This window comes from Plutella xylostella, chromosome 31, assembly GCF_932276165.1.
Source record: "Plutella xylostella chromosome 31, ilPluXylo3.1, whole genome shotgun sequence".
Classification (NCBI taxonomy): Eukaryota; Metazoa; Arthropoda; class Insecta; order Lepidoptera; family Plutellidae; genus Plutella; species Plutella xylostella.
In genome coordinates, this window is record NC_064011.1 from 35,353 (window position 1) to 96,300 (window position 60,948).

At 41.0% G+C, this 60,948-nt stretch overlaps 4 protein-coding genes and 2 long non-coding RNA genes across 6 annotated transcripts; 2 read left to right on the forward strand and 4 right to left on the reverse strand.

Moving 5' to 3' along the window:
• The first annotated feature begins 1,120 nt into the window (after positions 1-1,120).
• Positions 1,121-1,781, forward strand: LOC125491126. Its single transcript, XR_007268137.1, has 2 exons — positions 1,121-1,180; positions 1,635-1,781. It is a non-coding gene; the product is annotated as an uncharacterized LOC125491126 (long non-coding RNA).
• Positions 1,782-2,177: 396 nt separating this feature from the next.
• On the forward strand, positions 2,178-8,661 carry LOC119692932 (zinc finger protein 468). Its single transcript, XM_038114634.2, has 4 exons — positions 2,178-2,310; positions 2,824-2,951; positions 3,695-4,636; positions 7,992-8,661. Exons 2-4 carry the CDS (start codon positions 2,834-2,836, stop codon positions 8,309-8,311), a joined length of 1,380 nt encoding a protein of 459 aa, XP_037970562.2. The 5' UTR covers positions 2,178-2,310; positions 2,824-2,833; the 3' UTR covers positions 8,312-8,661.
• An 8,853-nt stretch (positions 8,662-17,514) lies between these two features.
• On the reverse strand, positions 17,515-21,314 carry LOC119692845. The gene is made up of 3 exons (XM_038114377.2): positions 21,184-21,314; positions 19,334-19,446; positions 17,515-18,866 (listed from the first exon to the last, which is right to left on the reverse strand). The coding sequence occupies exons 1-3, from the start codon at positions 21,186-21,188 to the stop codon at positions 17,776-17,778; spliced, it is 1,209 nt and encodes a 402-aa protein (XP_037970305.2). The 5' UTR covers positions 21,189-21,314; the 3' UTR covers positions 17,515-17,775.
• A 1,629-nt stretch (positions 21,315-22,943) lies between these two features.
• On the reverse strand, positions 22,944-34,998 carry LOC105394441. The gene is made up of 2 exons (XM_048632302.1): positions 32,795-34,998; positions 22,944-23,981 (listed from the first exon to the last, which is right to left on the reverse strand). The coding sequence occupies exons 1-2, from the start codon at positions 34,293-34,295 to the stop codon at positions 23,185-23,187; spliced, it is 2,298 nt and encodes a 765-aa protein (XP_048488259.1). The 5' UTR covers positions 34,296-34,998; the 3' UTR covers positions 22,944-23,184.
• LOC125491116 lies at positions 26,406-27,207 on the reverse strand. The gene is made up of 2 exons (XR_007268128.1): positions 26,920-27,207; positions 26,406-26,653 (listed from the first exon to the last, which is right to left on the reverse strand). It is a non-coding gene; the product is annotated as an uncharacterized LOC125491116 (long non-coding RNA).
• Positions 34,999-41,045: 6,047 nt separating the features above from the next.
• Positions 41,046-60,659, reverse strand: LOC105390663 (Kv channel-interacting protein 1-like). The gene is made up of 8 exons (XM_048632323.1): positions 60,498-60,659; positions 45,543-45,667; positions 45,092-45,161; positions 44,902-44,972; positions 43,584-43,706; positions 42,255-42,344; positions 41,676-41,794; positions 41,046-41,190 (listed from the first exon to the last, which is right to left on the reverse strand). Exons 1-7 carry the CDS (start codon positions 60,499-60,501, stop codon positions 41,684-41,686), a joined length of 594 nt encoding a protein of 197 aa, XP_048488280.1. The 5' UTR covers positions 60,502-60,659; the 3' UTR covers positions 41,046-41,190; positions 41,676-41,683.
• Positions 60,660-60,948: the final 289 nt, after the last annotated feature.

Consider the following 60,948-nt stretch of genomic DNA (forward strand, 5'->3'; position numbering starts at 1 on the left):
GTGTACTACCTATCTGTGCCTTTATTTCTGGGGTGTGATGATGAATGGCGATACCAACGAACTGGCTGATCGAATCATTGACCAACCACTGCTAGCTCGTGCCCACTCCCCGACAACTATAATATAATCTACCGGGGTTTTCTGTAGAACCGTGAGCCGAATGTTGGTTTGGCCGAGGTTTGGTAGAATGCAAAATCTGCTTACTCCCGAGTAACTGTGTAGCGAGCATAGAATTCGATACTTACTATTTTCGAATCTACACGAAGGGTCACTTTAACCAAACGCGAAACGTATTTAAATCAAATTTTAAATACATTTTGTCCTAACTGACAGCCGTATGACAGGCTACTAAATACGTTTAGCGTTTGGTGAAATTCCACCTAACATGGAAAAACAAATGCCACTTAACAAATTTGCCTAACATTTTGACAGTGACATTTGACGATACGCAACCAATACGCAACGTAAACGGAGGTTTCGAATCCTGTGCTCGCGACTCTGGTAGTTTACTCGAGAGTAAAAAGTTACTCGAGCTTGGTCAAATCCACCCCAAATAATGAAACTAGTTTTATGAACCTTTTTATTGATCAACATAATTTACTCTTACATTACGTCACAAATAGTGACACGTTATCGCGAGATTTATCCGAGCACACTTTTCTCCGTGTGTACTCGTGTTCTAAAATGTCGTGCTACCTCGCCCCCGCCACTTCTTTCACCCCGCAAGGAGGGTCGCGCACGAAGTTGTCAAGCTATAGCGTTTGGTGAAATTCCACCTAACATGGAAAAAACAAATGCCACTTTTGGAACTAACAAATTTGGAATTTGCCTTACATTTTGACAGTGACATTTTGACGATACGCAACGTAAACGGAGGTTTCGAATCCTGTGCTAAACGTATTTATTAGCCTGTCATACGTCTGTCAGACGTACGACAGGCTACTAAATACGTTTAGGGTTTGGTGAAATTCCACCTACTATTATGGAAAAAACAAATGTCACTTTTGGAACTAACTTTGCCTTACATTTTGACAGTGACAGTTGACGATACGCAACGTTAACGGAGGATCGAAACTTGTGCTCACTTACCAAAATTTTGCCCATGACCTTGCCTCGCTCGCTGGACCGAGGCTGGATAGATCCTGGAAAGTGTCCTGGGACACTTCTAGGAATTTTAAAGGTAAATTTTACTCCCATATCCAACCTCATATCCCAAAAAAGCCATGGTTTTTTAAAGCAAAACACTGAGATAAACCAGCAACTTCCACTCTTTGTAGACTGCGTCTGGGCCACGCGTGCACCCCGGTGCACTTGGCTAGGATTCGGGTCCGTGATAGCTCTGCCTGCGACTGCGGTGCCAGTGAAGGATCTGTTGATCATCTCTTTTTCGAATGTCCCAACCTTCAAACCTCCCTATATGACATCCTCCCACCCACCATTCCCAAACCTGTAAATACTAACTATCTTCTTACCCTTGTACATACTCCCCTTGTTAATATAAGTACTGTACAAATTCCTTAAGACTAACAATATTAAACTGTAAATGTGTTTGTACATATATACTAACAAATCTAACCATTACTTGTGATGTCCACTTATTGTTTGTATATATTGTGTTTGTCTGGTTGTTTCAGGTTTTAACTGTGTAAATAGTCTAAAATAACCGTAACGACTGCTTTCCAATACTGTGAGCATTGGTCACGTGACTCTGGCCCAGTTAGCCGTGTTAGTCACACACGGCAAAGAGCCATTCAACCAAAATTGAATTGAATTGAACTTGTGCTCACGACTGCACTGCTCATACATGGTTAAGCAAATGGGGTTCCAATATAAAAAATATATTTCTATCATTTTCTTCAATACAAAGAAAGATAAATAATTCATCAGTACTTAGGTAATTATCATTTACTTACCGACGAATGGAGAACTTTCAGTCCTTCTCCTTTTTTCGAAGTCGGAGAAAAACGAGGTCCTAGGGGAGAAATGCGCGCGTCCTTACAATAGTTTTTTTATTATTCTGAGATTTAGATTCGCAATCACAGAACACTAAACTCTAAACTACATTCACTTTTACTTACTCTATGGGCCTGACAGAACTTCAGTAAACTTCACATTCGTTTGATTTTGATGTTTGTTTTTCGGGCTCGGTTTCGGGTAGTTCAAAGAGTAAAGTAATATTGGGGTAGTTTGATGATATTGTTTATTCGTTTCGACAAGTTCATTTTATTATTCAATAATAAACTGCTCAGGATCACAACTTAATTATTAGTAGCCGCATTAGACATTGAATGTAGCTGTTGTCTTTATAAGGTAGAAGGTACGTTAAAAGTATTATTTTGACGTTACGTATATTTGCAGAAGTCAGCAGAAAACACTGTGCTGTGGGCATTGAAGCATAATGTAATAACTAATGATATTAGTTCAATGGCAGTAGTGCTATAACCTCAAATAATAACTCTCAACGCGTTGCTTTTTTCACTGTTTGTTTAAAAACTAATATTTGACTGGCAGAGATGTTAACATAGAGTTTGATATTCATCAGCAGGTAATAATTGGCCACAGTCATGTATGTATGTTGCCAGAGGATGCGAATACCCTCTCCCGGTACTCTCCATGTTACATCTTGGTATTTATAAAACACTGGTAAAGTGTGGATGCAGAAGTAATTCTTTTTATGTGAATGGACACAAAACACTATTTACCCGACTAAGGCGAAGCGAAAAGCAGCTTATGATTTATTTATTTAATAATACACATTTTAATATAATGTACTTATCACAATAATTTTAGTCACTCAAATACATACATTAAATATGTTTGCAGCTAGTTGAAGATGGAGTCGGGCATCACTGCGGAGGAGTGTGACCCGCACCGCGACCCTGCCCTGAGGGGGGTGCTCCAAGAGCTCGGCATTATTAAACATGAAATCATAGATTATGGCACTGATGAAGGTAAGAAGATGCAATGTAATGGTTTGGTTTTAACTGGTATAGGTACCTACTGTATGCATATGCAGTTTAGTTTAAGAAAAAGAAGTCTTCAATGACAAGTATAATACAGTCTGCAACAGAGATATCTGACAGCCCGCAGATAGACAAATGGTAGTACTTAGGGTCGGCAAAAAAGATATGAGACCCACCCTGTTGCAAACAGTTTGATCCTAAGACTGAAGATAACAATTAATCAAATTGTGTTATAACGCAACAAACTGTTTATGTAAGTATGTACATACTGTTTATGTAAGTATGTACATACTTAATACTTACATAAACAGTTTGTTGTGACATAACCTGACATGCATGTGGGAGCGAAATGAAAGAGAAGGGGGGCTGCGGTAATAAATCAATATATTGAATCATAAATTACAATTAGGTACATCAAAAGACACATTGGAAAGATATCACCTGATGAGATTCAGAGCACCCTTGTTGCCGTGTCTGCAGTCGGACAGCTTCTGATCCGTTGACAGTTCGAGTGATCACTTTTATACCAGTGGAGTGGGGAGTAGTAGTTTGCACCTGCAGCTTGTTTGCGTTGCCAAATTGTTTTTCTAGGCGCACGTGTTTACTACTATTACAAAATGTTGAGTACTCCCACATGCATACTCGGCTTTCAGGGTAACACAATTTACACATACATGTTCTTACATACAATTTATACATGTTTATATAAGTATAATTTACTGAACTTTCAGAATACACGCAAGAAGATTCCTCAGCGGGCCATCTGTATGAGAATGGTGACAATGTGGACATTCCATTACACACGGGAACCTCAACACCCGATGTACCCAATGAAACAACTGCTTCTAAACACATTCTCTCTCATGAAGTCAAGAAGGAAACAGAAGAAGAAGCTGTATCAACTGAGTTGCCGTTTCACAGAAACAGAATAATATTGGGCAAGAAGAAACCAGTTTCTTTGGAAAAATCAACCAAACAAGATGCATCAGATATCAATAACAAGTCAAAAATGAAAGTAAATAAAAGAATATCTATTAAAAAAGATCATGATACAACCTTAATCGGCAAGGACAAAGGTAGAAGCAGGAAAAGAACGAAAGAGTATAGTGAAATGGAAAGATGTTTACTAGTGAAAGTAGTTGTAACGGACTGCTACCGGTCTCTGCTGGACGGCGGGTGTTTCTGTGCTCGGTGCGGTGTGCTGTTTGCGACATGCAGCGCGCGCGACCGGCACGAGGTGACGTCACACGCCGCCGCTGCGACTCCTCAACGCAGCCTTCGTGAGCGTAGGAACAGAGTTGTTCTCACTGACTCAAATTGCGAGGAAGATTTAGAGACAAATCCTACGAAACTTATAAAGAGGAAGCGTACAGGTGAAAAGCCATACGAGTGTGAAACTTGTAAGTTAAGATTCTGGGGAAGATATGATTTGAAGATGCACACGATGATTCACACTGGCGAAAGGCCCTTCGAATGTAAAATTTGTCAAATAAGATTTAATAGGAAAACTATTTTGAAGAGACATGTGATACAGACTCACAATGGAGAAAAGCCATTTGAGTGTAAAATTTGTCAGCGAAGATTCCCTCGAAGACTTACTTTGAAGACGCATATGGCATCTCACAGTACGGAACAGCCACATGAGTGTAAAATCTGCAAGGTGAGATACAAGCATTTCGTCGCAGTCGTAGAACAATGACGGATCTGCAAAACAGCAACTTTACAGGAGAGCCAGTTAAAGTTTTTAAACAACGTTTTGTTCGATAAAATGAAAACGGCTGAAGCAATTCATTTGAAATTTGGTCACATTATTATACGAATGGACTTTTGCAATATAGCCTGTATGATTAGCCTGTAATAAGTTTAGGTTTCCTGAAAAATCAGATAGGTCATTGTTCTATGTATCCTACTATGTCGCATTATATGATAAGTCGTTTTTTTACGGACTTTTATTGCGTATCTAATGGCGTATTATACTTTTCGTCGTTGTTTTAGGGAATATATGGAAAAATTCAAAGACGGATCTTTAAATAAGCTATTTAGGAGGCTGCTGATTGCGCTATATTATTTTATGTTTAGGTCCTAATTTTTTTTTACAAAATACAATTATTTTATAAAATGTTTTTTGAAGACCCCATTGTGTCCAAGCATCAGTCAATAATCATCCAATGCTAAACATAGGCCTCTCCCAAAGAGCTCCACAACACTCGGTCCTCGGGCTTCCTCATCCAGCCACTACTGGCTACCAGCCTACGGTTGTCCTTATTTGTGACTCGAGAATTCGTCGACCCCAACGGTTATCGGTTCTTCGGCAGATATAGCCAGCCCACTGCCACTTCAGCTTGCACATTTTGACAGCTATGTCGGTAACCTTAGTCCTCTGACGGATACCCTCATTTCTGATACGATCCATCAGAGAAACCCCAAGCACGCTGAACGACATTAAATCGGTGGACCAGTACTACCGTCAGTGCCCACCAATCTGCCCCATACGTCATCACTAGCAAGATGCACTGGTTGAAGAAGACTTTTGTCTTCAGGCTCTAATGATAAAAGTCTTCTTCTCTGATCAGGGATGGCCGAGGAGAATATGTGACGGAGTTTCCCAACTCAATTGTGACATTTGTGACCCTTTGCTGGGCAAAGGTCTCTTCCTGGGTCTTCCAGCTATCCCTGTTCATGGCCTCCTCATTCCAGTTCCTACTAAACACGTCTAGGTCATCCCGTTATCTTCTTCTGGGTCTGTCCCTGTGCCGGCGGCCGTTATCAGCTACCCATTTGGTAGCATTTTCACCCTACCTATCCGGCTGCATATGACAGACGTGCGCCGCCCAGTCTCACTTCAGTTCGGCGGTCTTAGCACCCACGACGAAGGACGCTATCTCGCCCAAATAAATTACACATTGACATATTGTATTTCCTGCCTATCTACCTCAACCCTACGTTTCGTGCTGTTGGTCATGTCTGTTGTCTTCGAACGGTTCACCTTTGGTCCAACTTCAAGGCTTGCCGTGGATAGCTCTCGCAACATTTGTTGGAGCTCTGAGCTGGAGTGGGAGAATAGGGCAATATCGTCCGCAAAACCGAGGTTTGACTATTTTTTACTTCTGAAATTGATGTCCTTGTCCTCCCAGGACTGTGTCAACTTCTTGAAAACCTCTTTGAGGAAAATTGTAAAGCGTGTACAGCGAGGGTCGCCTTGTATGACACCCTTTTCAATCGGAAACGTTGGACCAGTATCAGGTTTTTCCAATTTCACGTTGGCTGAGCTGTTTATGTAGATAGTACCAACGAGTTCAATGTAGGTTGGATGAATTTTGTGGTGTTAAGGGCGGAAAGTATTGCTTGATGTTAGATACTGTCGAAACCTTTTGTATAGTCAATAAATACATGGTAAAGTGGTGTGTTAAGCTCTATGAACTTTTCGATAATCTGATTGAGCGTGAATAGAGGGTTCGCGGTATAATAACTAGGTCGGAAACCGGCTTGTTCTGGTGGTTGATGTTAGTTCAGCAGAGAACGGATGCGATTGTGAATTATTTATACATGTGTGTTGTCAAGCTAACGGGTCTATAGTTTCCGAGGTCGGATTTCTCACCCTTTTTATGGAGAAGTAAGTATAATGTGAGAATTACAGAATTTACGGGGAATTTTTACTGAAATTAATACGTGAATAAAGTGGGCTCACCTATTTTTAAGAGGAAAAGCCCCAGTATCAATTGAATGCTGGTGATTGTGAAACAGCTGAGAAAAATTATCATCCCCAAGCAGTACAAGATGATCCTTACATAGCTACGGATAAGATGATACCAATTTCCCTAATTATTTACTGCCCGCAAACAGTAAATTCACTGATGTACGATCACGTTGACTCCCCCGCGATGCCATTCACCCCTAGAACTAAAGAATTTACTGATTGTGGTCAGTCAATGAAGGAAATTGCTGTCAACTTATCCGTAGCCATGTAAGGATCCTCTCAAACTGCTTCGCGATGGTCATTATCCTCAGCTGTTTGACAATCACCAGCATTCGGTTGATGCTAGGACTTTCCCTTTGCAGTTGATGTAACGGTAGCTGTTAATACAGAAATTTAATGTTTGATGTGGATTCTGCGGCTGACTTGGTTTGTATGTTTGGTAACTCATGCAAATGGCTGGAAAAACATAATTCCAAACCTACCCGCATGGTACCGTGCTCCCATCGTCACCTGCCTCTGGCAGTAGAGTTGATGAACAAAAAAAGTACTTAAGTACATTGTTTTTTAGCACATAGTTTTAAAAACATAATAAATTAGCGAAAATATACAGAAAAATCATAAATTTATTTATTTTCCATTAAAAATACGTAATATTATGAAAGAACAACGACGTATCCTAAAATAATTCCAAAGAATAACGACGGTTATCTACACACGTCTACCACTTATCCATAGAACAATGACGGTATATACAAAACACCGATAGTTAGGACAAAGAACATAGTCGCATTTGAAATACCGTCACTAAATTTAACAAACAAACAATATTGTTTTTTAATACACCGTACCTAATTATAACTAACTTCTCAATGATTTTAGCGAAAACTAGGGCTTTTATTTTTTTAAAACAAAGTTCCAAGAATAACGACGGATTTAAGAGACCGTCTTTGTTCTATGGGAGAAGTATTAAAAAAATATTGACTTGGAAAACAGAACTTTTTAAATAATAATTATAGCAAAAAACATTTTAAGTACTCATTACGTGTTCCATGTGCTCCTACAGAGAACACTGACATAAGAAACAAACCGTCACGCGGGAGCGGGTCGCGGGGGGTGAGGTTCACCGCGGAACATCGACGGAGTAGCACAAGCGCCCATGTTCTACGCGAAAAAATCAAAACCGTCAGTGTTCGACTCTGTATTTCGCTTATTATAAAAGATTTAAAAAAAAACTTTTGTTGTATAGGTAAATAATGAAATTTTAAAGAAGAATCTGCAATAATCCGAAAATCGAAAAAAATCAGATCCGTCACTGTTCTACGACTGCGACGATTTAGTAACTTTGCAACGACATCACAGGCGAATTCACTTTGGTGAAAAGCCATTCAAATGCAAAACTTGTAACCAAAGATTTAGGCTGATTAATGAGTTGAAAAGACATAAGTTTAGTCACTATGGTGGAAAGCCATTTAAGTGTAAAACTTGCAAGAAAAGATTTTCGACAAATGGAGATTTGCGTAGACACGGTGTGGTTCACACCAAGGAGCAGCCGTTCGGGTGTGTGATCTGCAAGAGAACATTCAACCTGCGCAGCAACTTGAAGCGGCATTGCGGCTCGCTGGGACACATCCGGAAAGCCCTGCGACTGTGACCGGGGTAGGGCATGCAATACCAATTGTTGATTATTAGAGTTAAAATTTTAGAAGAATATTTTTTTTTACATACGGTGTGCGTTTGCGCATGATTTCCAACGTCCGAAAACTGCATTAAACGGTTTGAAACAAGTGCGCTTTCATAAGATATAGGAACACATTATACTTAATCGCTTTATTTATAGCCTAAAAAGTGTGATTCCGGTATTACTTCAATATAGGTATTAACTTTCAATACCGGTATTGAAAAAAGTGTAAATTTAGTCCGGGATCCCTTTATTGCATACCCTAGACCGGGGGGTGTGCGTCACACAAAAATGTACCTATTTGAAATAAATAAGTATTATCTATTGTTTGCCCCAAATAGTGACCTATATCGTAAACAAGATGTTCCCGCGAGCTTCTCTTCGTCTTAAAAAGTTTTCCCGCGGGAATACCGCAATAAAAAGTAGCCAAAATTAGACTAATTAGGTACCTAATTTTTTTTATGACTGCCGCCTGACAAAAATTTACGTCGCTTATTTTACCTATTAAAATGTGTGTTTTATACATTTATGTTTATTACTAGCGTAAGGACAATGCCAACCGCTCAAGAAAATGGCACATTCGCGCTGGCCCAAAATCTCATAGGTATATCTGTCTTAATTTCAAATTTGTTTGAATTAGGACCAACGCAGAAGTGTAATTTTATTTCAAAAAATATGTTATGATGGGCGCATCCTCCCTCTTGAAACACCTAATATATAAAGAGTTTCATACAAATTACAAATGCTTGTAAGAAGTAGATGAAGCACGGCAGTCTCTGCTCGTCGCGGGGCGTGGTCTCGACGGATCTGCCATAAACAAAATGTCCGTTTCTTTTGCGTCGACCCAGCAGTGGAGCCTCAGCAGTTAAGGCGCCGACACACTATCGGACGCGGCTACCAGCCGTGACTTAAAGGTATCTAGGTAAGGAATGTACACAACGCTGTTCATACTATCGGGCGTAAGTCGCGGACGTAAACTCGGGCTGACCTTCAGCTTTCAGACGTCCGAGAGCGATCTGGCACGAACTGTCCCAAAAGACCGTGCACACTTATCAGTCGCGACTGACAGCCGCGTCCGTAAGCCGAATCCGCTAGTGTGTCGGCGCCTTTACTGTCTATGGAATTCGCTCTCAGGCGCTCCCACTGTTGGAGTCGAGGCGTCGTCGCATCGGCTATAATGCGCAGGGAATTATGTCTCGTGTACAATGTCAAGTGGTCGCCCGCGCCGCGACTCCGCCTCGACTTCTTCAGTGAGCGTCGACCACTCGACCTGCACGTCTAGTACCTACAGGTTTGATAGTTTGTAGAAAACTTGTAATAAAAGTTTCCGTTTTCTCGCATACGAAGTGGCGCCTTTAGTGGAAACTATCATGAAACTTTTCACAGATAATATATACAGTGACAGAAGAATACATACATACATACATACATATGCACTCACGACTGTAATCCCTCTAAGGGGTAGTCAGAGGTGGCTCACAAGTGAGCCACCCACTTTTCGCAGCACATTGGTACTCACGTGATAGGTTGCGAACCACAGAAGAATACCAAAACTTTTTTCGTTTACTAACATAAATTGGTCTATGAAATCTTTAATGAAGGGAGAGCTACCATTATCGCTCAAGCGGAAGCTCCTCGACTCGTGTATCCTGCCCGTCCTAACCTACGGCGCTCAGACTTGGTCTTTGACGGACCATCAGAAGTCTAGGCTGAAGGTTTGCCAACGAGCGATGGAGCGTAGCATACTGGGTGTGACCAGGCTAGACCGCGTCAGAAACACCACACTGCGCTCCGCCACTCGCATAAAAGACGTAGGTGCACAGACCGCTAAGCTGAAGTGGGCCTGGGAAGGCCATGTCATGCGAATGCACTAGTGATGTAACGAATATTCGCATTCGCATTCGCATTCGCGAATATTCGCACATTTTTGGATATTCGCATTCGCATTCGCAAAATTTTGTGCGAATGTTTTGCGAATATCAGTACTTATTAGAAAGAAGTATTTGAAAATAATGGTAGGTTAACAAAATCAAAATCCATTCGTCTATAACTTTTATTACAAGTTACCCTCTTAATCTCATTACCTTTATCATTTGATATTTATTTAATTATTTTTTTGGGCAATGAAACTTTAGAAATACAAGGTGGGCCAAAATTAATCACCCTATTGGAAGTTGCTCTCATTTGTACAAATGGACGCCAATTTCAAATTTGTTTTGATATTGGTGGACTAGACAAATACAGAATACAAATTCAGAGGCCGGTAAGTGATATACTCCCCAAGATCGCGGAATAATTGTGTATACTTATTCAGTTTTCGGGACGCCTTTTTTTTCGTTTTATCTGTAATTTTTCCCTGCAAAATCGCCCGATTTTGTTGTTTGAGACGGTTTTGAGGGGTTTTTTGTAGACCCGTGTTTATGTGATTAAGCCCGTGTCTCTAGAAGCCCTTAAGGCGAGTGCGAGAATCTCTCGGCCGAAGTTCTCGCTGGAGTGATGAGAAATTCCATAAAAGGAGCCTGTATGGCAATCAATTGTGACGGCGCCCATTTTTCCGATATCATCTTCTAGATTTTATCAATAAAACTGTTAAGGTTCAAATAAACATAATCAAAAAAAAGAATGCAAGTTTTTCATTAAAAAAAATGAGAGCCAAACAACATCGGATGACTTCTATTGGTCCACCTTGTAGCTTCATAAGACCTAAACATACACTCACGTGTAAAGAAATAGTTCCGCTTAAAAAATACAGACACCAAATAGCCTCTATTTTTTTAAACATTTAATAGAAAATTTTAATAAAATATTGACGTTTTTAGTTGATAATATTCTGATTCGTCGTTAAATTAAGGCTGTCACTAAAGCTGGAAGAAAATCAGAATCTGTCAAATCTAGTGAGGGGGGGTTGAGGTATGCGGGGCGTTCTACGGACAATGACATGAAATTTTAACATAGTACTCGAAAACATAAAAGTGAAGACATGCCACTTTGTTAAAAATATACTAAGTAAGTAATATTGTTTTGTGATACGAAAATATTTATTTTTATTTGAAAGTATTTTTAATATTTAATAATTAATTATATATAAAGTCGTACCCGTGCCGATATTTATACAGGTTGTTGCAAAAAGGGTTTAATACTATGCCGAAACCTACGTGTGCAGCATGTTATTGATGTTATTTCTAAGCCAGGAAATGAAATCAGAATGTAAAAAAATCGCGAAAATATTATCAGAGTTTAATAGTTCAGGGTGTTGTATTAAACTCTGCCCCCGTGTAATAAAAAAAGTATAGTTAGCCGAAAGGGCGTTACTCAGGCGTCACTCTGAAAAACTTTTATCCTACGTAATTTTTTATATTCATGAAAAAAACGCTTCTTCATATAATTTTTTTTTGGTCACGTGACCTTTTATTTCATTTTTTTTTTTTTTTCATTTTTTATTCATTCACAAAATTACATTGTATTTGAATTTACTATAGACAAAAATATAATATAACATGCATAAAAAATAACAAATTAGAACAATAATAAATTCACAATAATAATACTTAATTAAATATACCCAATTACAAATTACAACAAAATTTTATATTTATATTAAAATAAAATGTCATGCACATTTCTAAAATTAATAAAATCGTCAACAGAGTAGAAGCACCTTTTCAACAAGAAGATACGCAAGGAATTTTTAAATTTTGTTATTTCGTCAATTTGTTTTAAGTCAGTCGGTAGTTTATTATATAAGAGGACTGCCTGATACCGAGCGCAATGTCTCGCAATTTAGTTAGACGACCTGTTTTTTTTTGGTGTTTCATATGGGGAGGTCACCAGAAAAATAATAACATGTAAGTACCCCCGCAAGGGAGTACATTAGTACAAGGCGAGAGTGTGTATTTTTTTTTTTTTAAGTACTTATGTGTATTTGGGATATGATAGAAATAATATTTTTGTTTCTTAAAAACCAAAAAATTTACACCTTGCTGCGCTCTTTTGCTCACTGTAAGTACACCTACAAATATTGCTGTATTAAAAAAAACTGTTTTGTTATAACGATTATAAAAAAAAAGTTATTTTCATGTCAAGGAGTCATTTACCTAATTACGATTTCACTCAACAGCAGGTGAACTGAAAAAATAAGTTCTAGTTCTATCATCACTTTAGATCGCAAACATTGTAACTCCACTTTTCTCGGCGAAAAGTACTCTTTGGTGTCAATAGAAACGTTTTTTGAATTCACATGTTTTCCTCTTTATTCGAAAAAAAAACAGTATTCCGCATTTTACCATTTGTTTTCCTCTAAACCCCAAACCGTGATTTTTAAACAAGAAAACTTAGTAATTATACCCTTTATTCTCATATATACAACGTGCGATGTAGGCGAACGTGAACGAAAACTATGCAATAAGCCTTTGTTTTTATTACTACTTTAGTAAATTACAATAACATACTCAACAATGTTAATTTTTTTTTGCAATGTTATGTTGTTAAATTAAGATCTAATATTTTATTAACATGAAGTTACTTTCAACTTTTTTTGCATCTATGCGTCGAATCACAGCATGACGGCTGCTGCAGCTTCCTGCTGTCCTGTCCTCCAACCAATCCCACCAGTACTGCAGGTTGCGTCGAATACGAGCCATTCTCTTCGACTTGACAAGACAGGTGCTCCCGGAAGGATCATAGATCGCACGGAACCCGTACCGTATAGAGGCAACGGACTCCTTTGCAACAGCCCCCCAGATTCGGAAGTAGCCCATGCACTGCATGGCGAGCACAGCTGCAGCAATTTTTTCGTAATGAATCATTGGGATGTCATCCCCGAAGGAGGCTCTCAGCCTACCTCACGACCTGTGTGACATTAGAAAAATGCACTGTGCTAACGCCGTTTGCGAGCTTGATTTGCAGGACCGCGTTGTAAGCCAAGTTCCACAGCAGAGGGGTCCAAGACCTACCGCTGTGGAACTCCGCAACTGAACTTCTTCAGTGAAAACAAACCCTCTCTTTTCGCATCCTTAATGTACCTACTTGTTAGACACGTATGACCTCTGTCAATTTTCTGCAGATAAGAAGACAAGTGATGGTATACAAGAGCCGCCCTAAAGGTTCGCCCTCTAGGGGATAGAGTTGAACGCGGTTACTATTTTTAAGCAAACAGCCAGCGCAACAACTCGCCCGTGGTTCTTATCCTGCTCCGACAGTGAACGAACGCAAAGTATTGTACTCACTATTCGAATCCGCATTTAGGATGCCAAACTGACTGTCCGAAAGGTCGAAACCGTACCACCACAGAGGTATGACTCGTTCGAAGAGCTTATCAGGCTCTTACAGCAATCAGATGTGTCGGTACACTGAAAGATAATCTACAGGCCTGCTTTATTTATTTAGGAGCACTAATGGCCTCCTTTCAGTCATTGAGTCACTGGCACTCAGGCTGCGGTTGAACAGGAAGATAGACTGTCTAAACAAATCATTTTTAGGCTAGTTAAAAACAACTTTAGGTGGGTAGTATGCCAACTAGAACTACAAATAAAACAGTATTTTTGTCTCCTCTAAAATTTGGTCACGAGGAGTTACGATGATTACGATCTAAGGTGACGCTGACGATATTTTATACAAGGTATTGAAAAAAGGGTATAAAGCTTAGCCAAAAGTGGATTTAGGTGCCATTCTGATCCACTTTTCTTCTACAATTTTGAAAATTCACGTAACAAAACCTTTTACATAGAAACTTATTCGATCACGTGACTTTTTACTATAGAGACCGAATTTATTTTTCGAGAATTTCCAAAACTTGGAGAACAAAAGTTGTTCAGAATAACCCCTGAGTCAAACCCTTTCGGCACAGTATACCCTTTTTGCAACATCCTGTATAGGTAATATCAGGTTTATAAAAGACCTGGGCCTGTAGAGTGAGACTCGGCATGGGGAGTCATAATTTATAGATCTTTTAGGTTGCAGTGGCGAATGGGCACTGGTAGCCCTGCCCTTTTCTATAACTATAACTATAGGTAATTTTATGGCAATTTAAAAATGGTATAACATTTATCTATTTGAAAAAATCATTAAAAATATACATTACCTATCACCCTAATTTAAAAAAAAATTCAGCCCTTACTTTAAACTTATAACACCCCTCTATTTCCTTCAGGGGTTAAAAAACCTGTGTATTTAATATTTTCTTATGAGTTTTTTTTTAAAAACTAGGCTCTTACATAGTTGTACATAATATTATGCGGTATTTTATTCCACTTGTAACGCATAAAATTCATAGCTACAGTAAACATTTCATTTTTTTCATGGCGAGATACAGTCGCACTTAACCGCTTTTTTGCAAAGCTTGTTAAATAGATTTAAAAAATTATGTAAATTTTAGATCTTCAATTTTTAAAAATACTGACTTATTTTTAACAACCTGTAGTGTACAGACTACCACATCTTAAAATATATATATATTTTTAATTAACTACGGTTTTTGGTTTCAAATAAAACAAATTATGAACTTACTTTTCAACACCCTGTATATTGTGTAGCTTACCTACCATACACAACCGTTAAAATAAAATAAATTACCCCTCAGAATATAAACAGGCTCGCGCTTTGGCATACTGCATTGACCGTATAGTTCTTATTCGGAGAATCTAATAAGTGTCATTATGTGCAATGTTTACCTTTATCTATGCATCTGTAACTCTATAGTAAAAAATGTAAACAAATCGAAAAGGCGAAATGTTTTCTAAGAATTTTCGGCTTTTCTGCATCTAAAATGATTAGAAAATTAACTTTCCATAGCAAATGCATATGTATTATAATACTTGTAGTCATAATTTGTTGATTTAATCAGTTATTGTGAAATATTTGATAAAAAATAAAATGGCGTGGGTATCGCTCCTAACAGGCCGCCACCAGGGCGACGACTGAAGAAATCTGAAATCTGTCACGGTGTCATCATTTTTAAACCGGAATTTATTAGTTTTTTGCAAAAAAAGTTGACTTCTGGTCCATTAAATCCAACTCTTTAAGGTAACTTTGTTAAGAATTTAATTACCTACACATACATATAAGATTCCATGAAAATGGGCCCTCTGATTTCGAGGGTTTTTTCATAATAAGTCAAAAAATGGCAAAAGACATGGTGTGTTTGCAATTTTTTTTAACATACTTATTATAATCCTGCACCAATTTATAAGCAACTAACATGTTCAGTATACCCTCTGCTACAAAATATATTTTTATCAATGTGATAGAAGCAACCGTTTTTCCAATCTAATCAAGTATATCAAGCCGACTTTAGCATTTTAGCTTTAGGGATCCCCTTAACTTAAAAATTGCAGAAGTCGTCATTAAGTATTTTTTTTGCGCTTAGGAGTAATTTGGTGTTTTTCTTAATGGATCATTTTCATTGCCCGTGAGTGTAAATAAACAAACAAAAAGCGTATTTTCACAGTATAGTGTCAGAGCAAGATAGGCATACATTTAAATACGTTTAAATGTTTCGTGTAAGACGTCCTCAGAAACTGCACACAGTCGCAATGTGTCGTAAGTGTTACGGAGCTAAATAAAGTAAAAAAAAAAAATTGCGTCTAGTATTGTTTAGTCTGAGTCGGAATGCGCCTAGACCGGAACGTACCTCGTTCAGTACGAGACTACCACCAAACCATACAAATAACGCCAAATTTGAACACAAACTGAATATTCGCATTCGCATTCGCATTCGCGAATGTCGATTTCAGATATTCGCATTCGCATTCGCATTCGCGAATGTCCAAAAACACACATTCGTTACATCACTAGAATGCACCCGGACCGGTGGGCAAAAATTATAACCGAGTGGGTGCCGAGCGACGGACGCAGGCGCCCAGGTAGACCTAGGCGGAGATGGCGTGGCGGGACGACCTGGACAGATTTTTGCCGGATTGGCGTCAGGTGGTCGACAATAGAGACGTGTGGAGTGAACATGGGGAGGCCTTTGCCCAGCAGTGGGACACTGCAATGGTTACATAAAAAAAAAAAAACATAAATTGCAAAACTCATACTAGGGGCCCTGAGCTCGCATGTTGAGAGAAGCACGCGCCTCGCAGTCAGTGGAGCGCCGCGGTCTCTTCGCTTTGTCAGGCCAACAACATGTCATTGTAGGTGACTATACTTACACATCATCACTAATAAACTCCTAATAATCCACCATCGTCCGCGCAGACATCGGGCACCGGGCATAGACAACACGTCTGCGCCAGACAGAGGCCGGGCATAGACAACACTCCTCGCCAGACAGAGACAGAGACATAGACAACACGTCTGCGCCAGACAGAGACAGAGACAACACGTCTGCGCCAGACAGAGACAGAGACAACACGTCCGCGAGCCACGACGCTGTCCTCGTCCAATCGCCCCTCAGCAAAGCTCACCATCGTAGTTACGCCTATAGTAACTAGTTAACAAAAAAATAACACAAAATTTAATTGAAATTTCAACCTAAATCGATGAGCCAGTCAGTGTTAAGAATATTTCTTATTTTTATTTAAAAACGTAATGTTATGTTGCAAACAAAAAATACCTACAGGAAGTGTATACATAGAAAGTCTTCAGCGACCCTTTGTTAAACAAAATTACTGCGCTTATTATAACGTAACTTTTTAAAGAGTCTTCTGAAGACACAGTAAAATTATTTATCAAAGGGCCGCATATATCTATACTATATGAGTTAAATGTACACCTCCAAAATATACACATATAATAAAATGAAATAACCTCAATTTTTTATTTAAATATTTATATTTAAATGGTAAAACTTATACGAATGACTATACAACGACTGCAAATTAACACAATTTCAAGACACATTAAAATACCTTTTATAATTAAAATCAATCTTGGACTAGGTATGCGAGGTGGAGTTTTATCAGTGAACTCCGGTCGGCCATGATCTGCAGGCTCCAGGTAACTATAGTAGGTATGTCCATTATGTCAAACTCACTATAGGATCAACACCTACCAACTCTTAGAAAAAGATTTGGTCCCCTAATCATAATATACAGAGTGTTGCAAAAAGAACGAAAATAAAAATTCCTTTTCCATAGAAACTTTGTTGGTTACGTGACTTTTTAGTATGAATAACGAATATTTTTTTTCGCGAATTTCCAAAACTCGTAGAACAATAGTTGTTCAGAATAACCCCCTGAGTCACCCCCTTTCGGCTTAGTATACCCTTTTTGCAACACTCTCTATAATAATATGTGGGGATATCTCACACACGGCCATCCGACCCCAAACTAGGCAGAACCTGTATTATGGGTATCGAGCAGCTGATGTATCTACAAAGATTATGGTAAAATTCAATATTTAAGTAAGTAATAATCATGAAAATTTAAAGCTCAGGTACGAGTAGCATATAATAAGACCATAGACTAAGTATTAGTCTACTAAGTAATAGTCTATGGTATTTACTCTGTGGCTGCACTCGTCATAGCAGAGATATCTAGGCGGAAAGCATGTTTCCACCTTCTAAGGTGAGATTGTATGAATTGCTGGTTCAAACGGGATTTTAGATCGTGTGTGTTAATTCTAAGGTTATTTCTTGTTGCTTTTCTGTTCTTTATACAATTTAAACATTCAGATTTATCTTGTCTAATTCTTTTCTTGCAGGTTTTACATTCATTTGGCTTTTCACTTCTGCTAATAAAGTGATCGTGAGGGTGAAGTGTATGGTTATTTCTTGTTGGTTTTTTGTTGTTTATACAATTTGAACATTCAGATATATCGTGTGTAATTCTTTTCTTGCAGGTTTTACATTCATTTGGCTTTTCAGGTTGCTGAACAAATTGAACATCTTTCTCCAAATTTGCTATGTTTTGTTTGTGGATTGAATGTTCAGGAAGCTGTCCACCAGGCGGTTCAGACGTGGCTCTGCTCGACAGAGCTTTGGGAATGGACTCTTTCGGGTGTAACTTGAATGCTTTATTACAAGATTTACAGCTCGCCTTGTATCGCCCTGTACCACTGTGAGGATTCTTATGTATATGCGGCTGATGCATCGGTAAACAAGATCCACATGTTAAATTAGTGCGAGTAGTTTTATTCTTGATACGAAGGCTGCGCGGGCGCCGGGCGCGGGCCGGCGGCGCCTGCTTGTGTGTGCTCACGCAGTGTTGGTAGTACCGAGGTCGGGTGGGGAGCAGCACGGCACACGCCGCGCAGTAGCGCTCGCTGCGTAGCAGAGACCCCATACAGTCGGTCACTACTACCGCCAGTAAACACTTCTCCTTTTCATGATTCTGGTTAGCTTCAGGTATCTTGCCGAGTATAATTCTGTTCTTGTACAGTAATGGCACATATTTTGATTTCTTCTTTATGACAGTGTCTGCCTCTTCAGAGTCTGTCCGACTGTTGATGACATCAGTGAGTATGTTGTTGATGTTGGTGCATGCCGCGGGCTCCAGCGCCAGGTCTGGTGTGCGTTTGTGCGGCGGACTCCCGCTGACGTTGTGTGACGTGCTACTATTACTCACAGGAACTTCTGCTGTTGTTTGAGATTCTGTAAGTTAATTAAATAAATGTATTGCATGTATATTTTTAGATATATTATAAATTGTCAATGCTACATGTCTTCTATTATGTATAGTATATACTTGAACCATTCTACATACAAATTTTTAGTTAATTTAATCTTTGTAGTGTGTTCTGTTGACATCCCTTATAATAATACTTATATAAATAAATAGCTGAGGTTATAATACTTATCATGAGTCCCCAGATACCTAGTACAGCAAAATATGACATAGGAAATGTAACATAAGGTTCTTGAACCTACAGAACGATTGGCAAAGTACTGAATAGATTTTTTCATAACTCTGTCCATTATATTATTGGTTTTAAGACATTTGAAATCCCATACATATTTGACGGCTGCAAAGGAAAACCAACTTTACTTACCAGACATAAGGAAACATCTAAAATACAATAACATGTGGAAGCTCTATAGACAGCTTACTAGTTACTTACCTTCATGAATGTCAAAGTCAATCATGATGTTCCGTCGCAGCGCGTCGAGGCGCGGGGACGGGCTCCGCAGCACCGCGCGCAGGCCGGGCTCCGGCTTGCACTCCGCGGGGGACCTGCCATGCACACATGAAGCACTAATTGCAAAAAGGGCACATTTATTTATTTATTTGGATAAACAACAGTGATATGCTATAATAATCTTAAATGGTAAGTATACTGCCTTAAACGTTCATCACTATGACACAATAAAATATTGAGAAAGTGATACTTGTGCCTTCTTGTCTTCAACCCACAGCACACTGGCCTTGTATAATAAAATTATTCACCCATCCTTGGGTGTTTCTGAGGTCTCGTGCTGTGGTGAAGCCAAGGAGGCATGGCAATCGATCTGCCCTGGTGAGGCACTGCCCGAAAACCCGCACTCGCAGCGTCTGTGGGACGAGCCCAAATGCCTGTCTACAGGAAGGCACCTGCTCGAGACGAGCCCCAACAACACAGAGAGGGCAAGACTCCTGGCGACGGCAGAACGCGAGTCAGGCCTCTGGCTCCATGCCCTGCCCTCGCCGAATGTGGGAACCTTCCTCGACGACAGGTCTTTCCAGACGGCGATCGGCCTTCGGCTTGGCATGAAAATTGTCCAGCCCCATCACTGCCCGTGCGGAGCGGAGGTCAGCCAACTTGGCCACCATGGCCTCTCGTGCAGACGCAGTGCCGGCCGCCTGTCCCGCCACGCCGCACTGAACGACATCCTGCGCCGGGCCCTTGTGTCAGTCAACACCCCGGCGGTGCTGGAACCTGCCGGTGTCATCCGCGACGACGGAAAGAGGCCCGACGGGATGTCGCTCATTCCCTGGGCACACGGGAGGCCGCTAGTGTGGGATGCCACGTGCGTCGACACACTGGCGGCGTCACACGTCCCACACACATCCAGGGCGGCGGGAGCGGCGGCTGGTACTGCTGAAAACCTGAAACGGGAGAAATACAGGTCGCTCGACAGCACATACCTATTTCTCCCGTTTGGCGTCGAAACGATGGGGCCATGGGGTCCGGATGCCAAAAGTTTGGTTAAAGAGATCTCTTCCCGGCTCGCAGACGTCTCAGGGGACAAACGAGCCGGGGCGTACCTCCGCCAGCGCCTGAGTCTGGCGATCCAGCGGGGCAATGTCGCCAGCGTGTTGGGAACCCTCCCACAGGGACCAGGCTTAGAAGGTCTCTTCTATATATAGTTTTAGTTATGTACATAGGTTTAGTTTGTATAATATATAGGTAGTTTAGTTTGTAATTGTAAATTATATAAATTATGTAAATAAAAGTATTAAATGCCACACAACATCAATAGTGATACTTAGACAAAATAGGTACATCAACATGGCAAACATGCATAAAATAAAATGTTATTAAAATTTAGTACTTTGGTAAGTACTCCAATACGTTTTTTGACATAAATGTGATCTGCAAGGTTATGTCTGCATTTGATTGAGGTGCTCTTTTTGCAGAAAATGTAAACATAACCATATGATAGAGAAAAATATGAAAATGCAGACCACATTTCTGTCAAAAAAGCTATTTGAGTACCGAAGTACTAAATGTGCCCTTTTTGCAATTAGTGATTCACATACATTGTGGACTGCAGTTTGTAGACACAACATAGTGATGGTGTGATAACAAGCTTACTAATTGAGATCTAATTAATAGCTTCAAATCATTAGGTATCAACAGCACTGTCTTCTTGCTCTGGCCGTCAGTTTCACACCAGAGTGCGTCAAGTTGAGCAGAACTTGAGCTCGATTGATTTACCCTTTAAATTTAAAATATGATTTGATTTGATCAAATTTCTGGCTTGTCCTTACCCCATTTCAAATGACGTATTATTGTTACAGACTTCTCATCAATCAGTGGAAATAGTTTAGACCGTCGTAAAGGTTCCTAATTGAATAATTTGGAACATAACAACGAAATTAAACATAAAATCTAATCAAAACAAAAACTGAACTGTCCACTGGTCGTCTCTTCACAGGGTAAGTAAAATATGACATTGACAAACAAGTAGAAGTTACTCTGTGATACCGATCGAAACACTCCGTTGACTCAGAATAATAACAGACTCGCTTTACAAGTGCCGTGCACACGATGCCGTCTCTTCACTCCCCAACAAAAATATTTTACTCCACTGATACTTCAGGATTATAGACTTTATGAGCTATGTCGTTCAACTAGTTACCTAGTTCCTTAACCTTGTGGCGGACTCCTAGCCACTAGTTCAGACGAAGATCAACAGATGGCGCTCGGAACGCAATACAGAGAAGATGTATGGGAACTATGCAAATTACTATGAAGATCCTACATAGCGCATTCGAAGTTTCTCACCTACTCTGCAATATATAGAAATCCCCAACGCTAACCGTTGGGCAGCTGCCCGCCAGGCCACACCACCCGGCCTGGCCGGAGGATCCTCCCTTTGCATGGGGATGCTCCAACACCTCCAGCATCTCCATACTGGTGACCCCGTGAAGAACATCAGCGCAGCCTTCTGAAGACCCGCAGAGCAGCCTCCACGCCATCTTCCATCGACTTTCTCTCCTCACCTCAACAGCCGTGTAGCAGAACTCTCAGCAAGCAGCCCCTGGAGCCAACCAGCCAGCATCCGGTCTCAAAGGGCATCATGACCACCAGCATGCAGCGAACGCGCAGGCCTGGTCACACCCTCGACCCACACCAGCAACTTGGCACAGCACCACTGCACTTCGGCCGGTCAGCAAGCAGAGCCATCCTCTCCTGGTCGACGCAGCACTCTGCCACCATGCTCCACTGCAGGCTCATCCCGACTCACCGTGGACATCGCCACTGCAGCATCACCCCGACTCACTGGGGACTCCTCACCGCACTCACAGTCCCGACTCACTGCGGACTACGCGGCACTGGCTGGCAATCAAGACTCTCGGCTGCACTGAAGACTATCGCCCTCCGGTCTCGGTGGGGGAGTGATGTGGCGGACTCCTAGCCACTAGTTCAGACGAAGATCAACAGATGGCGCTCGGAACGCAATACAGAGAAGATGTATGGGAACTATGCAAATTACTATGAAGATCCTACATAGCGCATTCGAAGTTTCTCACCTACTCTGCAATATATAGAAATCCCCAACGCTAACCGTTGGGCAGCTGCCCGCCAGGCCACACCACCCGGCCTGGCCGGAGGATCCTCCCTTTGCATGGGGATGCTCCAACACCTCCAGCATCTCCATAACCTTAACTAAGTTTTGTGGAAGGGGGAGACGTGAGACATACTCCTGACTCCTGAAGCTGATACTGATAACGAATGCATTGGATTGGAAGACATAAGACTAGCATGCACATGTAAAGGTGAGTATAGACTACAACGTTTACTTGTAACAGAACAACGAGCCGCTCTCTGAATAATTATGTTCTAGTGTAGGTATCATCCTTTTAGTAACGAACTTTTTATCATTTATACTTAATACTTATGAATGATAGTTAAACTAGTTATGCCGACTTACCTACTTCAGTTTCGCAGATGACATGTAGTTGAGTGTTAGGCTCCTGGTGCTATGCTTCTGGGAACTCCTAACTTCTTCAATGAAACTCAGATAGAATTTAGACAAAACTGTATTGATTAAAATAGGCGCTGATTGTGCAAAAGGCCGAGAAATTTATGTTGCGCGGTCGCGGAGGGCTGAGCGAGTGTGTGTGCCGCGCCGCGATGTCTCGGAGCTCGCATCGCGCGAGTGGTGGAGGCACGAAGATTGCCGAGGATCCCCGAGGCGATGTAGGCAGATTGTAGGTGTAGGCGTTCCGGTCGGAACATACTCCCCGGGTTGAAGAGCTGTGTCTTCAAGAAGTTGAAACAGGAAGGGGGCATATGTTGTTGTATGCCCTTGTGATGGTCCCCTTCTTTGTCAGGATCTCCGCGACTCGGCTGCGGCCATCAGGACCCGGCTTGACGTCGGTCACTCTTCCCAGCAGCCAGAGTAGCGGGGGTTGGCTCACGTCCTTGATCAAGACCATGGTGCCGGTCTTCAAGTCTTGTCCATCTGTCTGCCATTTTGTGCGTTGCTGGAGAAGAGATACATATTCGTTAGCGTAACGCTGCCAAAAATGGTGACGCAACTTCTCAATCCTCTCGTGACGCTCAAGTTGCTGAAGGTTGACGTCGGCGACCTGAGGACCAGGGACTGAGGTGAGTGGCCGTCCAATTAGGAAATGGGCAGGGGACAAGTAAGAAAGATCAGAAGGATCGGAGGATAGAGGCGTCAAGGGTCTGGAATTTAAAATAGCCTCTATCTGAATCAGACATGTGGAGAGCTCTTCATAGGTTAAGTGAGTAAGATTTAGGACTCTACGAAGCAAATGTTTTGTGGATTTTACGGCTGATTCCCATAAGCCCCCGAAGTGGGGTGAGTAGGCAGGAATGAATTTGAAATCGATGCCATGATTGGCAATGTCTGCCTCTATATCTTTGGAGGAACTTTCAAGAAGACGTGTGAGCTCGTTGAACGCTCCGACGAAGTTGGTGCCGTTGTCGCAGTAGACGCGCTGAGATTTGCCACGACGAGCCGTGAAACGGGAAAAGGCTGCGAGGAATCCCTCCTTAGTGAGGTCGGACACCAGCTCCAGGTGGACGGCTCTGACTGCAAAGCAGACAAACACACAGATATAAGACTTGTGCAATCTGCACCCTCTACCTTTGCGGTCTGCTATCAGCACTGGCCCGGCATAATCTACTCCTACATTTAAGAATGGGAACTCAAGATGTGTTCTGTCAGTAGGTAGATTCCCCATTTTGATTTGGATAGGTTGTGACTTGAAGCGTACACAACGTACACACTGGCGGACAATCTTTTTAGAAAGGTTTTTACCATTTAATGGCCAGTAACTAAGTCGTATGTTAGCTAATAATATTTGAGGTCCAGCATGAAACAAGGCTTTGTGCATGGCTTCGAATATGATTTTGGTTAAATGATGGTTACTGCCAAGTAGTATGGGGTGCTTAACATCATAAGTGTAGTTTGAGTTATCTAAGCGACCACCCACACGGATTATGTCCTGCGAATCAATAAATGGGGAAAGGCTGATTAATTTGTTTTTCTTATGCAAGCTTTGATTATTTTTAAGGATTTTGTATTCATCAGGAAACATTTCCTGTTGGGCAGATCTGATAATAAGGGTCTTTGCTGACTGAAGGTCTGAAGATGTTAAAGAGCCTGAGCTTTTAGGGTTAGATTTACAATTTTGAATGAATCTGAGTACGTAAGCAATAACTCGGATTAACTTTGTTATTGATGAAGATTTATGAATGAGGGCAGAAATTAAATTATTACAGCTGCTGTCATCGGTTTCATCTGCAACATCCGCGTGCATCACAACTTCAGGCAGTACAAGATTTTGTAAGAGGGGAGATGGGGGAAAATCGATTTCTTTATGTTTGAGGAAATCGGGACCTGACCACCAAAGAGTTGAAGAGCCAATGGAATCAGCTTTCATCCCCCGTGAGTTTAAATCAGCCGGGTTGCTTTTAGACGGCACGTAGCTCCACGTCTGGTTGATCGTAGCTTCTTGAATTTCGCTCACTCTGTTGCGGACGAAACTGTTGAGTCTACTCGGTGACGCAGACAGCCATCCCAGCACAATGGTAGAGTCGCACCAGAAGTAGCAGTGGCTCAAAGGAAGGGTAAGTGACTGGCGTACCTTAAGGTAGAGACGTGTGCCTAACAACGCACCACACAACTCTAGGCGAGGGATCGTGGATGCTTTGATGGGTGAAACCTTGTTTTTTGATGCTAGCAGGCGAACACTGACGGAGCCGTCGACTGCTACTGCTCTTACATAGACACACGCAGGGGCGTATTTAAAGATTGCGCGCCCTGGGCTCCTATAGTTTTCCGCCCCATCAAGGAATGAAAGAAAACAAAAAGAGCTGTCAGTTTAGAGTACCTACCGACATACATACGTATGTATAAGAATATTGTGGTGATTGATTTGCATAGATAATGATATCTTCCGAACAAAAAAAAAAGATTTTTCTGGGTAGACGAGTACATTTTAGGGTCTAGACAGACGGGCCGCATTTCAACTGCATTCCAATTGCAGTCGGCGTGCAGTCGTGTGAACGGTTTGGTTTGGAGTTCTATTGCAGTCGTGTCAACTGCATTCAACTTGCACCTGAACTGCAATTTGCAGTTGGATTGCAGTTCAAATACGGTCTGTCTGTCTAGTTAGACCCTTAGAACGTTTAGAAATAAACCTGTGCTGACTGAGTGAGGCATTTTTTTTTTCTTTAGATTTCTTTAAAATAAATACCGAGGCGGAAAAAAATTTGACTATTCCACCGGTTCAGAAAAGAACAAAGGCTGGCTTTCATACTTTAAAAATCCAGCACTGCTCGTCACCAAAATACCTTGGAGTAGGGAATGCAACCTCGGACCAAGATTGACCATGTGTTCGAGATCTCGGTGTCTATTTCTGAATCGAGATATCTCGTTGAGATTCGGGTCGAGATCTCGATCTTGAAAACGAGATTTTTAGAAATTGAACACATACAAAAAGTAGTGTTGTATTACCACAAAAGACTTTAAACGTTGTTTATATAGTTTTTAAAACCAAATTTGACAGATTTATAAGGCAGCGTTTTAAATATCTTTTAAACACTGTCTTACACAGCCTATTTGTGGTAAGGCCCGTAATGTTGGTCAAATATTTAACCTCCTGACGCCCAGCCGTTATTTTATTTTTTAGGACTATCTGCCCACGGTCCTCACACAAGGACTATTGCGTTTACCTAGCTTACTGCCCAGAAACTTAAACGTGAATAAATGTCGCAAAAAATATTATATAGTGTTCCTAGTAGTATGTACGGTTAATGCATTAAAAAAGGAACCAGTTTCAATAGGTTTAAATTCGAAAATCATTAGTCCTCATGTGAGGACCGTGGGCAGTTAAAAAAAGTTTAATTTATTGGTAGGAAATATATTTATAAGGTAATTTGTTGGAAATAACAAAACTTATGAAATAAGAATCACTTAGGAACACATTTAACACTTTAAATCAGTCTCACATAAGTTTAGAACTTATATTTATTCTAGATAAACTCTTACACTTATCAACTATTATAATTATTGGGATCAATATAGGAACAAAACAAGATAAAATGAAAGGCTCAGCTAGCAGCTACTGGATATCATCATCACAAAATTCAAATTCTACGGGTTCATGGTGAGTCGTTTATGTCATGTCATCGTCCTCCGAGAGATCTATGTCCGACATAGCTAAATCGGCTTCAATTTCTTGGATTTCGCATTATATTCTGTAAATAAATACATAAATAAGTATATCTAAAATTATAGTATAGCGGTCCAGAGTCCTCAAGTGAGGACTAAACTTTTATGTCATTGAGGACCACGGTACTCAGACGAGTACTAATGTAAATGGATGATCATAGAATATTATTTAGAACCTTAATTGATAAAATATTACTATTCGTCTCTTGCTAATATACTTAACAATAAGGTTTTATTAAAGTTATTGTATTAAATGATTAGATCACATAAGTAAAATGACATTACAACTTACTTAGTCGACGGTGGCCCCGCCATGGTTCCGTTTTTTGACGTTTTTACAATGAACGATTGATTATCCTCAGATGACACTTAAGACAGCTGTCAGTGATGGAATGTTAAATCCATTGATGCAATCCCAAAAAATAATGGCGGTAAATTCAAATATGGTTCAAACACAAAGTATTCGTCCTCGGAGAAGGACCGTGGGCATTTAGTCCAGAAAAAATATGCTATAGCTTGGGCAGTAACAACTATACTCGTTAAGTACTCACAGAAGGACCGTGGGCATCAGGAGGTTAATGTAAATTGTAGTAACCAACCATTCTGGTTTAATGATTATTTAATACAGCTTCACTTGACCTAAAAAGTTACCCGTGGCATAAACTGGTTTAAATGTAGCCTATCTAGTGTTAATGTTAAACTAGAACCTAAAAAACTGAATTATATCTAAGTCTTAAAATCTCGAAATCTAGGTCCATTTTTTCGAGATCTCGAGGAGATTTCAAAATTCGAGATTGATGGCCTTCGAGATCTCGATCTCGTAAAATCACTCGAGATCTCGGTGACATCTCGAGTGCAGTTGATCTCGCGAGATCGAGATTGCATTCCCTACCTCGAAGTGACCCTGGATAGATCCCTCACGTACAAAACCCACTGCCAAAACAACAAGAAAGTCAGCTCCCGAAACAACCTTCTGCGACGGCTTACGTCTATCACCTGGGGCGCCTCTCCGCAAGTTCTACGAACAAGTAGCCTAGCACTCTGCTTCTGAATTAGCTGCCGAATTTGCCTGCTCCATATGGGCAAGGTCCGCGCATGCTAGTGAAGTAGGTTTGTCTCTTTTTTTTTTTTTTTTTTTTTATTAATTTAAGGACCACATAAAAGATAGTTACATTAACACATTTGATAACATTTGAGTGAAATACAGGACATATGCACTTCTAAATAAAAATGTAGCCACAGCATGTGTAACATTAAAGAGCGTTACCTAACTAAAAATAATAACTTAAATATAAAATAAGTATACAGATCACAAAATATTTTGAATACATTAAAAGTAATGTGTGTGAGCAATTGTCACATGGGCATGAGAACTATATGAGATATGAGTTAGTTTTTTTTTTAAATATAAATTATATAGATTATTTATTTATCATGAGCACAGTTGGATAATTTTGAGTAGGTGGATAGTAGTGTGGTAAATGTCGATGCTATGTTTTAAAGTATTATATAAAGCCATAATTCGGTTAATGGGGGCATGGTCTCCAACGTTTGTTCTACATATGGGCAGTGTAAACGGAGCATCTCTTATAACTCTAGCTGAGACTTTGGGGACATTTAGAGATATCCTCTGTAATAGTTCGGGACAATCTATGATACCGTGCATCAGCTTGAAAACGAAAATTAGGTCTGCGCGAACACGCCTAGTCTTCAATGATTCCATTCTAAAGTGATTAAGCCGAGCTGAATAGGATCGAAGGGATTTGCATAAGTTTTGAGAATAAGATAGGTGATACAGGAAACGTTTTTGCACTCTTTCAATACGGTCACTGTGCACTGCGTAGACAGGGTTCCAGGCAGGGCTACAATATTCTAGAACGGACCGGACATAACTATTGTAAAGAAGTTGTAGACAGGCAGTGCTGCGGAATACCTTTGTCTTGCGTATGACAAAACCTAAAATTTTGTTTGCTTTACTCACGAGGTGTTCGATATGAGCGGTGAATTTAAAGGTACTGTCCACTACAACTCCCAGATCTCGAGCAGTTTTAACACCCGGTAATGTTTGGCCATTAATTATGTAGGACCATTCTGTTGGATGCCGTTTACGAGTGAAATTTATCTGAAAGCACTTAGATGTGTTGAGAGTCATGTTATTCGCCTCACACCAGTTTGCTAAGCTGTTGATGTCAGTCTGCAGCTGGTGACAATCTTCAGGTCTTTTTATTTCTTTATAAACTTTTAGATCATCAGCGTACAAGAGAGATTTCGAGTAGGTGATAACTACTGGGATATTATTGATAAAAATGGCGAATAAAAGAGGTCCTAAATGAGAACCTTGTGCAATACCGGAAGAGATTGGAAGCTGCTTAGATTTATATCCGCAGAGTGCGACCAATTGAGAGCGGTTATTTAGGTAGCTGGCTATCCATCTAAGTAGGGAACCGTGAATGCCCAAGTAGGCTAACTTATTTAAAAGAATATTATGGTCAACGACATCAAACGCCTTGCTAAAGTCTGTATAAATAGCGTGGACTTCGTTACCTCTATCAAGCGTGGACATTATATCGTCTGAAAGTATAGCCAAGTTAGTAAGGGTTGATTTTTTGGGAAGGAAACCATGCTGTTCGTATGCAAGAAATGGTTTAACCTGCCAGTAAATTCTTCTTACTACTATGCTTTCTAGGAGCTTACTAATAGCACAAAGAATAGATATTGGCCGATATTTCTGAATGTCAGACGAGAAGCCGGATTTCGGAATGGGTACTACATGTGCTAATTTCCATTGTGCTGGGTATTGCCCTAGTTGTAATGTAAGATTAAAAATTAGCAGAAGTGGTTTAACTAAAGTAGTGCGGCATTGTTTAAGGAAGTATGGTGGCAAAGAGTCTGACCCGGAACCTTTGTTTGCGTCCAGTTTGTCCAATGCTCTTTTAATTTCTAATGATGTGATTGTAATTGTTGAGAGAGTATGATTCGCAATACATTGTTCGTCAGTTGGCGGTGTTATACTAGCAGCAGGTTTAAACACAGAGTTGAAGTATTCACAGAACAGATCACAGATGTTTTGACCACCGGAGGCTGCTTGTTGCCCAAATTTCATTGTATGAGGAAATTGATGACTATTTTGTTTTGTGTTTTTAATAAAGCTCCAAAATAGTTTGGGGTTTTTGTGTAAGTTATTTTCAATGAAATTTTTGTACTGAGTGTAGCAATGTCTGGTTAATTTAGCACAGCGATTGCGGAGTAAGTTATAAGTTAATTTGTCTCGAGGGTTACCGAATTTCTTAAATTGACGATAGTATGAGTCTTTTTCTTTTAAGGATTTTATTAAAGCTTTACTGTACCATGTGGGGTAATTAGCGTTTTTACGAGTTTTGATTGGACACTCGACACTGTTCGTATAGAAACGGGATGCTTTAACCGACACCGATCTACAAAGTCTACTCTCTGGCTGGGATAGCACCCCCTTGCATACGGCAAAAAGTTGATGAGATGTTCTGCTGAGAAAGCTAAACAAGAATGCGACTCCAGACATCCACTTTACTCACATACTGCCGCACCTTCCCGCCCTAAGAGCCGCAAAGTGTTTCTTAATAGTGAGGTGTCCTTAACGGATGAAAACCGTAAAACGCAAGGCTCTGGGAGGAAAAGCAGCCCCAGGACACTTTCCTACCTCTTGACGAAAAACTAGCTCCCGGTAACAGTCTCCCCTGGCACATTTGGAAGACTCTAAATCGGTTGCGAGCAGAGGTAGGCTGCTGCAAGGACAATCTTTGCAAGTGGGGCTATACCATTGGTACCAACACCAACCTATGCCACTGTGGTACCGCCCTCCAGACTATGGAGCATTTACTCTCCTGTCCCCTGTGCCCTTCCTCCTGCACTCGGGAAGACTTACTCCAGGCCAACCAGAATGCTATCAAAGTTACTTATTTTTGGGCTGGACAAATTTGAAAATTCGCGTGTTCACTGACACGAAAGAAGAAGTGTAGAGTACCTACCTACCGACCTACATATTATATTATGTATAAGAACATTGTGGTGATAGATTTGCATAGATAATGATATCTTCCGAAAGTTCCGAACAAAAAAAAACGATTTCTCTGGATAGACGAGTTCATTTTAGAACTTTTAGAATTAACTTGTGCAGGGCGACTGAGTGAGGCAAATATATTTTTTTTCTTTAGATTTCCTTCAAAAAAATACCGAGGCGAAAAAAAATTAGACTATTCCACCGGTTCGGAAAAGAACAAAGGCCAGCTTTCATACTTGAAATCAAATTTCTTAAGACATGATATCAACATGTGGAAAGATGGCTCAGGGCCGTTCTAGGCGTACGTCCTAAAATAATTTATGTACTTTTTAAATCCTCCAACCTAAAGTCCAAGGGCGGCCTACCGGCCGCCCCTGGGCCGCCTTTCGCCGCCTGCCGCCCCGGGCTGTAGCCCTTTTAGCCCTAGGGTAAATACGCCCCTGGACACACGCGCCGTATGCCTTTTCAGAAGCGTCTGTAAATGTGTGGTATTCAATTAAGACTGAAGAGTCACATAAGACCCAGCGAGGAATGCGGATGGAATTAAGAGCTGGAAGTGACTGAATAAAATCATTGAATTTTAGTTTTATGTCTGTGGGAACGCTAGAGTCCCAATCACATTTTTGAATCCACAGATGCTGTAAGAGCATTTTAGCCAGTACCACACATGGTCCTACTAGGCCCATGGGGTCAAAGACCTGGCTAACAATTGATAGTATGGTACGTTTTGTAATTTTGTTTGGGACAGTCAATTCAATTGTAAAGAACAAGTTATCTACATTAGAATCCCAATACAGGCCAAGAGTTTTACTGGGGGAAGCATCATTTAAGTTAAGGGTTTTTTCTATGTTGTGTTTGTCAAAATTTGAAATTGATTCTAATATTGATTTATTGTTCGACTGCCACTTTCTAAGATTAAATTTTGCTGATCCGAGCGTCTGAACAACCCCATTGCATAGCTCGACAACTGAGTCCACTGTGTCTCCTCCGCTTAAGAAATCGTCTACGTAAAAATCATGCTTGATAGAGTCTCTTACTGCTGGATCTGTAGACTGGTCTGCAAGTGACGTTAGACATTTGGTTGCAAGATATGCGGCAGCAGCTGTTCCATAAGTCAGAGTTTTTAAACTATAAATTTTTAAGGGCTCGGATCTGTCAAATCTGAATAATATTTGTTGTAACGAGCGCTGATGAGGCTCTACTAAAACTGCGCGGTACATTTTTTCGATGTCGCCCGTTACAACAAATTTATGTTGCCTGAATCGCAATAAGATTGATAGCAAGTCGTCCTGCACTGTTGGCCCTACCATCTGGATATCGTTGAAAGACTTGCCTGAGCTGGTACGGGCTGAGCAGTCGTACACGACTCTCAATTTTGTGGTGGTGCTGGACTCTCGAACCACCCCATGATGTGGCATGTAGTATTTTTTATCAGAAGAATGATGCAATGTATTTTCTGACATGTGATCAAGAGCGATGTATTCATGCATGAATTTTAAATATCTGTCCTTTAAAAGAGAATCGCGCTCCAGCTTGCGCTCTAAGGCGTAGAATCTACGCTGAGCCATTGTATAAGAGTCACCTAGGCTTTCAGGCGAGTCTTTCAACGGTATCGTTACCACAAATTGACCATTATCGTCGCGACGTGTGGTTTTCTGAAAGAGTTCCTCACAGGCTTGTTCCTCATTGGAGAAACACTTTCCGGCAGGTACCGAGTCCAACTCCCAAAAGCGAGTAAGTTGGTCTGACTCTTCAGTCGAAAGAAAGTGACATGCTGGGGATTGAAGACGATTCGTTGATGCGGGTACACACCCTGATATAAGCCAACCGAATTGTGATGATTGCAAATTAGGTTGTTTATGACCTAGCTTAATTGAGTTGGAACCTAAGACGTCCCAAAATACTTCAGCGCCAACTAAGATGTCAACAACTGAAGGTATGTTGAAGGTAGGATCTGCTAGCTGAAGACCTGGCGGTATGGGAATCGACTGTGTGTCTATGTAAGAGCCAGGGAGAGCAGTTGTGATTTTAGGTAGAATGTAACAACCTATGTTTGTCCTATAGTCACCCACGCAAGAATAAATAGTTACGTCACACATTTCAGAGGAGCTAGAAACTTGATCATTTATACCTGAGACGGTGGAGCTGGTGCTGCGTCTTACCAAGCCCAGCTTGCCACAGAGGTCTTGGGTGATGAAGTTGGAGGTGCTCCCGTTGTCTAGGAGAAGTCTAGCAGAGTGCAGGTTCCCATCGACGTCGGCAACTCTCGCCATAGCTGTGGAAAGCAGGACAATACCTCTGTTACATGCGGATGTTGGAGAAGAAATAATGTTGGTGGACAATGCTACATTGTCACCGTTGTCATTCTCTTGAAAAATTTCCCTGTGAAGCAGGGTGTTGTGCCTATATTTGCAATATTTGCAATGAGACAACGTGCATGATTTTGCAGAATGACCTGGCCTGAGGCAATTCATACAAACATTGCTCTCAGAAGCTTTCTTTATTCTTGCCTCAATGTCGAGTTTTCTAAAAGATTCACAAGTGAATAGAAAATGAGCATCTGAGCACATAGGGCACTTGTTTTTATGTTGAAATGGTCTATGTTTTGTTGTTGAATGAAAGTTTTTTATTTGTTTATTGGAATCCTGATGGGAACTAATAGTTGTGGCTGATGATGATGATGACGACTTGTTTTTATTTACGAACTTGCTGTTGTCGTTTAAAGTTTCGATTAGATCTGCCCTATTCGACAAAAATGACGTGAATTGTTTTAAAGATGGTGAAGAGTTTATAGAATTTTTGAACTCTTCCCATTGCCTATTGGTCGAGGGGTCTAATTTTTTGGTCATGATGAAGATAATTAAGGTGTCCCAATTATCCACTGGTTCACCGAGTGAAGACAGTGCACGCAGATTTTTGTTGGTGACATCAATGACATTTCTAAGGGCTTGGCTTGATTCCCGTTGGATAAGTTCAACATTGAACAGAGCCTGGACGTGATTGTTGACGAGAAGGCGAGTGTTGTCGTACCGTTCGCTGAGTAACTGCCAAGCAATGTCGTAGTTCGCCTCCGTCAAGTCCAAACTTTGCACAATAATTGATGCACTACCTTTCAATGCTGCGCGAAGATAATGGAATTTGTTAATGTTTGATATGGAACTATTATTATGTATGAGAGAAATATACGTATCTCGGAATTGGAGCCAGTGCTGATAGTCGCCGTCAAAGTGAGGTAAGTCTATCTTGGGAAGTCTCACGAAGTCGTGCTTGCAACCAGAGCCGCTGGAGCGGGCGCCGTCCAGGCTGGGCGCGGGGGCGGCGGGGGCGGGCGCGGCGGCCAGCAGCTCGCGCGCGCGGGACAGCTGCGCGTAGTACTGCGTCTCGAACTGCTCGCGCTCGCTGTACCGCTCGTCCACGTCCTCCGACAACAGCTCCAGCTCCGTCTGTAACGCGTCGAATTCACTATACAGCACTTCCAATCTACTGACACGCATTTCTAATTCTAATACCTGGGATGGAGTAAGAGAATGACCACTATCAGGCATTAGTTTTAAAAAGGTCATGAACTGAGTCATTTTTGCTTTGTAGCTTCCACGCTTCTTAACAAGCTCCCCCAATTTAGCGACAGACATAATGAAGATTTAAGGCAAAAGAAAGATGTCTAAGCTATAAGAAAGGCGGGATTAAGCAGTTAAAAGTTAAGCAAATAAGTTAAGTTACTCACATACAAAGAAGTACCTAAGATGAGTAACACTGTAAGTGTACGATAAAGAGCGTGAAAAAAAAAATAAGCCACAAATATTAATAAACCTACTATAGGTATGGTAAGACAGCTGTTATTAATGTATAACTAAGAGAAATGCACAAATAAATGTCTAAAGGAATTTACGTATTACGTAACAAGCCACGTTGTACGATTCAAGACAAGTATAAATAACGAAGTATTTCGCAATTCTACACAAAAAAAGATGTTTTAATAAGCAAGTTACGTGAATAATAGATACAATAAATGTATTTGTGTGTATCTATAACTGGAGAATGTTATTCAATGCAAGCCATAAAACACGCTTAACCTTGACATTGACGACGGCTAGCTGATAAGCGAACAAAAGGTGCTAATGGGTTTTTAAGTGCGTTGAATTTTATTGCTATTATGAATGAACAGCTGATGTGTAAATATGCTATAAGTATCTATTTATGATAATAAGCTTATGAAGAGATCAATGACATGCCTGATCCGTATAGCAATATTTTAAATTCCTGGAAAAATGGATGGGGAAAAAATGACAGGAATATAAGGATATGGAACGGACTCACTCAGTGTACCAAAGTCCCTCAGGGTCAGTGGCGGATTAACCTATAAGCACGACAAGCACGTGCTTGGGGCCCCGGGCCTCCAGGGGCCCCCATCCTCTGCTGCTGTTTCATTTTATACCTACATTTTATTCATCCACAATATGTCAGATGTAATGAGTTTGCCCTGATTAAAGGGCCTACCACACGCGTAAGTATCACCACAGTTTTGCCTGCGCAGGCCGGCTTAAACACGGAATACCGTGCGTGTGGTTGATAAAGGGCCTACCACACGCGTAAGTATCACCACAGTTTTGCCTGCGCAGGCCGGCTTAAACACGGAATACCGTGCGTGTGGTTGATAAAGGGCCTACCACACGCGTTAGTATCACCACAGTTTTGCCTGCGCAGGCCGGCTTGTACTGTACAACATGGAATACAGTGCGAATGGGTGGTAAAACTGTATACCGCGCCAACCCCGAAGCGCGGATTGCGCATTTTTCTACATGTTTGAAATTTTAATAATTTTGCCATTCATTAGACACTTCTCTTAAATCCGTGAATGATTTTTTCAACTTTACAGCTATTTTTTTGTCCACTTCGATCGTGTACGGTTTGATTTTTCGGAATAGCATTTTTTCGAAAAAATTCTAGTTGTTTGCAAACATTGAAAATATACCAGTAGAAGAAATAATTCCTCATTGGGAAACATTGTTTCCAGTTTCCACGCCGACGATTTTGACAAAAATGAGGCTTGCGCGACGTCCCTTTCCAGCTATAATCCTCCAAAATTGAAACTCAATAGAAACTATTTTTGATGATGCCAAAAAATAGTCGTAAATAGTCGTGTTTGCCAAAAACATAGTCGTATCATACTTTCGGAGTTAGAGCAATACTTTATGTCTCTCTAGAACTCTAGAACAAACGGTAAAGCCTATCGACTTGGTTAAGGTCTCAAATAATAGTCGTGAAATAGTCGTAATGACAGTCATGCCAAATATCAGAAATAGTCATCAAAAGATAGCAGAGATATAAAGGTACTTTGCTGCAGCCCTGTTGGAGGATTATAGCTGGAGGATATGAAAATATAGAATATCTTTGAAACTACTATGACTATCGGTTTGAATGTTTGAATTATGTCTCAAAAGATTTATTATAATTTTAAGCTTGACAAAAGCTGTTAAATAATGATCTTCTCCTTAGACAGAAAGAGCCCCCCTTATCCGAACGGAGAGTAGTTTGTAAAAATTGACGTTCATCAGAAAATTTTATATTTTTACGATGAATAAAAATTTTGAGTTTGAGTTTGAGTTTTCAAATTCTTCATTCTATTGAGTTTCAATTTTGGGGCATTATAGCTGGAGGGACGTCTTGCGCGTACTTAACTGTGCCCTGTGATAGCTCGCGGTGACTGTGGTGATACTTGCGCGTGTCGTAGGCCTTTAAGGCAAGCAATTTTTTTTTAAATGTTATACATCCTTTTTTATAGAAATGTTATAGGACGTTTTAGCTATTGAACTGTTTTGTCACTCTTTGTCAAGGAACAAATTATTCTAAATTAGGGGCCTACACAGGCTTTGTGCTTAGGGCCCCCGATGCTCTTAATCCGCCACTGCTCAGGGTAGACCATCCTTCAGGTGTTCTCCAAGCTCCAAGTTGTCTCGGCGAACGTGGCACGGTCCAAAGTCCACAAGCGACGACGAACGCAGTCGAATCTTCTCGGTCCTTTCGCGTAGGTATTACGAAGGACCACTAGTTGAGTGTTAGGCTCCTGGTGCTATGCTTCTGGGAACTCCTAACTTCTTCAATGAAACTCAGATAGAATTTAGACAAAACTGTATTGATTAAAATAGGCGCTGATTGTGCAAAAGGCCGAGAAATTTATGTTGCGCGGTCGCGGAGGGCTGAGCGAGAGTGTGTGCCGCGCCGCGATGTCTCGGAGCTAGCATCGCGCGAGTGGTGGAGGCACGAAGATTGCCGAGGATCCCCGAGGCGATGTAGGCAGATTGTAGGTGTAGGCGTTCCGGTCGGAACACATGGTTCGGCGGAGTCTCGGCAAGAACTCAGTGGCATGCGCTCACAAAAACCACATTCAATAAAATTGTTAGGTACTAAGTAGTTAACTAGTTAGTTAAAAGTAACTGACACATTAAAACTGAGCCAGTGATCAGATAGTTTTTTTTTTCATCGAAATATTCACTTGTGACCACAGACATCGGTCATTCCTTGAATTCCCTTTATCTTGAGCACATCATCAAGATCTAAGGAATCTAAAATGATACCTACTTACATACTTATAAATGATAGTTTAGTAACTACCTACCTAACAATTGGGTATTTTAGAAAGTAAATAAAACACAACTTCTCATAATCTACGTAAAGAGTGGTAAAGGTATTATTTATTGAAAACAAAATGCTAAGTAGTTACTTACTTAACTATGTACCTACTTATTCTAGGGTTAAACATTGATATAAATTTGATAAGACAATAATTAAATTTATGTAGCGACAGCATTCTTATAACACAATGCTCTTTGTAAAATATTTAGGTAAATATGTGACTAAGGTGACTGCCGTTAGTCGTGGCTGTTGGATGAAAATAGAATCATGGCCCGGCTGGCGCACTGTCGTGTTTTTAATATGGACGTTTTAGTATAGATTACTATTAAATTTATGATGATTCTTAACTGCTAACCATACTTATTGATAGTGATAACATTATTATTGTTTAAATATTTTAACAAGATTGATAGATTGTAGAGTCAACAAGAAACATAGTTAGGTACCTAGTAAGCCTAATCGTTTATTTACATTCATAATAGTTAGTTAATTAAAATGCTATAAAGAAATGAGAAACAATTGTGTAATTGTAACAAGTAAAACACCGAACTAGGGGCATAATCAATGCCTTTATTATTTCACATTGACATTAATTTATCAATGGTAGGTATTTACCTAATGATTAAGTACCTAGTTACTAAATTATAGTTGGCAACAGTATATGTATTAAGTAGGTACTTTGTAAAAATGATTAAGCTAAGTTATCAATACAACATTCATTGGTCATGTAGTAGATTTGGTACGAATAGTTTAGATTTAGACTTCTGTAATATAATAAGGTAGGTAGGTACTTATATAATATTATGTACTGAAGTAGGTATATGATTTATTTAGAGGTAGGTACAGAAGTCATAAGCACCTACAGAGAAAATTGAAGTTAGCTACTTACATGGAAATAAGTAAGTACTTGTGGAACTTTCATGTTTTTATTTACATTAAATCGGTCCCTCGGTACGAATTGGTAGATATTATACAGGAAGCTATTTATTTAACTATAAATAAGAGCTTTTACCGAACAGTCCTCCTACTCTTGAAAGGCAATGTATTGCGTCTGTCTTGCGTTCCTAACATTAAAAAAATCATATAACTTCTCTTCACAGACGTTTTTCCAAAAAGTTAAAATACTAGCATGATCAGCTAGGTAATGCCTATTTTGAGAACCTAGAAACAATAATATACACACACACACGCACTCACGCCTTGTACTAATGTATCCCTTGCGGGGTAGGCAGAGGTGCATTGCTGCACCCACTTTTCGCCAGAGAAACAATAATATATGCCTAGAATTTAGAAGTTACACAGAAAAAAGGCCTAAAAATTTCGGACAAAATCTAAAATAAACTCCAAATTCCGGGTAGGTACTTGATTCTTAGTGCTAAGTTCTAAAAAAAGGCGTTATCGTGATGAAAGTTAATGTATTTTTAATTTTCACATCGAAGGCACGCGACAAGTCACAACAGAGTACAGCGACGTGCCGGTTGGACTCTCGTGCGGACAGCACTCCCCACACCACCTCCCGCGCGAGGTCCGTGGTGGACCGGCCAGCTCTGTACGCGAACTGTTTATCGGAGAGGAGGTTACCAGCATCTAGGAACATTGTGAGCCGTGCGCTTAGTCCGTTCTCCAGGATCTTTGCTGGTGTAGGAATTATAGCGACTGGTCTATATGCATTGCCGTCTTCTCTCTTACCCTTTCCCTTATACAGCGGTGATATTTTCACCCGTTTGAGGCTTGCTGGGTAGATGCCTTCCTTTATACATCGATTGTATAGGGTGGATAAGGCGACGGCGACCGAGTCAGCTACAAGGCTCAGTAGTTCGCAAGATATATTATAAATATCTTTGCTCGGTTTGCGGGGTATCCTCTTCACGATAATCGCGTAAACTTCATGCGGAGTAAATGGCTTGAGTCGAAGAGAGTGGTCGAGTGGGCGGCGCGTCCCGTGCAGCATGGCCAGCGCGAGCGGCACGGCCGCGGCCGGCGCGCCGCACGCCGCCGCCGCGCCAACGAACTGCTCATTCATCGCATCGAGTAGCTCTCGTTTGGATGAGTAGTTAGAGCCATCAGGACTTTTCACCAAAGCGGTAAAATCGAGTGAGCAGCGGTTGCCGCGGTCCAGCTCAGTGTTAATCACGCCCCACATTGCCTTGCACTTGTTCTCGTTACTGGCAATTTTTTGAGTGAAGTAACTCGTGCGCTCCAGAGCTAGCATACTTTTGTACTTGTCCGTCGTTTCGTTCACCATAGTGTGCAAGTCTGGATCGTCAATTTTAGAGTTGAGTTCTAGTAGGTCGAACAGTAATCTTTTAATGTTAAGAGTGTGATCCGCGCAGTGTGGGGCGCGCGAGACGGAGGCGCACAGTCTAGCTGTAGTACCTATAGAAAGATTACGAAGGCGTTATAAATTTAATTATTATTACTTATACTTAGTTAGTTATACAAATTTATTATTATTACTTATACTTACTTACTAAGAAGAAGGTAGGTAAATAGATTTAATCTTGTACATTACGTTTCTAGTATTGCCAAAGTGATCCACCACAGTTCTTAGTCTAAGTTGCGCTTTCAACGCGAGAAGTAAGTAAGTAAATAGAATTATCACGATCGAGGTTTTAATGAATTTTATATTTCAATAAATACATTAACTGTTCTCTCTAGCGATAGCGATAGTACCTATTGGGATGAAATATAATATATGTATAAACTATAGATAGAAGAATTATTGCGATGTAAAATACATGAACCTATTAAACATGTAACACGTACTTAGGTACTTATTATACATTACATTAACGAGGTAAATTTTGGGTAGGTATTTAATCACTATAATAAAATGATGATTACTTACCTGAAGTAGACAAGTAGGTAAAAATTATTAATAAAAAGATATTCATATTTAAGAAGAGGCAAAGCTAGAATTTAAAAGTCTGATAAGTAATCATTTAAAGTAGACAGAGAAAATTGAATGATGAAATATGATGCTTAAAGGCTTTGATTAATCTAAGCTTAGGTAAAAAATAATAATGTTTTGAGCTTTATCGTGGACATACAATACCTACAGCCCGATATAAAATAGTAGAGAACTATATGTAGAAACTACTTAAGTTAACTAAGTATAACTATTGATTGTTAAAATTTTAGCCGATCGATGTTTAATTGAATAGAGATTATCAATATATCAATCCATTAAAAAGTCTTGACAAAATTATACTTTTTAACCCCCGACGGAAAAAGGGGGTGTTATACCTTGTGTTCTTCTGTATCTGCCTATGGGAGCGTAGCTCCCAAACGGCTTAACCGATTTCCGTTTAGTTTTTTTAGGTCACAGATAATGTTACCGCGAGTGTTCTGAGCCATATTTTATTAAAATAGGCTTAGCCATTCAGAAGTTATGCGACTTTTACTGTTGAATGTAGAGGGTTTTTAACGTTGGGTTATTGACTCTCTCTCTCTCTACTCTTGTTTGTTGGTCTGTGAGTCTGTGGTTCACCGCGGGGGTTGCGACGGGTGCGGGGGCCGCGGCGGGAGCGGGGGGTGCGGGGAGGGGCTCTTCTTCGCCGTTCTCTTCTTGTTCCTCTTCGGAACATGTTCAGCTTTCTGCGTTTCACTCACCTGTAACATGAACAGCATTTCTAAAGTTATTTTGTACAAAATGTTGTAGTTAATGATACCTTTAACATTTTTTTGTGAAATAAAGCAGTGTAATCGCATTGCAATAACTATTGAAATGTCATAATCACCGTCGCGATGACCCTGGCGGGCTCGCTGGGCGCGGGGGCGGCGGCGGCGGGGGCGGGGGCGGGCGCGGGGGCAGCGGCGGGTATAAAAGCGCAGCCCTCCTCCAGCAGCTCGCAGTCCTCCGCTGTCGAGCTCGAGGCACGCACGTCCTCGTTGCTGTGATTGAAAGAGAAGATAGTAATGTGAAAACTATGTAGGTAGATGGCCAATTTCAGAGCGCTAAAATATATACCTAGCCATGATTACTTGTAAGTAGTTATTCTTACAGCCAGCGTGGCTACGGAGTAAACTGGAGCAGCAAGCCTGGATGTTGCAACAAGGCTCACTTGCTATATCACAAGACACCCAGCCGTGGCCTCACCTGCTGTATCACAAGACACCCAGCCGTGGCCTCACCTGCTGTATCACAAGACACCCAGCCGTGGCCTCACCTGCTGTATCACAAGACACCCAGCCGTGGCCTCACCTGCTGTATCACAAGACACCCAGCCGTGGCCTCACCTGCTGTATCACAAGACACCCAGCCGTGGCCTCACCTGCTGTATCACAAGACACCCAGCCGTGGCCTCACCTGCTAGATCACAAGACACCCAGCCGTGGCCTCACCTGCTACATCACAAGACACCCAGCCGTGGCCTCACCTGCTACATCACAAGACGGTGTCGAGCTGGCGCAGCGAGGCGAGCGCGGGCGCGGAGCGGCGCAGCCAGCAAGACAGCTCCTCCAGCGACACCCAGCCGTCGCCGTCCGCGTCCATCAACTGGACATAGAACATGGAATATAATGGAGCTAAAGATGTACGAAAGTAAACGGTACCTACTTTGTATTATAAGTCCGGTGCATCCTGGCAGTCAGTAGCTGACGCTATTCTGCACTACGGTGATAAACACTAAACCAGCTCTAGTCTTTGTCACCGACATACTAAGAAGAACTACTTATTCTTCTTATTCTTTGTTCGTCATGTCACGCCATTTTATCCTATCCTCTCTGTCATATCCTCATTCACTCCACACTCTCTCATATTTTCTCATAAGAACATGATGCTGAAACTTTCTGCCTTTCCAGTAATGATAACAGCTTCACAAACTACTAACTAACTAAGCTTATCTAATATTTTTTTCATAACACGAGAAAAACATATTAACTCAGTGTTGGTTGTTGTTGGGTTGGCTGTCACCAACACGATCAGAACAACAAGAAGTAGTAGGTGTTATACTGACGTGGAAGATCCTGTCGACGTGTTCCTGCGCGGCGCGCGCGCCGGGGGCGGGGCGCGCCGCGCGGCCCAGCAGGTCGTATACTGCTTGCACCTGGGAACAGAACGTCACTTTATACAGGGGGTTCCTCAAATGGATATTTTTTATGTAGCCTGGTTAGTGTCCCACTGCTGGGCAAAGGCCTCCTTATAAATTGACCACCGGTCCCGATCCTGTGCCTCCTCGGCCATTGAGGTAAAAGCTGTGAAGGTCGTCCCGCCATCTCCGTCTGGGTCTTCCGCGACGCCGACGTCCATCACTGGGCACCCACTCGGTGACAATTCTGTCCCACCGGTCCGGATGCATGCGACAGACGTGGCCTGCCCAGGCCCACTTCAGCTTCGCAGTCTGTGCGCCCACATCAGTGATACGAGTCGAGAAGCGTATATATGTTAAACAATTTGTGTAGAAAAGGAGCACCCTGAATAATGATATGATTTTGTTTTAAAGCCCCTAGACGTGCTCCAGTATGTTTAGGAAATGGTGCAAAGAAAGGATCCTCCATCCGGCGGTGGTGTGGCTTGGCGGGCAGCTGCCCAACCGTCAAAGTTTGGAATCTGTATGACTTCATGATTCAATACCACGATATAGGCTTAGGCTTTGATAGTAGTTTATTGATTTCCATCCGAGTTTTGTATCTTGAGTGCCATCCAGTGGTCGCTATTAATACTGGGTGGCGTTGATAGGTCGCCACAGATTTTGTATTTAACCGACACACTTATAAACCTGCGTACAGACTGGCCCAACGAACGCCCAACGATGGATATTTATCACACATAATACAGGGCCGATTACAGCAACGAAGGTCAACGAAACCCGTTCGTTGGCGTTCGTTTGGCCGGTCTGTACGCAGCACCGACACACTTAGCGTCAATACACACGTACCACAACCACACCAAGTCGCAGCGACATAATGTGGTCAAGCTGTGATTACGTGTGAATAGTGTGGCAGCGGCTTTTTGCAGTTGCGTTGTGGCAGGGACAAAATGTCGATGTGGTTGTGTTGTCGCTGTCGTTGCGATGTGGTAACCACGTGGTCGTATGCATTTAATAGGGAGAGGAGGTGGCCGCGGTGCCGCCGCCGCGTGGCGGCGTTGCCGACGCTATGTGGTTGCGATGTGGTCGTATTACACAGGTGGTCGATGACAACGGCAAAATGTGGCACGTGTGAATTGGATTATTCATTTTCAATACAAAATATACGCCCGACCACACGGCGTGGTTGTGGTGTGGCTGTGGCTGTGGTGTGGTTGTGGTACGTCTGAATTGACCCTAAGAAGAGCAACAGCTCACCACGACGAGCAGCTCGTCCCGGGAGATGCGTCCGTCGCCGTCTGCGTCGTAGAGCGCGAACAGCCAGCGCGCCTGCTCCCGCACCGAGCCGCGCGCCGCCAGCGACGCCAGCGACAGGAACTCCTGAGGAAGTAAAACCGCATTTACATTTATCTGACGTGTGGTGTCGTGACGCGTCAGAAGCATATCGGTTTCATACATTTAATATGGTGAGGGACATATTTGTATGTCGTGTTGTGTCGCGACGCGTTATACGAAATGTACGAAATGTAAGTGTGTCGGGAGCTTTAGCTTATTGTTACCCAAGAGGTGAAAGCTGCTTATTTAGTCCCCAAGGCTAGGGTTGAAATGAGCTTATAGCCCGAGGGGCTCAATAAGAGATTCTATATAAGTACCTACGTCAAGCCGTCCCGTCGGATTAAAGACAGCTAACTGGTAGTGGCTGCAATAGGAAGGCCTCAACATATTGTACAGTGTTTTAAATAACCCCTCATCTCCCCAATACCTGAAGTGCAAGTTTTCGTTTTTGTGTTCTCATTCTCAGGGTAGAGCCTTGAGGTCGGTAGAAAACAAATTGTTGAGCATTCCTGATCATAATGCTGCCTCCTATAGCGATTCATTTGCAATGAAGGCAGCATGTTTGTGGAACTCCTTGCCAGAGGAAGTACGACAGTCACCATCAATGGCAACTTTTAAAAAAAATGTTAGACATCACTATTTTGAATCATTAGGTTGGCAGGTAAAATAGATAAATAGGTATATATATTTATATTTATGTAGTATTATTTATATAAGTATGATGTAATTTTTTATAAGTTATATATTTTTATATAAGTTATATGTTATAATATTATGTTTATTTTATGTTGTAATCATGCACTGTTAATTTAAGGTTAGATTTAAACCATAGGCTAATTTCTCTCTGTTAATTATTAATTGTACCTACTCAAATTAGTTAAAGGATCTAATGTCATTTATCTTTCACCCAGTCGTAGGTTGGCTGGAAGAAATTGCTTTTTGGCAATAAGCCCGCCTTTGTATACGTCTTGTGTTTTGATTTGTAACTGTTCTCTTTTATGTTTGCTTGTGTATGTGTACAATAAAGTGTATATAAATAAATAAATAAATAAATAAGGCCGAGAACAGAGTTTTGTATAGCTTCTTAGCTTCTGTGAAACCTATTTCCAGCAATGGGCGATTATTTATTGGTTGACGATAGTGAACCATGACATGTGTGCATCTATGGCTGGCAGCACACTCTTCCAATCATCCTAACTTTATTCAAGTAAGGAGGTAAGTATATATATGTGAATATTACCTCGAAGTTGACTCTGCCGTCCTGCTTCCGCTTGATGCTGTTGAACACGAGTCGCGCGTACTGCGTTGCATCTGGGAAACAGATCGTTGAATTAATTAAACCATTAAATTAAATCCAAATTGAACTTATAAGTATGTGGTACCTACCTAATGTACCTAATATTAGAAACTCGCAGAAGCAAATAACGTACCTCCAAGTGGGAAGAACTGGCAGAAGATGTTTTTGAAGGCCTCTTCGTCTACCACGCCCGATGGACATTCCTGAAATAACCATAGAGACTTTTATTTATATCGTGTTCATAAAGTACACAATCATTCAAAAGTCTCATCATTCCAAAGTACACAATCAAAATATCTACTAGGTACAGTCATCATAAATACATTTTAGTAATCATGCACAACGGACGGATAGATTACACCGGAAACTTATCACTATTCTAGTACAGGTTAGAAGTAAGCCAAAACTACTAGGTTTAGACCACGTAAAAATTATACCACTCTTCTATTACAGGTTGGCGTAAGACAAAACTACGGCTCGGTAGTTTGATTTAGTCTTGTGAGAAACATGTCGTTCCCGGGTCACCATAAACGATTAACAGTGGGTAATTTCGTACTAGGCTCGCATAATGCCCAAAGAGTTACCTGCTTGAACCCGCGGTACATGAGCTTGATCTCGTGCTGCGAGAACCTGGTGGCGGCGGCGAGCGCGGCGGGCGGCTCGGGGCGGTGGCGCGGCGGCAGCAGCACCGACTCCTCTATCTCTTCCTCTGCAATGAAGGGAGAGGGGGGTTAGAGTGGGATGGATAGTGATTTGTGGAGTACCTTGTGGGGAAAAGTTTGTAAAATCGTCATCAGATCATCCAAAAATCGTCCACAGCTGGATATATAGGTATGGGACTATTCTAGTCTAGACTATAGACTTTCATCTATCACATCATCCGTCCAGCCGGCTTGAGGGCGACCCACACTACATTGTCATTCAACATTTCGGAAATAAAACTCAATCAAAACACGCGCTCACAGAAAAATGTATTCAAATCTACGATTCGCAAAACTCATAGTTATTTTAGTTTCCCTTTTTTCGGGTCAAGCGAGGGTTGAAATTTCGATCCAACTTTTATAATAAACTGGTGGAAAACAGAAGTAATTTTCTGGTCGTATGAGTTTTGGCTTCGCTACATGTCGTCGCATATATTACTATGTTAGTAAACATAATGTTACCTACAACAGGGGAGGGTGTAAATACAAGATAGTCAGCCGATAAGCCCAAGACACTGAACAGACACCGCTACGCTAGGTAGGGAGTGGGTGCGGTAAACTGCGGTAACTCTTATTAGATTTTACGTTACTTCGTTGTTGTAATATGTTTAAAGTACCTACCTAGATACTTATTATTATTGTGTTAATAAATATAATTAGCACCAACAGTTTTACTAGACGTTAGGTTTATAAAATCTTCCATTTATCATAACATCGATAATATTTTAGCTGAAAAACCTACCTACTTCTTATTTTATCCAAATCAGAAAATCTTTTACATTAGGATTTAATCATCTGTTACATTGGAATACTTGGAATTTAAGTTATTATTCGGATTTCATCCACTTCCATTTTTCATGATTAATTCATTCGGTTGTTCAAAAGGCTCCGTTTTAGGTAAAGTAACGGCTGTGTACAGTGTGGGAGGAATGATCTATGAATAAACATGGAGGAGATGAAGCCTGCTCTTAAATAAACGCTGTACACAAGAGTTATCTACTGACAGTTTAAATGAAATCAGCGGCCGCTACACGGGTTTGTTATTGATGTCGATAAACTCGTTTAATGCGCGTTCCACCAATCTCAACGCTGCATTTATGCCGAATCGCGATATAGCGACGTTTATCTACGTTGATACTGAACCCGTGCAGCGGCAGCTGCTTACAAGGGTAATCTACTGACAGTTGAAGTAAAATCGGCTCAATATACAGTCATAGTTGCTTGCGAGTCACCTCTGACTACCTCTTCAAGCTTTACAGTCGTGAGCATAATAATGATGTACTTATGTATGTAAACAGTTACAGTTACTAGTTATTCTCACTCTCAGCAGGGTAGGCAGATCTGTGTAGTGCACCCAATACCTACTTATAGTTACCTATCTATCTACCTATTTGACGACCGAATGGCGCAGTGGTTAGTGACCCTGACTACTGAGCCGAAGGTCCCGGGTTCAATTCCCGGCTGGGGCAGATATTTGTTTAAAGACAAATATTTTTACTCGGGTCTTGGGTGTTGATATTTATATTTAATATGTATCTATCTATGTATTTGTGTAGATAAATCAGCTGTCCTATACCCATAACACAGGCTCTGCCTAGCTTGGGGTCGGATGGACGTGTGTGAAGATGTCCCCACATATTATTATTATTATTATATTATTAATCTATACCTACCTATATATTCTATCATTTCCCAGTTGGCAAAATGTTTGCCCCGACTGAGTTAGCGGCGTATCGTGAGTACTATGGTACCCCGAGTGATCACAGTTTTCTAGTTTTGCGCTAACTCTATTCAATTCACAATATAGTAAAGATTTTCCATACAAACATTCTAGGAGATCAGTAAGACGCTAACGACAAGGCTAAGGGTGGGTATTTCAGGCACAAATTAATAAGGAAACACATTTGACTTGGCTCGAGAACCCCTGAGGCGGTCGGTGCTTAGTTTGTGTGCCTACCTACCTAATTATGAAGTAAAATTTGGCAATTTCCTTCAACGCATTCATTTTTGTTGACAAAGGACCAAGTTTCGCCAACACGCCATTAAAACAAATGAGAGCGGCCAAAGTTTCTTTCTGCAAGAAACGTCCGGTACTTTTAACTTTGCAAGACCCTTAAGGTTTTTGTATTTGTATGTTAAAAATCTTATTTATAGAAGTCCATTTAGTTCTGGGGATTCAAAGTAAGTACTTATTTCAAAGCAACGTATGAGAAAGGTCATCTGCCTACTTATTCTGGAAAACGATTCTATTAGTAAGAGAGGCTACGCGGTAGGGGGTATATCAAGTTGCGATGCGGTCAAGAAGGTTGAACCTAAAGTCAGTAGTATCCATCATATCCATAGTATCAGGCAGTTTAGCACATAGCCACTTTCTCTAGGTAACGACATTGCTTACTTACGAGTATATTGAGGAGGCTGGCATTTTTATATCTTTATTACACCGATAATTCTAATAATATAGATTTGAAATAAATACCTGAACAAAAAGGCACAAGGTTCTGCATTGGTTATCTCTGTGGGGATGTAAACTTACATTACTTATATTAAATCGCTTTAAGATCGCTCCACAGCCCAGAATAGGCTCGCGGCTCCAAAGCTCTTTGAGTGGAGTTGGTCTTTTGAAACGCGAACTCATTTAGTTGTTGATGAATGCGCGCAACATGGCGGCGGCGGTGCGAGTGGAAACATACAGTCAAATAGGCCGCAGTTTAGATGTAGCCTGGTGCAGCAGGTAAATAGGTTAGGCTGAAGGCTACAATTATAAATAAAAACTGTTTTAGAATATCATTAAAATTATATTTAGGTTCTGATCTGAATTAATTAAAGGAACATTCCTCCTGTTGTGGAAAACTCTCTTACGGAGCTTTATTTCAGACATAGTATACGATTTTTTCCAAAGTTACGGAAATAAACGTACTTACGAGTATGTAATTAATCTCAATACTCGTATCTAGAACAATAGTTTTTTCTGAGCATCGCCATCAACTAGCTGTATTAATATACAGGACATTGCAAAAGTGGTTTACTTTACTAAATTACTAAGCCCCATCCTTCGCATTCCCATTCGGCTTACTATACTTACATTTTTTAAACATCTTAAACGACGGGTCCACGTTCTCATAGTACAGAGAATCCTAGTTCGACGACCAAGGTTTATATATACCTATAAACTGGACTGTTTTTTCAAATAAAGATTATTTATCTTATGGAGATGCTGGAGGTGTTGGAGCATCCCCATGCAAAGGGAGGATCCTCCGACCAGGCCGGGTGGTGTGGCCTGGCGGGCAGCTGCCCAACGGTTAGCGTTGGGGATTTCTATATATTGCAGAGTAGGTGAGAAACTTCGAATGCGCGATGTAGGATTTTCATAGTAATTTGCATAGTTCCCATACATCTTCTCTGTATTGCGTTCCGAGCGCCATCTGTTGATCTTCGTCTGAACTAGTGGCTAGGAGTCCGCCACATCACTCCCCCACCGAGACCGGAGGGCGATAGTCTTCAGTGCAGCCGAGAGTCTTGATTGCCAGCCAGTGCCGCGTAGTCCGCAGTGAGTCGGGACTGTGAGTGCGGTGAGGAGTCCCCAGTGGGTCGGGGTGATGCTGCAGTGGCGATGTCCACGGTGAGTCGGGATGAGCCTGCAGTGGAGCATGGTGGCAGAGTGCTGCGTCAACCAGGAGAGGATGGCTCTGCTTGCTGACCGGCCGAAGTGCAGTGGTGCTGTGCCAAGTTGCTGGTATGGGTCGAGGGTGTGACCAGGCCTGCGCGTTCGCTGCATGCTGGTGGTCATGATGCCCTTTGAGACCGGATGCTGGCTGGTTGGCTCCAGGGGCTGCTTGCTGAGAGTTCTGCTGCACGGCTGTTGAGGTGAGGAGAGAAAGTCGATGGAAGATGGCGTGGAGGCTGCTCTGCGGGTCTTCAGAAGGCTGCGCTGATGTTCTTCACGGGGTCACCAGTATGGAGATGCTGGAGGTGTTGGAGCATCCCCATGCATAGGGAGGATCCTCCGACCAGGCCGGGTGGTGTGGCCTGGCGGGCAGCTGCCCAACGGTTAGCGTTGGGGATTTCTATATATTGCAGAGTAGGTGAGAAACTTCGAATGCGCGATGTAGGATTTTCATAGTAATTTGCGTAGTTCCCATACATCTTCTCTGTATTGCGTTCCGAGCGCCATCTGTTGATCTTCGTCTGAACTAGTGGCTAGGAGTCCGCCACAATCTGTTATATTATTTTACATTTGGCTTGCACTGTTCGTTCAGTAGAAACAACTTGTTATTCTATGGTAGAATGTACAACGCATTTCAGTTGACGCAGCGAGGCAGCCACTCGGTCGCTGATGCCTCCGATATCGAATCAGAACATCGGCGATCGAACGCACTGCGACTAAACAATAAACATGCCACCTACAGAGGACAAAAAACTACTTATGTGTGTTAACTACTACCTAAGTACCTACTTGCATATGGGTAGCAATTCTGAAGGCATTATTTTGTGAATATCTTGGTATCACAATTTCTTCCTTATTAATAACACTTTGTTCTATATCAATAAACTTTGCTTCTACTACCAGCTACCAGCAACCTGAGCAACAGAGGCTACCAAACCTTTTCACATCCACGTAAATCCATAGACTTACAACTTTTCTGTAAAAATAGTTTACCTACTTATAGTTCCTTACATTCGGCCTTTCCTACTTTGTTTTCCATAACACAGTATGTAAGTATTACAATACATGAGAGAACGTGGGTGAATGGGATCGCACCCACGCGTAGGCAAGTAGTTATAAGTACATTAAGGTAGGTAGGTACGTATGTTACAATAACAATAACACAGACAGAACAGAGAAATGTAGCTAACTACTGTAGCTTCATGTATAAGTACTTCTATCTGGTTGAAGTTTCATACAACGCGTGTCAATGACGTATTGTTTATCGACTTCAACAAACACTTTCACCGCTCTTTCGGAATAGACCACCGAGAACATCACTGAGAAAATTCTACCCAGTATATTCATGAAGGAACTTCACATGACAGTATAATGTACATAGCTAAATACATAATAAATATAAGTAGGTTTGCCAGCGACTGGCAGTCAAAGCGTCTGATATTACTGAAGTAAATTCTATTTAGCGTTTGTTTTGCTCGAAGTAAAATGGATAAGATGGTTTGTGTAACACACACGCACACATTATGCGTATATGTTAGTGTGTGTGCGTATGTGTGTGTGTGTGTGTATAAATAAGTAATTAGCGGTTTTGTTCAATGGTAATTGTGGTTTATTCGTAAACGGCCCTTTTGTTATTTGAACAAATATTGTAATGCAAACTAATCTCATTTTAATTAGAAAATATTCATTTGCGAAACCGCTCACATTATTATCATACCAGTAAAGGCGTATAATTAAAACTATACCTATGTGTTTGTTTATAGTCTGTATTTTAAAGTTTAAAGTAGTTTACAGGACGTGGTAGATAAAATATGTAACGATTAATGGAATTCGAACTAAAATAAAGGTAAGAGCAACGCATCATAGACCTCTGCCTGATTGTGGATTAAAGTAAATAATATTATAGCATATGGAGACATCTCACACAGAGTCATCCGACCTCAAACTAGGTAGAGCCTGTAATATGTGTATCGGACAGCTGATATATACACAGATAGATATAAGTACCTACATAAACATCCCGCGTACAAATACCTGTATTTAAACAAATATCCACCGCGGCCGGGAATCAAATCCGGGACCTTCGGCATAGCTGTCTAGTCACTAACTACTACACCATCAGATCGTCCAAATGACTGTCATAATCACTCTCAATCAACCTCCTTTAACTAGTTCCACTGTTGATAGGCCTCTACCAAGAAGCGCCACGACACCCCTTTCAAACTGTTTAAGATAATCACTCATCTAGGGACCCCACAACGTTACCTTTAGCTACAGACTGATTTTATTTTATTTGTGGACATTAAATAATAAATCCTGCCGTTACATTTCCGGCTCCAATCTTGCACATCATTTATCCTGATACTCTGCAAATGCGTCCCGCTGCTGAAAATATTTACGAGTGAAATAAAATACATTCGCAACGTGGAGTGACGTCACGCGTCGCGTGAATAGTTGTAGCATCTGTCTACCAGTCGCTCTTCGACCATCAGTCGCGGTACTATATTGCTATTACGAGTTATGAGACTACAGTGTACAATGTGCCTAATATAAAGTCAACCTACGCTCGCTACCTTAGCGATGTAACGGTTCCTCCACAGTCAATTGACCCATGAACGGTTAGCAAAATTTTTCGTCCAACGATTGTTTTGATAGTTTTTTTGAAACTTACAAGTTAAAAAAGCGTGTCCCCTGTTTACTTATAATCATTCTAATTCTCTAATCTCTCAAATTATCTCCGGCCATGTGTACAGTCCAACTATAAAGTCATGACAATAAAGAGTGCGATTTTGCAAAGACTTTTTTATCTTTATCAGTTATTTACTTACATTTTAAAAATAAAATATCGTTTGGATATGGCCTTTTACGGATTTGTCCTTTAATAAATATAATACATCAATTAAATACGGTCTGTAACAATTAGTTAGAATCCATTTCCGTTTTCAGGACTTTATAGTTTTACTGTAGCTGTGTCCCGAGTACCTAGGTACTCTGTGGCGGCGGCTGTGCCGGAAGTGCACTGCGATGGCCGCCGCCGTCCCCCGCAATGTACCTGTCATGATCTATGGATATTACGAAGAAATTGTGTGTCAGTTGTCTTACAATGTCTCACAAATAATATGTTTAATTTTTGTTAATAAAAGCCTATATTCTTGGTATCTCGTTCCTTATCAATTTTATTTACAAATAAAACAAACATAATGAGTCAAGTATCTTCATCCGGTGATTTTACACGATTCTTGAGACCTGAGAGATTCGATGTAGATCCAAGTTCCACGGGAGCCGAGCTGAAGTGGCGGCACTGGAAAAAGGCGTTTGACAATTTTATATCCGCTGGAGACTCGCCGCTTCCGAACTCGGTAAAATTAAAAATACTAATAAATCACCTATCACCAAGTGTGTTCAGCATAATTCAAGACACCGACGACTATGAGGGGGCGCTGAAACAACTAAATAATACATACGTTAAGCCACATAACGAAATTCATGCTCGGCATATGTTATCTACGCGCAAGCAACTCCCCGGAGAATCAATCGATGAATATTTACGGGCTCTAAAAGTCCTGTCTCTGAATTGTAATTTCAAAGAAATAACTGCCGAAGGCTATAAAACAGAATATATTCGAGACGCCTTTATCTCCGGCATAAGCTCCAAAAGTATCAGACAGAGATTACTAGAAAACCTAACGCTAACCCTTGAAGAAGCTCACAACCAAGCTAGCTCATTAGAAATGGCCGATAAAAACTGTCAGAGCTACACTAATACCGCAAACTATGTACCCACTTTAAGCGCTGTAAACTCCGAAGTGCAAGAAAGTAAACCAACAGTGTGCGCTGCCGGGCAACAAATTAAAAAAAAATCATGCTTCTTTTGTGGCGGAAATGTCTTGCACAGAAGGTTCAAATGCCCAGCATATAACTCTGTTTGCCAATTGTGCTCAAAGAAAGGGCACTTCGCAAGTGTCTGCAGAGGAACTTCTACGGTAAACACCATAAATCCGCAGGAAGATGCAGAACATACGACAGCATTAATTTTAGCTGCCTCCCCTGCAAGTCTGAGCAAAGCCACTATCCCAGTTACCATTAACGACTCCCATGCAGATGCAATTATAGACACTGGGAGCTCCGTAAGTTTCATTAACCTTTCGCTAGCTGAAACACTGGGATTAAAGAAAAGAAAATGCCAACATCAGATAACTTTGGCCTCTTTGGATCACACTTCCTCAGTAGAAGGGCTGTGCATTGCCACCCTTAAAATAAGGAAGCATACTTACAAGAAGCAACCTCTTTTGATTGTAAATCGACTCTGTGCTGATGTGATTCTTGGGCATGACATTCTGAAAAATCATTCATCACTGGAATTAGATTTTGGAGGAAATTTAGAACCACTTAAAATATGCAACGTGATGGCTGCCTCTGTACCACCGGCGACAATCTTCTCTAACCTCACATCAGACATAAAACCCGTTGCAATCAAATCACGACGGTATAGCGATGAAGACAAGAAATTCATAGCAGAAGAGATAAATAAATTATTGGAAGATAAGGTAATAGAACCATGCGTATCTCCATGGCGCGCTCAAGTTCTTGTAGCTGGCGGAGGCATGCATAGGAAGCGTCTAGTTATTGATTATTCACTCACCATCAACAGATATACCGAACTCGACGCATTCCCGCTGCCCAATATAGAATCAATTGTTTCAGAGGTTGCAAAATACAACTACTTTAGCCAGATTGACTTAAAAAGTGCATATCATCAAGTACCTATACTAGAGAGCGAAAAAAAGTATACTGCCTTCGAAGCCGACGGAAATCAATACCAGTTTACCAGAATACCGTTCGGCGTCACTAATGGTGTTGCAGCATTTCAAAGAACTCTTCACTATATCATAACAACGGAGAAACTACCAGCTACATATGCGTATTTAGATGACGTCACTGTCTGTGGAAATAATAAAGATGAACATGACGTAAACTTGAAGAAATTTATGGACGCAGTAGAAAAATACAAGCTCACTTTGAACAAAGACAAAAGCATATTCGGCAGTGAGTCCATAAATCTACTTGGCTACACCATTAAGAACAATGCGATCACACCCGACGAGAAAAGGCTACAACCACTTATGGATTTACCAGTGCCAAACGACACGGCTTCGTTAAAACGTGCACTGGGAATGTTTGCACATTATTCGAAGTGGATAAGTAACTTTTCAGAAAAGATTAGCCCTCTTGTCAATAGAAATGTATTTCCCCTAACTCAACAAGAGATTGAAAAATTTGAAACCCTCAAGCACGACATTGCTAAATCTTGTTTAACTGCTATTGATGCAAAAGAAACGTTCACGGTCGAAACTGATGCTTCCGAACACTCATTAGCGGCGACTCTAACTCAGAAGGGTCGACCCGTTGCATTTTTCTCAAGGAGCTTAAATGATTCGGAACGCAGACAAAGTTCCATAGAAAAGGAAGCTGGTGCTATCGTAGAATCACTACGAAAATGGCGACACTACCTAATTGGAAAACATTTTATTCTTGTGACAGACCAACAATCAGTTTCATTCATGTTTAACCAAAAACATAGCAGTAAAATAAAGAACGAAAAATTGGAAAGATGGCGTCTAGAATTATCATGCTTTAAATACGACATTATATACCGCCCAGGAAAGGAAAACATAGTCGCTGACGCTCTATCAAGAGTCTGTGCATCAACAAACACGAACAGACTGATCGAAGCGCACGATCAGTTATGCCATCCTGGCGTAACTCGAATGTATCACTGGGTTAAGTCAAAAAACCTTCCATACTCGCTTGAAGATATTAGAGCCCTGACCGCAAGATGCCAGACATGCGCTGAAATAAAACCAAGATTTATCAGAAAACAAGGTGAATTAATAAAAGCGACCTCAACATTCGAGCGGTTGAATATAGATTTTAAAGGGCCTCTACCTACAAATAACAATAACAGGTATATCCTTACGATCATCGACGAATATTCAAGATTCCCATTTGCTTTCCCATGCAAGGATGTAACTGCTAGCACGGTAATAAGCTGCTTAAAAGAGCTATTCTGCATATTTGGAACGCCACTTTATATCCATTCTGACCGTGGGGCTTCCTTCATGTCCGAAGAGTTAAGGAAGTTCTTAATACCACTCGGCGTTGCGTGTAGTAGAACCACACCATATAACCCGCAAGGAAATGGACAGGTAGAACGTCTGAATGGAACTTTATGGAGATCTGTCCAACTGTCCCTCAGATCTAAGAACCTGCCAACGGAGAGCTGGCAACTTGTGCTATCGACGGCTCTACATTCTATACGTTCGTTACTTTGTACGTCCACGAACACAACTCCTCATGAACGTATGTTCAATCATCCTCGAAGGTCACCGAACGGGGATTCACTTCCATCATGGCTGATGACTCCGGGACCTGTACTACTAAAAAAAATTTTTCGAAACTCAAAATATGACAACATAGTTGAACGAGTGCAACTTATTGAGGCCAATCCGGCATACTCGCATGTACAGCTACCGGATGGCCGTGAGACTACTGTCTCAAACCGACAATTAGCACCTTTCCCGCACGAAGGCGAAGCTGATGATGATGACACCCCCAATGACGATGCTGATGATGATGGCACTCCCAATGACGCTCCCGATGATGTCCTATCTGACGATGAAGAGCCTACGCCTGAACCCCGCCGCTCTGCCAGAGAGAGACGAGCGCCGACGTATTTAAGGGATTATGCTATAGAATAAACTGACCGGGGGAGAATGTCATGATCTATGGATATTACGAAGAAATTGTGTGTCAGTTGTCTTACAATGTCTCACAAATAATATGTTTTATTTTTGTTAATAAAAGCCTATATTCTTGGTATCTCGTTCCTTATCAGTACCACCACTCACAGCCTGATATTATAATAATTTATCTATCAATGTACTCTACTATCACTACAGGCAGGCTTTAGGGTTTTACATAGGTATAATGTATAGTAATTTATTCAAATTACTAGGTGAGAGGAAGAAGCTTCATTGACAAAAGTACCTAGAGATAAACATAACGATGTCAGCGTTATAGCACACAATGTATCAAGACAAGGGTTAATATTAAATCCTCTTTCACACGCAACCTTGTATGTATAATGTTATATACAGCAGTTGAATGTCAGTGGCTGTGTTCACAGATTATAAGATTAGGTGTGAGTTAATTAGCGACCCTGAGAGTCTGCGGATTATCCTGTGTGCATCGCTAATCCGCTACTCTGTGGCCATTCTTTGCACGTATTGAGTGTCTCTGTGTGTGTGTGTGTAGACCTCACTGGGCATTTAATTTGCTTTGGATTTGTTTTTAATCCTCGAAATTAATGGAGCGTGTTATATTTTCCAACATTCATCAATAAGTAACTAAATATTTCACTAAATCTGTAGTGCGTATTACGCATTAGACGACCGAATGGCATAGTGGTTAGTGACCTGACTACTGAGCCGATGGTCCCGGGTTCGATTCCCGGCTGGGGCAGATATTTGTTTAAACACAGATATTTGTTCTCGGGTCTTGGATGTGCCCGTAAAATGGCAATAGGCCTATTACATTGGGACTAACATACAACACTCTGGCGAAAAGTGGGTGCAGCAATGCACCTCTGCCTACCCCGCAAGGGAGTACATTAGTACAAGGCGTGAGTGCGTGTGTGTGTGTTTTTGTTTAGCTAGCTAGGTATAATCAAATTGAATTTGTAATATTATTACCCATATAGTGTCAAGATAATTTTCATGAAATCCCAACATCGAACTAACAACAAATAGCAAACACAACTCGCGACACGCAATGCCAGCGCCATCTTGTGCAGACATTTTTGAGCAAAACTTTTAATTAAAACTGCGCAGCCACTTGACTCTCGCCTCGACAGCACCTACCCGGTTCCCGCGCGCGGTAATTAATTATTGTTTAAATGTTATACGTCAGCAACTTGTGCTGTGGGGTTACTGCAGATTGGCAAAAAACGAACGAAGGCTGTCATGCTATCGGTACGTTTAATGCAGCGACATAGAGTCACAACTCGGAACAACTCATCTAAACTTAGTTAAACACTAGACAAGAAAGAGGGGTGATAAGCTTAAAGTTTATATTTGTATCTCTGTGTGTGTATTTGTCTGTGTAAGCGTAGCTCCCAAACGGCTGAATAGATTTTCGTTTTTTCTGGTTAATGATAGATAATGTTACCCCGAGTGTTCTTAGCCATATTTAATCAAAATCGGATAAGCCGTTCAAAAGTTATGCGAATTTTAGTAAATTTCGAGGGTTCCTAACGTTGGTTAGGTTATTCGTAAGGTAGAGTGCTCCTCTAGAGCGACTCTCATAGTTAATTTTGTTGGAAACTTGTCACATTAGAGAGGAATTGAAGCTATGTTTCCAACCCGCGATCAAGAATCAGTATTATAATAGGCTGACATAAAGGATAAGAGTGGAATTAGACTCCGGCTAATTATTTTTGTAAGAAATAATATTTGTGAGCAAAAAAATAACTATTTTCCTTGGGCTTTAAAAGCTATCGAGAAAAACGACATCCGGCCATAGATATTAGGGATCTAAAATGAAATGTTTTTTTTGAATAATCGTTATTACTTATCCTAACTAATATTATAAATGCGAAAGTAACTGTGTCTGTCTGTTACTCTTTCACGCCAAACTACTAAAGAGCGGTGGTAGCTCAGTCGGGTAAGCGCCCGCTTCTCACGCAAGAGATGCGGGTTCGAATCCCGGCGCTGACATGTACCAATGAGAACTCATTTTAACTTAAGTACAATGTATACTATCGCTCTTACGGTGAAGGAAAACATCGTGAGGAAACCTGCATATATCTAGATTTAGCACATCTATAGATATGTGAACCCACCAATCCGCAGTGGACCAGCGTGGTGGGAAATGGTCCAAACTTAGGAAGGCAGTTCAGACCTTGGGGATATGCACAAAGGTTCCACTCGAGAGAGCCAGGTGCAGGTACTTACACCCCCACAGAGAATAGAATAGAATACTAAACGGATTTGAATGAAATTTGGTATAGATATGATCTAGACCCTGAGAAAGAACATAGGCAATTTTATATCCCGGAATTCCCACGGGAAAACTTTTAAGGCGAAGCGAAGCTCGCGGGTACGGCTAGTTCTATTATATTGTAAATAGTACATAACGAAAGAGTAATGAAACAGAGAGTGCCTCTCTATGTCCCCAGCACATGTGGGACCCACAACATAATTAATTATAATAAAGAGATAATTAAGCAAATTTATGAAAACATTACTGTAATTTTATGGCAACATTTCCGTATTACCTCACTACAGTTATCCGTGTTTGAGCCACAAGCATTATGTGTTGGCGGTGCGTGAACTAAGGTCGGTCGCACACTACAGTTCGTGAGTGTAATGTAGCGTGCGGGTGTCCTTAGCAGTGGGGGGATACCCGCTTGTATGATTTTAGCATGTGGAGTGCGACGTATTATAATAATTATGATATGATTCAGTGCATTGCACTCATAAAAAAACAGTGATACGGCTCGCAACGTACACGTGCAAAGCGGGTGGCTCGTTTGCCTCCTTACGTTTGCCGCTTACCTCTCACTATCCCTTCGGGTATTACAGTCGTGAGCATTATGTAGGTATGTACGTTTACAAATAAGGAAAAAGTTAAAGTTATACTCAATGTTTTAACTTTTTTTGGTGTTGGTATTTGTTTCTGCTGCAAAGTTAGCGTTGTAGAACTCTACCAGCTTTTTGGTATAAAGATTTCTTCAGCCATCGCCGCCGACGACAATCTCTTTGAAATCAGAAACAATCAAAATTCCAACAGATGTTTTTTTAATGAATCCCTAATACTCATAACAAAAGATGTTATTGCCTTTGAACCCATCGTAGATAGATTCATAAAATATAGTACTTTCAAATTAAGAACAGCCAAAACAATGAAAGTTGAAATAGGTGCTTCTTTGAATTTTTCAGCAACGAAACCAAGAAAGCATAAAAAAGTTTGCTACGGTGGTGGTGTAGTAGCGCTACGCGCGTGCTACGGGCTACGACGGCGTAGCACATAGCTACGCGGCTACGAGCTACGAGCTACGAGGCGTAGGCATCTAGACTTCAGACTAGACTGCGACTCTTATTATTATCTTGGTGTTAATGTTTTTTTTTTTAAATACTTTCCAAATTTTAAAATAATTATGAAAGCATATTCATAGGAGTGTGTCACATTTACTCAAAAGCTACGGCTTATAAGGATACAATGCCATGTATGGCTTGGCTTCGTATTTAAGTAAAAGAATAATTTTATAAAGTAAACAGTTCTGTTGTAAGGATTTTGAATGGAAAGTGTTCAATCAAAAGGAAATTTATTCCGATTCCGAATATTATCATTTAACTCTATTGCCTAAGTTTAGAGTCCCATCATGCAACTTAGCATTACTCTTATCTAACTAGCTTTTTCCGCAAGTTTCGCATCCCCTAAAACCGTTTTCATAGCCAGAATTCTAATTTAAAGTACTCATATAAAACCTATAATTTGTTAATCCAGGGTATCAGTATGTTGTAGTTTATTAAAATGTTGTCCATCCTTTTCATGTGAAAGAGTAACAAATAGCTATTCATTCATCCATACTTTTCAAGTTTATAATATTATTAGTAGGATAAGAGATGATTAAGAACCTATTTGTACAGTAATAGATATTATTTATCAAGAACATAATCACAAGTAAACTACAATAAAATGTAGGACTGAGATCGACAGACTTAGCGCTTAGGAGTAGCAAGCAACATTACTAAAAGTTATATTATAAATTTTATTTAATAAATAAATCCATGATAGAAGTGGATATTACAATATTACCCTCCGAAGAACTATCAATCACTCTTTGTCAGTCACTCGATCAATCACAAAACGTCAGATATGGATTTAACGGCGTGTAAAACTTGATATTTCAAGGGCTAACCTCTTGCTTTCTTTTGTTATTGTTTGACATTAGAGTTAAACACTAAAATTTTACACACTTGGTGATATTATAAGATAAAGCTTAACTATTTGAACTAATTTTAATTCAGGAGCTCGTAAAATGTCTCCCGCACCGTGTGGAAAATCAATAATTCGAACGTAAATTTTAAAACTTGAAAAAAGTTTTTACTCACGCATTATTTCTTAAACCTCCGTGCTTGCGGACTCCTTGCTGTCAAAGAAGGTGAAGACTCTTCGAATGCGAACTATTTTGAGTGATATTCAGTAAACAGGTGGTTGGGTCGTGTTTGGCAGCGCGCGGCGGGCGGGCGGCGGCGGCGGGCGGGCGGCGCGGGCGGGCGCCGACTGTGCATGGTCTGAGCTCTGGTTTCGGAGGGAAAAAACACGCGTGCGTATTACACACCTTCACCCTAAACTGCCTTATCTCCCGGCCTTTTCATATCGATGTCTACCTTATATTGTTGGTAGTAAAATTCACATTTCTCTGAAACTCAGTTCCGGGATTGTTTAGAAACTGTAGCGTTGTATTTGAAGCGCGAATTCCGACTCAAATATTTTGTGAATAAGGTTGCCATTGAAACAATTAGGGTGAAATATGTTAAGTTGAATTATTAAGACTGTCAT

Bases quoted from the DNA above. Each gene is read 5' to 3' on its own strand.
- LOC119692932 (XM_038114634.2), top strand. From the start codon at position 2,834: ATGGAGTCGGGCATCACTGCGGAGGAGTGTGACCCGCACCGCGACCCT. The intron at 2,952-3,694 runs GTAAGAAGATGC...CTGAACTTTCAG, and splicing joins AGATTATGGCACTGATGAAG to AATACACGCAAGAAGATTCC. The intron at 4,637-7,991 runs ATTTCGTCGCAG...ACGACTGCGACG, and splicing joins CTGCAAGGTGAGATACAAGC to ATTTAGTAACTTTGCAACGA.
- LOC105394441 (XM_048632302.1), bottom strand. From the start codon at position 34,295: ATGTCTGTCGCTAAATTGGGGGAGCTTGTTAAGAAGCGTGGAAGCTAC. The intron at 23,982-32,794 runs GTATAAATGATC...TCTGCTTTGCAG, and splicing joins CACCAGCTCCACCGTCTCAG to TCAGAGCCGTCCACCTGGAG.
- LOC119692845 (XM_038114377.2), bottom strand. The intron at 18,867-19,333 runs GTAAGTAACTAG...ATTAACTTACAG, and splicing joins TGACTTTGACATTCATGAAG to AATCTCAAACAACAGCAGAA.
- LOC105390663 (XM_048632323.1), bottom strand. The intron at 45,162-45,542 runs GTAACTCTTTGG...TGGTTATTTCAG, and splicing joins TGTACCGCGGGTTCAAGCAG to GAATGTCCATCGGGCGTGGT. The intron at 42,345-43,583 runs GTGAGCTGTTGC...TTCTGTTCCCAG, and splicing joins GGGACGAGCTGCTCGTCGTG to GTGCAAGCAGTATACGACCT.